The sequence below is a fragment of the Rhamphochromis longiceps genome, linkage group LG5, assembly GCF_057381845.1.
Source record: "Rhamphochromis longiceps isolate RC_006_pf linkage group LG5, R_longiceps_female_GT1.1, whole genome shotgun sequence".
NCBI lineage: Eukaryota > Metazoa > Chordata > Actinopteri > Cichliformes > Cichlidae > Rhamphochromis > Rhamphochromis longiceps.
Genome location: NC_140561.1, coordinates 7,837,862 through 7,909,950, shown reverse-complemented (window position 1 = coordinate 7,909,950; position 72,089 = coordinate 7,837,862). Strand labels below are relative to the sequence as shown.

General features: G+C 41.5%; 2 protein-coding genes across 2 annotated transcripts in view; one reads left to right on the top strand and one right to left on the bottom strand.

Annotated features, from left to right (window-relative positions):
* Window positions 1-31,309: 31,309 nt before the first annotated feature.
* On the top strand, window positions 31,310-57,823 carry wnt4 (wingless-type MMTV integration site family, member 4). Its single transcript, XM_085405607.1, has 6 exons — window positions 31,310-32,002; window positions 51,321-51,402; window positions 53,705-53,858; window positions 54,196-54,327; window positions 54,633-54,775; window positions 55,802-57,823. Exons 1-6 carry the CDS (start codon window positions 31,926-31,928, stop codon window positions 56,270-56,272), a joined length of 1,059 nt encoding a protein of 352 aa, XP_085261733.1. The 5' UTR covers window positions 31,310-31,925; the 3' UTR covers window positions 56,273-57,823.
* Window positions 57,824-67,483: 9,660 nt separating this feature from the next.
* The window catches only part of cdc42 (cell division cycle 42), an 11,641-nt gene continuing 7,035 nt past the window's right edge, over window positions 67,484-72,089 (bottom strand). The window contains exon 6 of the mRNA XM_085405604.1: window positions 67,484-68,951. Coding sequence (XP_085261730.1) covers window positions 68,862-68,951 — 90 coding nt within the window. The 3' untranslated portion in view covers window positions 67,484-68,861. The remainder of the gene's footprint in view (window positions 68,952-72,089) is intronic.

Here is a 72,089-nt window from a genome sequence, read left to right as displayed (position 1 = left end):
AAAATTCTTGTGGACATGTTATGCTTTAAATAATTAAGCTATAATCCTTTTCCATTTTTAGAAACAGTCTTTACTCATCATACATGTCTGGCAGTCTTTCACGGCTCCATCTAATCCATTTGCTTCAAGTCTATTACAGTTTTTTCTGAATGCTTAAACCCTAACTGTGATTCCTGTAGCACAATCTCTAAAACTATTCAGACTTATAGCAAAACCACTCACTGAGTTTGCAAAACTAAAAGCACAAAAACTGCTTTGCACTCAGTTTGCAATTTTGTAACACACACTTTGCAAAACTGTAGGCACAATTCACTGCACAACACTCAATTACCAAATTTCCAACACACTCCTAGCAAAAGTATACACATGTATGGCTATCATTAACACTAATTTGCCAACTGTCTGGCACACTTTCACATGTGAAAACTTTCTTAGATAATTAGTTCACTTTGCAGTCAGCCTAAGCACTATAATACAGGTAAGCTGTGTGTGCGGAGTACAATGGAGCGAGCAGAAAGAGTGAGAAGTAGAGGAGGCCGAGGAAGAGGACGTGGAGGTGAAGAAGTAGGATGAAGAGGACGACAAGGACAAGGAGGAGCAAGAGGAAGACGAGGAGGGGGGAGAGGAAGATGAGGAGGGGGGAGAGGAAGGGTAGGAAGAGTAAGAAATAGAATTGCTGATGACATCAGAGCTACAATAGTGGACCATGTAATCAACCGTGGAATGACCCTGAGGGTAGCTGGCCAACGGGTCCAGCCTAACTCGAGCCGCTACACTGTAGCAAGTACCATAAGGACATCTTGAAATGAGAATCGGTTAGTACAGTCACTTCGCACAAAGATTTGTAGCACTGCCATATGCCAATGAGAAACACACCAATACCATTGATGTAAAAATACTGAAATTGTTACTTTACAGAATTGCTGGATGACCAGATGCTGGGGGCAGAGGAAGCATGTTCACTGCAGACCAAGTAACCCATATAGTCATTATGGCGATTGCAAATAATCCTATACTTGGAAATAAACACTTGTGTTTGTTTTGATGTGTTTCAAGTACACTAGTACTTGAAGTTTGGATCCCTCTATGCTTATGGATCTATGACAGAAGTATGAGCTCACACTGACATAGCCTACCTTGTGCACAGAGAAAGCAAAAGCCAGATGTGTTTTGTATTCATACCATCAGTGTGCAGTTGGCGCATTGTGTGCTTAGTAGATGATGGCTTGTGTGCACTGTTTGATACGGAAACACCATTTTTACGAAGGTGTGAAGAGTTAATCTAGCTGTGTTTGCTTTTGCAAGAGAACTACAATGTTTTGATTATTGGGTGACAGGTTTTCTTATTTGTGTGAAGAGTTTTGAAAAATTAGCCAATAGTTACAAAAAATGTGCTTAAGCAATCAGAAAAAACTGTAACACCATGAGTCCATGCTAGGTTGTGCTTAGCTATGAGCAACAACTCAAAAGTTTTAAAAAAAAGTATTTTGTTTTCTTTTAGCCAATGAGAAACACAGCACAGAAAAGTCAAGGTTCTAACTGGGAGGGCAGCTGAAACACGCGTGCTTAACGTGATCAGAGGTACAGACACAAAGAAGTCAGCTAAAGCAGAATAACAACATGAAAATGAGCAGTTAGATTTCCCTTTGAATAAATGTTAACATTTGAGTAAGAGGGTGAGACATTTGCTGAAGACTTTCCATTTGGTTTCAGTGAATTTTAATTCTAATCATTCATTATTTTCATCAAGCTTTTATTCCAACTACTGCAAGAGCATTGATTGATTGATAGTAGGCCTTCTAAGTATTTCTCTAAGTATTTTCTTCTAAGTATTTTGGTGTACACAAAAAGCTGGACAGCTTTTGTTTGAAGGTTTGGGTAAATATTAGTTCATTCAAGTTTTGTTTATTATTTTTAGCTGCCCACAATAAAATAGCAAACTATCTACAGCTCTGGCTCTGTGTCGCCATTGTCATGGTCCTGGGTCGGTGACCCAGCGCTTTTAGTTTGTTATCATTTTCATGATGATGATTGTTTTAGTTCTGTGTTATATTCGGTCTGCCTCTGAGTCTGCGTCTGGATCTGTCTGTCTATGGTGTCACCCCATCTGTTTGTGAAGCTGTCTGTTTAGATCTGTGTCTTGTTTGGTTCCCCGTGTCTGAGTTTCCTGTTTTATTGTGAAGGTCTCTGTCTGATGTGAGTGAGTTCAGTTTACATTTCCCCTGTCCCGTCAGTTCTGATTTCTCCCAGCTGTGTTGCCCTCCTGTCCCTCATCCCCTGATTACTGGTGTGTATTTAAGCCCTGTGTGTTCTCCTGCCTGTTGTCGGCTCGTCTGCATTCATCCGTCTACCTCTGCGTTCTATGGTGTTCCTGTCTCTGCGTCTCTCTGCCCCGCACCCCTTTTGTATGGTCTCAGGTTTGTCACTTAGTTTCTCCCAGTTTAGGTTTCCGTTTGTAAAGTACTCATACCTCGTTGCCTGTTTTTGTCACCACCACCTTTGTAAATAAAACATCACTCGTATCATCAGTTTGCTGCATCTTGGGTCCTCCTTTTCCTCCACACCACACGGCTCCCTCCGCCAGCCGTGACAGCCATGGGTTAACTTGACAAGAAGTGTAATGTCTCCATGCACCAGGCTCATTTGTTATTGCAACAATAGTCCTTATAAAATCCTCATGAATCCTGTTCTTTAATGTGCCTAAAGATTTCTACCTGGTTAGTGACAAAGGTGGGCACATGAGAAGTAGTGTAGACACACGTTTAATATTTTGTGTGTGTTTGCAAATTCTATACACCTCTGCAAACTACAGGGTGGGCCATTTATTATAGATACACCGTAATAAAATGGGAATGGTTGGTGATATTAAAGTCCTGTTTGTGGCACATTAGTATATGTGAGGGGGCAAACTGCTCAAGATGGGTGGTGACCATGGTGGCCATTTAGAAGTCGGCCATCTTGGATACAACTTTTGTTTTTTCAATAGGAAGAGGGCCATGTGACACATCAAACTTATTGGTAATGTCACAAGAAAAACAATGGTGTGCTTGGTTTCAACGTAACTTTATTCTTTCATGAGTTATTTACAAGTTTCTGACCACTTGTAAAATGTGTTCAATGTGCTGCCCATTGTGTTGGATTGTCAGTGCAACCCTCTTCTCACACTCTTCACACACCGATAGCAACACCGCAGGAGAAATGCCAGCACAGGCATCCAGTATCCGTAGTTTCAGATGCTGCACATCTCGTATCTTCACACCATAGACAATTGCCTTCAGATGACCACAAAGATAAAAGTCTAAGGGGGTCAGATCGGGAGACCTTGGGGGCCATTCAACTGGCCCACGACGACCAATCCACTTTCCAGGAAACTGTTCCTCTAGGAATGCTCGGACCTGGCACCCATAATGTGGTGGTGCACCATCTTGCTGGAAAAACTCAGGGAACGTGCCAGCTTCAGTGCACAAAGAGGGAAACACATCATCATGTAGCAATTTCAAATATCCAGTGGCCTTGAGGTTTCCATTGATGAAGAATGGACCCACTATCGTTGTACCCCATATACCACACCAAACCATCACTTTTGTTGTTCCAACAGTCTTGGAGGGATCCATCCAATGTGGGTTAGTGTCAGACCAATAGCGGTGGTTTTGTTTGTTAACTTCACCATTCACATAAAAGTTTGCCTCATCACTGAACAAAATCTTCTGCGTGAACTGAGGGTCCTGTTCCTATTTTTGTTTTGCCCATTCTGCAAATTCTGTGCACCGATCTGGGTCATCCTCGTTGAGATGCTGCAGTAGCTGGAGTTTGTGAGTAGCTAATATCCGCCGAAGGGATGTTCGACTAATGCCACTCTCCAGTGACATGCGGCGAGTGCTACGCTGTGGGCTCTTGCTGAATGAAGCTAGGACAGCCACTGATGTTTCTTCATTAGTGACAGTTTTCTTGCGTCCACGTTTTGGCAAATCCAACACTGAACCAGTTTCACGAAACTTAGCAAGCGGTTTGCTAACTGTAGCATGGGAGATGGGTGGTCTCGTAAGGTGTCTTGCATTGAAATCTGCTGCAATGACCCGGTTACTGCATTCACCAGATATCAACACAATTTCGATCCGCTCCTCATGTGTTAACCTCTTCGACATGCCAATGGCTGTGAACAAAGAGAAACTTGTAAATAACTCATGAAAGAATAACGTTACGTTGAACCCAAGCACACCATTGTTTTTCTTGTGACATTACCAATAAGTTTGATGTGTCACATGGCCCTCTTCCTACTGAAAAAACAAAAGTTGTATCCAAGATGGCCGACTTCTAAATGGCCACCATGGTCACCACCCATCTTGAGGAGTTTGCCCCCTCACATATACTAATGTGCCAAAAACAGGACTTTAATGTCACCAACCGTTCCCATTTTATTACGGTGTATCTATATAAATGGCCCACCCTGTATAGCCTGGGCATCATTAAAGGAGGATGTTAGTGGTAAATCCCTGAAGGCACTCAGCCTTCACAGTAACAGCGAGAGGTGAAGCCATTCAGCGCCCTCAGAAAACAGAGGAATGAACCAAATTAAATTCAGCTGTGAGTGTGTCTCTCTACGTGTGAGTGTGTGTGTCAACACATGGGCCAAAATGACACTGAGCTGGACGGGAAAGGGAAACACTCAGCAAGAGCAAAGCTCAGCAGCCTGGAGAGGTTGGTTGTTGTTGTTTTCACACTGGTGCTGTGGTTAATGCCTTAAATATTTGAGAAATCTTCATGGTTGAAAGCAGCTATCTGGTTTCCTGTTGTCTCATGGCTCCAACAAGGTAGATGAAGATGACCAAGAATCTTTTCCAGGAACTTGAGAAAACTCTTAGGGTCTTTTAGTTAAAAGTTAAAATAGCAACCAGATAATTAGGTGTAGGGTTCGGTCGCATTATTCTCATGTTTAAGAACCACAGCTTCCAAAACTCAACTATCTACCATGCATTTCTTTTACCTTACAACTCTGCTGTTTGATGATTTTTATCTGAGTATGTCACGAAGGTGAAAAGGGGTAGAAGTGAATCTAAACCCTTTAATAAGTGATTAGTTGTATATTAAAAGGTGAAGATTGTGTTATATGGCATCTGTTTCATGTGTAGTACTCTCAAAGTCCTTCCAGATGTCTGTCTCTGCAAAAATGGTCAACAAACCTTGAAATATCATCTTCAGTCCATGTTGAAAAATCTTTCAGAATGGTTTATCGTGATTACAAGCAAAGCAATCAGTGACAAAACTAGTGAAACCATGTGGGCGAGGAACAAGTCACAGTTTATTCGTGACAAATCTGTAACCGCCATGAGTTTGTCATTCGCCAACACACTCAGCTCTGACGTTGCTCAACTTCTGTGAATTCTAAGGAGACGAGGAATGAATTGGTGAGGAAAAGCTTGTGTGAGGGTCAAGTTCACTGAATGTTAACTTGAGTAGAATCAGAATCAGAATACTTTATTGATCCCTAGGGGAAACTATGTGTAGTTTATGAATTTCTTCACAGATAAAATGTTAACCATAAGAGAGAAAAACATCCACAGCCGTCCAACAGATGTGTCATTAAGGACAGCAATGTTAATTACTGCTGATATTTCCTTTCTCTCCAATTTATCCAAGTCTGCCAAGGAAATGAGGACACACTTGGTATTAAAGGAACTGCAGTGCAGTGGACTGGATTCTATTTATGTGATAGATTCCATTTCATGCATATAAAGGGGAATCTTCTTTACACACAAAAGTTAGTCCCGGCGTTCCACAGGGTTCTGAGCTGGGACCAGTGCTTTTTACATTATACATGGTTCCCTTAGGTATTAGAAAACACTGCATGCATTATATCCATGAAGCCTTATGACACAACTAGTTTAAACTATACGCATGTCTTAAAGACCCAAAGGCCTAGATGACCTCTATTTCCTTCTTCTAAATTCAGAAAAAAAAGACCCTTGTACGCCAGCTTAAAAATCTTAGAAATATAATATCTAAACAGATACTTACTTCAAATGGTATTACCTTAGCCCCCAATAACATTGTGAGAAATCTTGGAGTAATTTTTCATTGGCAGACACATTAAACAAATATGTAGGACTGCTTTCATTCATCTGCCCAATATCTCTAAGAGTAGAAACATGCTGAAAAGCTAGTTCCTGCATTTATTACTTCAAGGCTAAATCAATAATGTAAATCAATATTACCATCTTACTCTGAAAGATCACTGAAAAGCATTTAGTTAAATCAGAGTGCTGCAGCAAGAGTACAAACAAGGACAAAAAAGACATAGCTTATCAGAATCAGAATCAGAAAGGGTTTTATTGCCAAATGTTGAGCGGGTTTACAACATTAGGAAATTGCTGCGGTGCTTCAGTGCAAACATACTGTTATAAATTAAGCTTAAATAGACATGAAAATAAAAATGTGAATAAGAATTAAAAGTGCTAAGTAGATAGATAGGGAGGAGGTGGTGTGAAATCCTCTTTTGTGTGGGGTGAGGAGGGGGGTGTTGTAGGTGAAGTGTTTGAAGGTGGTGATGGCTCTATGTAGGGGGGAGAGGTGGGGGAATGAGTGTCCAAAGTGTCTCTATTGTTGGGGCCATTGGAGGTGTGAAGGCTGCCTGATGGCTCGTCAAAACGGCAGTAGAAGTCGTTGAGGGTGTTGGCTAAGAGCAAGTCATCAGTGGAGTGGGGGGTTTTAGGCTTGTAGTTTGTGATATTCCTAAAACCTTTCCACACAGAGGCCGAGTCATTCTCTGAGATCTGCTGCTGCATTTTCTCAGAGTGCTGATGTTTAGCAATGTCCACTTCCTTAGTGAACTTGTACTTGGCCTCTCTGTAGCAGTCCCTGTCTCCGCTTCTGAATGCCTTTCTCTTTTCCAGCCACAGCTTTTTGAGTTTAGGAGTAAACCAGGGTTTGTCATTGTTATAACTCACCCTGGTGCGTGATGGCACAATGCTGTCCTCACAGAAGTGGATATAGGAGGTGACAGTGTCCGTGAACTCGTCCAAGCTGTTAGAAGCAGCCTTCATTGTGTCCCAGTCTGTAGACTCCAAACACGTGCGAAGCTCCTCCACAGCCTCGTTGCTCCACAGTTTTTTGGTCCTCACGACAGGTTTGGAGAGCTTCAGCCTCTGTCTGTACGCGGGGATTAGGTGGATCATGACGTGGTCAGAAAGTCCGAGTGAAGCGCGGGGCACCGCGCGATAGGCCCCGCTGATCGTGCTGTAACAGTGGTCTAATGTCCTCTCCTCTCTGGTCGGGCATTTAATATACTGCTTGTATTTGGGAAGCTCATGGCTCAGATTGGCTTTGTTAAAGTCCCCAAGAGCAATGATGAGAGAGTCCGGGAATGTCCGCTCCATGTGCAGTATCTGCTCCGCAAGTGCGCACTGAGCTGCCTGCGCATCCGCATCTGCCGGGATGTAAACAGCGGCCAGGATGAATGAAGCAAACTCCCGCGGAGAGTAAAACGGTTTGCAGTGAATAAAAAGGTATTCCAGAGAGGAAGAGCAGTGCTGAGCAATCACTGTTACATCTGTGCACCAGCCACTATTAATGTAGAAGCAGACACCTCCACCTTTGGTCTTACCAGAGAGAGAGGCCTGCCGGTCCGCGCGCAGCAGATGAAAGCCCTCCAGCTTGAGCGCGCAGTCCGGGATGTCCTCACAGAGCCACGACTCCGTAAAACATAAGACACAGGAGGAGGCAAAGTCTCTGTTCATGCTTCTCATCAGGGCCAGCTCGTCTATTTTATTCCTGAGTGAGCGTACATTGGAAAGGAAGATCCCAGGAAGAGCAGTTTGCAGTCCACGTCTCCTCAGACGCACGAGTGCGCCGGCTCGCTTACCTCTCTTTCGGCGTCTCACTTTCCTGATCAGAGTCTGCAGTAAATCTGCCGCAGATGCGACAAATATTGGAAGTAAATCCACAGGTGTTGTAGTCCTGTAGTTAAGAAGCTCTTCTCTGGTGTAAGAATATCCAGAGGAGTGCCCAGACACAGAAGTTATGCACAAAAACAAAACAGAAGTAACGCACGGAAGCACCAGGGCATCCATACGCGGCGCCATCTTGGATCAGAAAGATCTGTCCCACATTAGCTTCAACTAAGTGGCTCCCTGTTAAATTGTATTTAAAACACTTCTCCTCACATAGGTGAATAATCAGGTCCTTATCTTAAAGACCTCGTAGTACTGTATTATCCTAACCGAGTACCTGACTCTCTGGCTTACAGTACTTGTGGTTCCTAGAGTTTTGAAAAGTAGAACAGCAGTCAGAGCCTTCAGCTTTCAAACTACTGTGGATCCAGTCAGTTTGGAATTGAGAGACCAGCATTCTCATTAGCCTTTAAATGTTCCTTTAGATAAAGTTTATACTAGTATATAGTATAGGATTGGAGGTAATCTTACACTATCCTTTAGTTATGCTGCAGTAGGCTGCTGGGGGCCTCCCATGATGCCCTGAGCATTTCTTCTTCACTCACCGTTTTTAATAACTTGTGTTTTTAAACTCCATTACTGTATTTTTTTATTAGCAATTATTGAACTGTGGTTCTCTGTCTTATACTTTGCCCTTTTTTCTTGTCTCTTTCTGCTCTCTTCTCTCTCCCTTCACCCCCAACTGGTCGAGGAAGAGGACTTCCCCTCTCTGATCCTGGTTCTGCTGGAGGTTTCTTCCTGCTAAAAGGGAGTTTTTCCTTCCTACTGTCCCCGAGTGTTTGCTCATACAGAGTTATTTGATTGTTGTTGTTTTTTTCTCTGTTAGTGTATGGTTTACCCTACAAATATAAAGTGTCTTGATGTGACTCATAGGGGGTTATGCAGTTGTTGGGTTTCTTTCTGATTTTGCAAAGTCTTTACAATATCAAATGCTTTGAGGTGACCTTTGTGATTGAATTGAATGTCACACCACTAAAAGCAAATTCGTGAAGTTTCGGGAACTGCTAGGCCTCGAGCAGGGACTTTTTAGGTGGAAAAACAATCTTCCCGGAACTTAATTTATATCCTGGTTCCTTTGCCTGATGGTTAAAATTAGTTCTTCAAAATATCCCTATTGGCATACATACTGTACTCGCTATTACTTGGGCCGAGGCCAAAGCCACTCCTGTCAACCTGTGCATGGAGACCGAAACTTTTGGTGCTGACAGACAGGCCTTTTGGACACATACAAATCAAGTTTTTCCTCACTTGCTTCCCGCTAGCGAGGAAACTGTTTGCTTCTGAGTGACGCTGAGAAATAAACACATGCATAGTTGTGGTTTCTGTCACTAAAAACAGAGGAAGTCACAGCCAGTAAATGTGGGGAAAGAGAGCGCCAACAAACGCTAAAGTCAGCACCCATGTAGTCAACACCTCGAGGGCCCATCTCTCTGACTCTCACTCCCTCTTTTTCACTCATTACTGAATAATACTTTGTGTGTGAGAGAGAGGGAGGGAGAGAGAGTGTGTTATGTGTGCCCCTCACACAGCGTCAGCCCACTGTGGTAAACACTTTAATTTAATCATTAATTAAAGTGGGTTGACCCCTATCAGTAATGGTTCGGGGGTAAATCATCAAAACAAAACTTATCAGCCTCATTTTACCATCACATCATTGACCAAACATCTTTAATCATGCACTTATTGATTTGACTAAATCATTGCTTGAGTCTAATTTTAGTTTGTTCTTTATTTTTTTGTACTCTAAATTTCATGTCGTTAAAGTTTCTGAGGCTTGTCATCATCTTTCTAGTTTTATAATGTCTGATAGGTGGATGGATGCACACTACTTTTTTAAAATCAGTGGAAGAAGTAGTTGGAAAACAGGTGGAGGTGGTGCCTTTGAGTAGAAAAATGGAACGACCGTTAGTCAAGCGGACATTCACACTCTAATTCACCTGAATGAGGGTGAGGCAGGTGTAAAGGTGTAGATGCAAGAAGAAGTAGTGAAGATGGATGGCAAAGTTTTCTTGTTACATGACTACCTTCTGGAGTCAATAGCCAGTTTTTTAGGACTTAAATAGGGCAAGAAGTATTGAAAGAAACTTCTACCATAGTTTCTTTGGTCTGATCTAAAAAACTATCGTAGATTTAACGCTCTTGGTGAAGCTGAATTTAAAAAATAACTGTTTAAAGTTTTTAGAGCATGGCACTATCTTCTGCCAGTAAAAAAGGTGATGTCACTGAGTTGGTTGTTCAGTTGAATTTACATCTATGTTAGCTAACTAGTGTCAGAATCAATTACTCAATCTTTTTAAAATCAAGGATATACGTCCACTTTCATTCTCTGTCTCTTAAGCAGTAAGTGCTTGATTGGTGTTTGGCTAGCTGCATCGAAACAGAAAAATACATCACTTAGCTGCAGCGCTCAGGTTTGTAGAGCACTTTATGAATGAGACAGTGTGGAGGACAGCCTGTTAGAGTCAAGTGTCCTGGTGGCAATGTTGCCGGCTTAGCGACGTTTTTTCTAAAAAGCGACTAGCGACAAATCTGGCGACTTTTTCTGGTGTTATTGGAGACTTATTTATGACAACTTTTTGATGTGAAAGCACGTATCGCTCTTACTCTCAACAAGCAGCGGTGCTTTGCAGAGGTGTGGACTCGAGTCACATGACTTGGACTCGAGTCAGACTCGAGTCATTAATTTTATGACTTTAGACTTGACTTGAAAAAATGTTCTAAGACTTGTGACTTGACTTGGACTTTTACACCAATGACTTGGGACTTGAATTGGACTTGAACCGGTTTACTTGAAAAGACTTGATATTTTACCCCAAATATAAAATTTAACATGCATATTATATAGAGATTGAAAATGTGACGTCATTCACGGGTAGAACCGCAAAGGATTCTGGGAACTCGTGGCAAGCGGTACTAGCGCACGCAGGCTTTCAATTAAAATCAGTTACACAGCGATAAAAAGAAACACAAAAATGTCAAGAAGCTGTTGTATCATTAACTGCAATAGCCGGTCGCATGACAGCCACGGGAAGCCGACGGGTAAAGAGATCGGTTGTTATCGGATTACGTCGTTGAAGAGAAATTGTTCGAGCCATGTTTCCGAAGTAACAAAGACGCGACTGGATTGCAGCCATTCTAAGACCAAATATAACGTCCCAGAACACTCCAGCTCACAGGTTAGTCTGCTCCAAGCATTTACACGAAGGTCAGTGTTTTTTAGTAGTTAATACGTCATTTTCATAACATAATTAGTGATATAGGTTACAAGCAAGTCTGGCGCTGAACAGAAATTGTCGCGCTATGCTCCTTTATTTATTGTGCATAAATAGTGAATTGTCCTGACACAATATTGCGTTTCGCTTCTGTTGTTATGGTACATTGACAAAAACATATACTTTTATTCACAGGATAAAACAGTTGTTTTGTATCACTAATTGCCCAGTACGATTACAGCATACAATATTATTGTCACTGCTACATTTCTGTGATGCTACCAGAAATTATTTCCACTACTAATTAATTACCGTTGAGCTCAAAGGTCCTATTAATAAACGGTTAATGAATGTGTATTTATGAAGACGATTTGTGAGACTGGTAAACTTATGATACGTACGATGGTCTTTCGTTCTACGCGGTGCATTTCAAGGTCCTGTACCCATCCGTCGGTAAACTGTACCTGGGCTTGTTGCAGTGACCTGAAGTTACTAAACTTCATGAGTGTATGCACTCACTCCAAGAACCGTATGATTATAAATATGCATATAAATATGCTACAATGAGATAGCTGACTTCATCTAACTAGCAAATGTTGTCCAGGCTACGTTGGTGATACAGTTTTTTTTAATGTGTATGATATTTTTGTCATGCGATTTTAAAGCTGGTCCTACAACCGCATCCAAGAATAACATGCAGCTTATCTCAGAACTGTCGGTGAAAATTATTCTTGGAGCTAAGTTTAATTGAGCTGCATTTTAAAGAGGTGCAATTTCACAATTTGTGTATATTTTCTAAGTTCACTATTTTGTATGTGTTGAGAAAAACACAGATTTAAAATTACATGGTCTAATATTTACATTTAGCATAACTGCAACATTATTTTTTCGTTGTTTTTTTTTTTTAAAGACTCGAAAGGACTTGAAATTCAAAGTTTCAGACTTGTGACTTGACTCGGACTTTTACACCAGTGACTTGAGACTCGACTCTGACTTGCCTGACATTACTTGAGACTTGACTTGAGACTTGAGGATAAAGACTTGAGACTTACTTGAGACTTGCAAAACAATGACTTGGTCCCACCTCTGGTGCTTTGGCACGGTGCACCTCACCCATGCCAAAGCACTCACAGGCGGAGGATAGTCCTCCCCCAGCTGCAGGGCAGGAGATGTTCACACCTATGCGTCCAAACTGCAAATGAATCGCGCATGAGCGAAGCCGCTGCTCCCGCACTGAATGTAACGCAGTCAGTTCTTCTTTCACTGTGATGCTGTTTTGTGAATCACAAGATTTAAAACTACTTATAAAAACACACACACTCAAAGTAAGAGAGTGCCAATATCGGGTCACTTTTGCCGGTCCAAGCCCGGATAAAGGAGCAGGGTTGGAATTGTGACATTAAAAAACAATAATTGCTAAAATAAATTAAATTTGTAGTTCTAAATAAGTTCTAAATGCATTTAGGACGTTTTTTACTCACTTTATGTCTCTTCCACAATGTTATTTCTCTCTCCAACAACGTAGGTTACAATTACATTAGCAAGACCAATTATGCAAACTAGGCGATGAGGTCATTTAGCGACTTCTAGCGACTTTTAGGACAGCCAATAGCAATTTTCCTTACTGTGGAGTTGGCAACACTGCCTGGTGGTTCACTGAAGCCTCTAAGGAAGGAATGGATGGAAAGAAGCCACCCCGTAATCTTTTATTTCATTATAATACTACATACTATGTCTGCGTATTTGCAGGTAAGCAGGTACAAAATAGTCAGAATTTAACCTTGGTGTAAGGTTAAGTTGGGAAAGTTGGCTATTAATTCCCATTATTTATGTTTTTGTCTATTTATTGATAGTGTGTATAGGGTAAATTAGCCATGGAGCTAACTGTTAGCAGCTAAAGCTAATTCACCAGTCCATGTGGCGACCTCGTGGCTTTTTTTTAGCTAACTGTAATCACAGTGATATAAGACTGGTAATCACAGTAGCTTTTCTTTATTTTGATATCATTTATACTACTGTATGAAGTATTTGTTGTTTTGAGTTCAAAACATACCAGGCCAGTCACTTTAACACAGCGAGCCTAGCAAAAGTCTGGAGACTGTGTACAAAATATGTCTGTATATTTGCAAATGGGTAGGTCATACAGTAAAGGCAGACTTATAAAGCCACACGAGTTTTAACTGATTTTAATTCAAGTGTGCAACAAATACATATAATGAGAGCTGGATGTTGTTTTCAGTGAAACAGACAGTGAATTCTAATATATTTGAAAAAGCCAATGAAAGATGTCAGTGAACAGACAAGCAGCCAGATCCCACTCAGCCTTGGTTAACATTAGTCAAACTACAAAAAGAAACAGAAAGCTTGGGGGTACCAATAATCTTGTTTTTTGGCTACAGATTTTGCATGTTCTGTTTGTAGAGATCTGTCATTTACAAAGCTGTTGTGACTGAGGGGTACACAATGATCTCAATGCATGTTTATGCATCATTATGACTACAATCACTCAGACTTGTTCAGCCAGTGCTGCAGTGATGCAGCAATGTTACTAAGTTTGATCCAGTAATACTGGCTTTGGGTCTTTAGGGAAAAATGATCAAGAGACTTATTCCTAAAGTAAATCAAATCCCCATTAGATTAGCAGAAAGGAATTGGGTCTAAAGAGGCCTTTTAGGACAGAAACTAAATGTTGTGGAACACCACGTTCACAATGTCCCTCTTTGCTGGCTCAGCGTTTTTTGACTGCATTAAATCTTTGCTGAGAGGAGATTACGGGACCTTGTCTTTATAGCTTCCAGCTTGATGGAAGCAAAAATCTTTTGGACTACAAGTTCACAACACACACAATAGACACTACATCAAATAAGGCCTGCTGATGTGATATTACTAAAGTCGAGTAGTATAATGTTGCCTCGCCAAGACTGGAAAGCCAAGAGGTGACGTGGAAGAAGACATTCAGTAAAAAGGCCAGAGTTCTCATTACATTACATATTCTGACAAGATTGCCTCCAGACCTTCGTCGTGCTTGTTCTCATAGAGACAAAGTCATTTTCAAGGTGTAATTATAATTTGATCAGCTTCCACCAAAGTATGGAGACTGCGTTTTGATTATTTTTGTATCAGATGTCTGAGCAGAGACATCATTCCACTGTGGTGTGGGAGAATTCTTCTCTGAAGGCTATAAAACCTGCAGTGAAACTGGCCTCGCCCTGTGTGCAATCATAACTTAGAAAATTTCACCAGTATGACTTTCAGGGGAATGTTTAGTGTCCCTTCATGGCCCAAACCCTGTTCCGGTGGCATTTCCAACCAGACAAAAGGAGTACTCTGCGGCAGACAACTTTTCCACCCTTTATGCCAGCTCGAGTGTGTGTGCGCATCGTGCTGAAGTGTGTGGTCACTGCTGGCTTTTTGCTGAAAGCCAAAGCTCTTCCAAAGCCACAGACAAAGCCACAGCAGGTGGATGGGTAGCCTGGTGGAGGAAAGACAGGAGGGGGCAGGGGGTTACACCAGGCTCAATGCCTCTTCTCATCACGCTCCTCGACTCTGAAGAAAAGGCTGATTAATCAGAGCCTAATAGGATGGAGGGGCCACACTTGTCCTTTAACTAAGCCTGGTCAGGCCTGCAGGACACCAACTGGCAAAACCGACAAGAACCAAATAATTCATTCCAAGATGAATAACAGCATGCCGGTTATTATTATTTTTTCTCCATGACCTCGAAATAAAAGAGTGACCATCTTCGGGCCCATAGATTTACTTTCTAAAGAATTTGACACATTAATAAGATGAGAGTGTTTTGTACCTCCACTGGTCTAGTGGTTAACACAATAAAATGTTCTTACTTGTTGAGGTTTTCCTGCTACTTTAATCAAATTAAAAAAAATCAGCCTGTGGCAATATAGGCTGGGTATTTTAGTCAGAGTGAACTAGTGGTTGTTGGACTGCTTAGTGTTTAAGGTTTCGTTAAAGCTACCTGGTAATAAGTGGTGTGAATAGATTCATCTTTGTACATTTGTGTGCAGAGGAGAAAAGCTCCAAAGAATCCTGATGGAATATCAGCACATAGACATGATACGACAAACATGTCAACAAATTCAGTATGTTGTTGTGAAGTGTTACTGTTAACGCTCCTTTGAAGTTGTGTTTAATATATATTTAAGAATAGTATTTTTTCTTAAGCTGCTTCACCCTGCATGGACTGGGTGGCACACTAATTACTACCACTGCTTCAAAGGAAGAAGGTCGTGGGATCAAATATCTAGTTGAGGTATTTCGTTGTGGAGTTTTGCATGTTCTCTCTAAGTGCTTAGATTAACTGGCAATTCTGAATTGCCCGTGAGTGTGAATGAGAGTGTAGTCCTGCAACAGACTGGTGGCCTGCCCAGGGTGTTGTTAGGTGAATAACAACTGCTTTATTGTCTGTAGCAGCTGGCATAAGCTCCCGTCCCCCGCGAATTGAATGAATGAGAAAAAAAATTATGGAGCATAAATCTAAACCTGGATGCTCAGTTCAGGTTTTGCAGTCATGTGACTTCTAACCACTTGACCTTAACATCTGACGTGACAGTAGCCACTACAGTAGTATCTGTAGCGCCGAGGGTTTAGGTAATGAAGAAAATGTATGGCTGGACTATGGTTGAAAACAATGAGGTGGTGAAATCTACTTTCCACCAATCATTGCATCTACAACTGAACTGGCTTTAAGTTTGACACAAGGTTAGAAGGCCATACATACAGGAAGATACTCAAAATCTCAAAATAATGCGATGACCACAGATCATAAAATGTCAAAATATTCTGTGTGGAACTGAAAAGCAAAATGAATGTTTCTGAAGGGATAGCTCTTCTGTATTAAGACGTTACCAGTCTTGAATCTAAGGTGAGATCATGCGATGTTTGCCTCCATCCATTGAAAGTGTTAGTTATAACCATTAAAAGTCTGTTTCCATTGAATACATGTGGAAAGAGTTGCAAAGGCTTTTGTGGCTTCCGAAGAAATTTAGCAAAATCCAATAAATGTTCTCCAGCAATGGCAGAAGGAGAAAGAAGTAAGCCTACCAGACCTCTGTAGCCTCATCGCTGCTCTGCTCAAGGCTATCTTAGGTGCAACTGGCATAGCACGCCACAATCTCTAGCTTTATTATTGGGGGTTGCGATGCATTGTGGGTGATGTGGGTGAAGGAATAGCAAACTCGATTACTTCTGAGGCATTGATTTCCCCCCCTTCACATTACCACATGTCTCTATCAGATGGAATGTGTTTTTGTGGTTAAGATACTTGCTGATGAAGCATCATCCAGAGCTTGGCTGAAGATCCCAGTGACAGGGCACTTGGGTGACCCACTGACTGATCTTTTGACGCCTGCTGGGCTTTGTAATTGATGCCAGGTCCCTTTAACCAAGCTTAGTCTGGCCCCTGGACCCATGGAAGGACTATGGGACACCGCTGCTGATTGCCTATTGTCTGTGTATGTGTGTGTGTCTGTATCTGTATCTGTGTGTCCAAAGGGGTCTTTGGAGGCCTCCTGGGGGCCAGTGACTCCTCTTTGTCTCCGGTTGGCCTGCTGTCAGAGGGGCTTTGTTATGACAGTTGGGCTGCTTTCATACAGACTAAATCACCACTCTCAGCTGTTCATTTACTGGCCTAACCCCTGACAGCCCTCGTGACACCTTACACAGACGCACACTTACAGACACACACACAGACACAAAACATCTCGGATATTATCCTCTCATAGGTCAACCTCACACTCCAGCTCTTTCACTAGAAAAAACATCCACCCTGTGAAAATCTCTCTTCTGTGTAGAATGAGAAAAGAGGATGAAACAAGAAGGACGATGAGGAGGTTGGATAACAAAGCTCAGGGAGGGGAGGGGGAGGCCAAAGGGCATTTGACCTCTGACCTCCGTGTTATGGCTGGGGCCCAGGGGTGGGGGTCAGAGGACATAACAAGCCCGACTAATCAGTAACTATGGACTAGATAGGATACTCATGCAGAAAACTGAGAGAACGAGAAGCACAAGAAAATTCAGGGCAATTTAAGTGTGATTTATTCGTGTGACAGGAAAAATAACAATCACAGCTACATATAGAATAGCAGTTAAACACAAACTTGACAGATTCACTGTGGAGGCATTTTGTCTCTATAGCAGTGAAAGTGAAATAATTACTGAGCTCATCGGGAGTTGGGACTGAAACAGTAAGTCAACATATTGTCCTATCTCTCTCTAATCAGTATAATAAATGGTTTACAGAGCCAGAAACACTGATTTCTGTAGTCAATATTGAACAGCAGTGATCTGAATTGCACACAGTGTTGCATCAGCCCAAGACAGGACTTCTTTTTGGGAAGCACAAATGACCTCAGTGTGAACAAAGGAAACCTGTTGCTAATGCAGGAGGAGGCCGGGAGGGTAGAGGAGATGAGATGTTTGATGTGGATGAACAGAGCAGGTGGACTGAATAAATGGAGGTCTTGAAAAGAAGGCAACTGGACGTCTTTATGTTTGTGAAGGTGATTCACCTCTGGGAATAACCCACGTCTTTTTTCACACCTTTGCTCACATGACACCTCACATGACTCCCATGATGTTTGTTAAATCTACAATTTAAAATCAGCTCCCAGTTTGGATTCGGGAGACAGACACCCTCGGGCTTAAAAATGTCCTTTTTAATAAAGAATATAGTTAGCATTGGATCAAGTGACCCTGAATCCTCCCTTAGTTTGTAATCCGGTTGTTCAGTCTGACGTCACTAGCCGTGTCTGGGCCTAAACTCCGCTGCAGGTCCATATATCAAACGATCACTATGGCATTACTGAGAGTTGAAAAACTGTCTAAACTCTTTCATCTTTAATAAAATGATCAGCGTTCTGCTCTACCAGGTGTAACAATTGAGTTTAACATCCAGGCATCCATGAAAACGGAATTTATGACATTTAACGGAGTTAGAAGTTAGCAGGAAGTTAGCTCGCTAGCTTCTATCTAAATACAATATAGCATGTCCTGACTGCGGGGTTTTGGAAACAAATTAAAACGTACAGCTCTGTTATCACTTCCAACATAAATGAAGACAGAAAACTAAACAGCAGTGACGTTTGTAGGGTTACTGAAGTTTGGCTAGCTGGTATATAATGATGTGCTACGTGACCCCTAGCGACACAGCTATGTTAGCATAATATAAACAAGCTAACTTTTTTTCCACTCGATAAAAGTTAACGTGAGTGTTCTCGGTGGTCAGGAACAAATGTAATCGCATGGCAGGATGCTGTAAAACGACCAAACTTCAGCCAGGAGAACAACTGAGATAATCCATCCACAATACGAGGTTAGTCATTCATATACTGCTGCATGGGCTGGGCTGTAGTTACATCCTAAGGTTTTAAAAACTGAGTTTAAATAAATGATTAGTGGTAATAAAAGCCGAGGGAGGTCAACAGGGATCACTGACTGTTTTAGGAGCTTTTTGAGATCAAATAGAAGAAAATACATAACATTAAACATGTTAACAACACAAAAGCCATATTAAACGCAGACTACTTTAGGCCCGGAAGTAGGATTCATCGCGTCATCACTGAACAACCAGATAGGTCTAGTCTGCTGGGGGCCTCCCATGATGCACTGGCTGTTTATTTTTCCACTCACCTTTATCACTTAATATGTGTTTATACACGACTCTGCATTTAGTCGTTAGTTATTATTCATCTCTGGCTTTCTTCCACAGTGTGTCTTTGTCCTGTCTCCTTCCCCTCGCCCTCAGTCATTTGCGGCAGATGGCCCCGCCCCTCCCTGAGCCTGGGTTTGCCGGAGGTTCCTTCTTGTTAAAAGGGAGTTTTTCCTTCCCACTGTTGTCAAAGTACTTGCTCATAGGGAGTCATCTGATTTAGTGGGTTTTCTCAATATCATTGTAGGATCCTTACCTTACAATATAAAGTGCCTTTAGGCAACTGTTTTTGTGATTTGCCACTATATTTGAATTGAATTGAATTGAATTGAATTGAACTGAATTGATGGACTGCCCCCACCCCCCACCCACCCACTGAGGGTTTATCACCTGGGATTCTCTGGGTTGTTGTAGAACTGAAAAATCATCTTGGATAAGAGGTGAAATGTCTTCACAAACCTAAAGAAGTACAGTTGCCTTCTTTTCAAGCTCTCAACCTACACAGACAATGAATGGATGCTGCCTCAGTTATAAAGAACACTAAGTTATCGGGACAGCCTAAAGTCATGAACAACTGGACAGAAAGGATCTTGTGACTAGATTTCATGCCTGCCTGCACTGAACTGTAGCCAAGCTCTGTGTCATTTAGCACATTACTGATCCCCCATGAATTCAGCCAAGCTTCTTCATCTCACAAAGAAATAAACAGTTCTGAGTGTTATAGGTGGCTACAGCTACTGTGAGATCTGGAAACGTCATTCTTCTGGCCAAGTGAAACTTTGAGGACACATCTGTATTCATAATAGCACTTCTTTTGACAGTAATGTCAGGAAAGGTATTTTTATAGCCCGTTTGCTGCACACAGACCTTGGAAGCCAACTTTTTTTGTCCCATAATTCCACCAGTTTATAAACTGCTGTATTACCAAATAAACCTCCTGCTGCTTTTTTGAAATAGACTAGCATTTGCAGCAGTTCCTGTTGTTGTTGTTTTTTTATTTTATTATCATTTTAATGACTTTACCACCTGCTAAAGTTTCGGGAGTGTTTTTGCTCACTGTGAATTATGTGAAGGTGCAATAGCCAACTGTTATTTTGTAAAGTCACGTTTTACAAGTATAGTGGTGTTTTTTTCAGTGTATTACACTCTTGGCATTGGAGAATCTTCCCCATCTGATTGCACTGACAGTTCGGCTGCTGGGAGTGAGGCCTGTAATCCTGAAAGAGCTGCATGACACGGTTTAAGAGCTGGAGCTGTTTCAGCAGTTATCGGGTGTTTGGACAACACAGATGAGCTTGATGAACTGATTAAAACCACGGGGATCACAGTGACTGTAGTTTGCAGTCTGCAGTAAGCTGTTGCTACACTCCCCTGACCACGGTGTGATCATTCCTAGCTTCAGGACCTTTCATGCAGAGGTTCAAAGAAATTTTGAGGGTGTAATACTGGAGACTTTTACTATGAAGAAACGTTTCTGTGGCCTGAACCTTGAGCTTCTAGCTGTTGGAATGTGTCTGTAATACTTGCTGGGGAAATTTGTTGTTGCTGTTTGAAACCAGTTTGAATGCACACAGTTTGTGTTCCTCCATCAGCTGCTGCAGAGGTCATCCAAATGACTCTGGCAGAGGTTACCACCCTCTGAACCATTTATTGAACATGCAGCTGAACACTTCATCTAACACTCATCTCTGCTACCACAGGGACAGATTTCCAACTCTTGATATTTTGTTTCATACCTTATCGTATTCAGTTCAATATAGTTCACTATTCATAAAGAACTATTTCACAACACTTGCTTCAGGGTGCTTTATATTGTAAGGTAAAGACCCTAAAAGATGAACTGATGATTTCCTAAAAGTAAGCACTTGGCATCAGCATGAAGACTGAGGTTTTAATATTTATGGGGCCTGACTATTTAGGTCTGAATGTGAGGAGATGGATTTAACTGGAAGCCAGTGAAGAAAAGCTGATATGGGAGAAATATGATCTCGCTGTCTAGTCCCTGTCAGTACTCTGGCTGCAGTGTTTTGGATCAAATGAAGGTTTTTTTATTCAGTCTGATACTAATGAATTACAATGGTCCACTCACAAAGTAACATTTTCAAGAACTGAGACCAGATTTTTCTAAATTTAGAGATTTTGTACAAATGAAAAAAGGAGCCCTAAATATTTGTATGCAGACTCCAAGTTCATTACAGGATAACTGGAAGTCGGGGTAATTCCATCCAGACCAGATCACTTGGTTGTGATATTTTTAAGGCCAAATACAATAACCTCAGATTTGTATGAATTAAGAAGTGTAACACATTTAGGCTGAGGGCTGCTGATATCCTTGTTCCAGCTAATGAAACTTCATACACAGTTAATATAGATAATATAATAACGAGGGCCCAGGAGCAAGAGCTGTCCCTCAGAGCATCTCAGTGTAACCCCCCAACCACTCTGCTCCAAGGAAAAACGAATAACCCCCTAATAAATCAGTGAAAGGCAGCATAATTTAATTCATCTTGAGTCAAACTGCAATGAACCTATTGCTATTGCTTCATTCTAAAGGAGAGCGTTCCACCTATGAATTCTGTTTCACAGGCATTTATACGTTTGTCGTAGTCTTATATGATCAAAATGATAAATATGTCTTATAAATAATTTTTATTTATTCAGTGATTCATGTCCTCCAATGGTAAATCTGAAAGTAAATAAATCCATACAAGGCTTATTGTGTATGTTATGTATTACAAAGTTGAGCATTCTTCTGTTGTTCCATGCATGGCCCTTCATTTACTTTGTCTAATGGCTTTTGTAAAAAACATATTGCATATGCCTGGTTTACACTGATGACTCATACTGGTGGGTAGGATTAAGTTGTGTTTTAATTAGGTGTAAACATAATTTCCTTTGGTTGCAGATAGGGATGGGTGTCGAAAACCGGTTCTTGTTGAGAACCGGTTCCCACTGTTTCAATTCGTTGGAATCGTTTGCCATTTTTGCAAACGATTCCCTTATCGATTCCAGTCGCCCCGAATGACGTCACCACGTTGCGGAGCGTCATTTACCTGGCAGGAAACACGGCGCCTAAGCGGCTCAAACGCTCAAAAGTTTGATTATACTTTATGAGAACGGATGACAACAGGGCAACTTGCAATACTTGCAAAGTGGATATTTCATTTAAGGGAGGAAACACTGCAAATATGCAAAAGCATTTGCTCACAAAACACGCGATGACCTTAAATGAATGTCGTGTTTTTAATTCCGCTCCGGACTCGTGAATCTCAACCCAGCAGCAGCGGTAACGTTTGCACGTCCTCTCCCGTTAATGCGGCAGGTAAATAATCAACTAACAGTGCACATTATGTTAGCGCGATCTGCCTTATTACAAAACCTGCCATTACTGTGCGTTTAGGTGACCATGATGAGACAGACAGACAGAGTCTGGCTCAGATGCTGACAGTTGTCGCTGCAGTCTACCGGTAGCGTCTCCTTTCAGGCCAGGATAGACAAATGTCACCGAGCAGTGACTAAGTTTGTGGTCAAAGGCTTGCACCCATTTGCCACAGCAGATGATTTTCAGTAAGTGAATGTGTTTAATTGTAGGCAGGGACATTACTGGATATTCTTGTGTAATTGCCACAGAACAATTTATGTTATACTTTGTTATTGCTACAGAAGAATATTTATTTTATTATTTTACATTTACAATTTTTTTTCCTGGGGACTCTGTGACACCCCATTGAAGAGCCGTAGGCTGGATCTCTTAAGATCTCACTGTTGGGTTTGTAAGGCCATGTTACTCCTAAATTTCAATCTTGTTCAAAGAGAAGATATAAAACACAGTTCTAAGCTAATCGACCTTAGTGTTCTCCTTTTTTAAATTCGATAAAGAATCGAATCGTTAAACAGAATCGAAAATGGAATCGAAATCGTGAAAATCGTATCAATACCCATCCCTAGTTGCAGATGCATATATAAATTACACATCTGGATGGGTGTCGATCAGACTTCATTTGCTTTTGAAAACAGTTGTGCGACAAATCCACCGCAGGTCCTCTGCTTTCTGTAAGAAGGGCAGTTCACAGTTTTATATAGATACATAGGTGGAGACATAATCAGCATGAGGATATCACAGTTATAAAGCTTTTGAAAGCATGCCAGGAATCATAAGCAAAAGCAGATTTGTTCTCTTTTCGGGCCCAAAGATGAATAAACAACTGAAAACATAACCCAGTTTCTGTTTGGGTATCAATATTGTAATTTCAATTTGATTTTAATTTTGTATGTATTATTCATATAATATTCTCAGGCATATTTTCATCTTAATATCTACATTATGATCTCGCTTTTGCTGTGCATGTTTTATTGTTATGTCTCTCTAAACACAGACTACAGCTGTCACCGCCTTTGATAGTCTATGACGAGGCTGGTGGAAAACACTCTGTTTATACTAGGCTGAGATGTTTATACACGATCCTCAAATGAAACGCAAATGCCATTTTTCCACCATCGTTTCCCTTTTTTTGTGGTTTGAGTGGTATGCTTTGAAATTATAAATGAGATGATAAATTATCATCCTATTTCAGTCCCTTCTTCTGCAGTGGTTTATTGGCAATGCGGAATGGAGAATTAACCTTGTTTGTGCCAAACTGCTTATATTTGTGTAACAGTAGTCGATGGAAACACATGATTTGGCTTTCTCCTTTGCAGAATTTCTGGAAATTTGCTTAAAATTGGTTAAACATTTGGATGGAAACTTGACTTCTGTTACAGTTCACATTAGGGCTGTTATCCCTGTGTGTGTATGTCCTGAACCACTTAGTAAATGATATTTGGTTTGATCTAACACTTTTGTTTTTGGTATATCCTATGATCCAGACTCTTACTGTCTGGACTCTTTCTATTCTAGGTTTGAAAGCTAGGTAGGCACTGCGTATAATACGCATTAGCTTAAACTGTATGTCCAGAAATAAGAGGCCACTATTGTTTATCTAAAATTTACCTGGTTTGTGAACAAAACGTCAGCCCGGTAAAGTTATCATCAGTATAACTAACCCTATGCTTAGCCCACATATCCTAACCCTTTGCTTTTTGATGCTTGTAAGTTAAAATGATTATTATTATGATCCTTATTTCTGTTACCTAATGGTACAGCATTTGGAAAGCATGTTTCTTTACATATCCTAATAGCATGGGATTACAATTCTGGAGTTATATTGTCAGCATGCCAAACATTTAGGGGTGAAGGTTGATGGTTCGATCCACGGCTGCTCCGTAAGATACCAAACCTCAAGCTGTGTTCATCAGAGTGTGAAGTGCTATAGGGAAATAATGCTTGGTTGAATGGGACATGTTGTATAAAGCGCTCTGAGCACTCAAGTAGAGTATAAATGCACTATGTAAGAATGAGTCCATTTACCATGTCTAACCATAAGAGCTGCTGACTGACATATTTATTAAAACAGAACATTGGAGGATGGACCCAGTGTGTATTTGCTACTGAGATGTATGATGAGTGCATGTGTGTGTGCAACAGTTCATTTGTGTAAAACTCTGTGTGTGTGTGTGTGTGTGTGTGTGTGTGTGTGTGTGTGTGTGTGTGTGTGTGTGTGTGTGTGTGTGTGTGTGTGTGTGTGTGTGTGTCGCCTGAGAGCAAATGTTAGAGAGCTGAGCAGCATTAGTGTTACCGGGGTGACAGCACAGGAGTGTAAAAAACAGGGGGGCAATATAAAACCTGTGCTTTCCCAGAATGCCTTTGTACCAGACATGTGTGCCAGCGCCCATTGCCATGGAGATCAGGGAGGTCGTTAGGGTAACTCAGACCTTTTCTCTCATGACCCTGTTTCACTTTGCTTCATGTATCCATGCCGATCCATTTCTCTCTTTCGCTGTCACACACATTCATGCACAGATGTGTGTGTCTGTGTGTGTGCGTGTGTTTGTCTGGGCTCTCCACACGCCGCTGCGTGCCGCGAGCCCAGATGTCTGGAGCTCCGTGGGAGATAATAGTTTCTTTGACCGGTGGTGAGCTTGTGTCTCCCTCAGCAGTGGCACATGCCTGCAGTGATGTGACTTCAGCAAACTGAGCAGGAGTTACACACAACACGTACGCGCACAGAGCGCTGGAGAGGAAGCGATGATTGAAAGTGCTGAGTGTTGGCACGAGTGCTTGCATGCTTGTGTGTTTTGCACAAATTAGATTTGGTCCTGATTGTGTGCAGCAGAGGAATCTTCAGGACACCGCAGGAATTCATCTCACTTTGTCAAAACTTCAACATGTCCAATGACGGCCACGTAACATTTACATATTATAAAATATATATTTTTTAAAAACATTAAAAGTTGATCTTGTCAATTGAGTTAAAACATCAATCATATTTAAAATCAAATGAGCATGCATATTCATAATCAACAGCTTCTGGTTCCTGTGATTGCTGCTAACTGTAACAGTACCTGAGCAATTTGAGGTGTGATTTAAAAGCTCTGAGAACAGCAGATATTATATTCATATTTTAGATTCTTATTGTCCACCTACTGTGATAATTTTACATCGCTTGGAAAGAAATGCTATTAGCTTGCGTTCTGCTTGTGCCTTGATGAGGCACATTAGATCTGCTCCAGAATAAAACTGGTGAGATCCTTCAAGGATCCTTAGGAAATAGCTGAAAAGACAGGGAGGCAATTCTGGTGATAGGTCCACACGCACAAATCAATATCCTGGGTTTCTGTGTACATACTGACACACAGTATGGGGGTGGCTGTAGCTCAGGAGGTAGTGCAGGTCACTGATCGGAAGGTTAGTAGTTCGATCCCTGGCTCCTCCAGTCTGCATGCCAAGTTGCTCTCCGATGCATCCATCAGAGTATGAATGTGTATGAAAGTATTTAGGAAGCACTGCATGTTTAGAAGGAAGTGAATGTGGCATGCTGTATAGAGTACTCTAAGAGAGTAGAAAAGCACTATATACTGTAAGAATCAGTCCATTTACCATTGCACAATAATTCAGTTAACTTCCAGCAGATAGCCCATGGAGGTTTCCTCTCTACTGTGATATTTTTCTTGGAAGGAAAGTTTGCACAGGGTTTGAAAGGGTGCACAAACCCTGTGAATGCCTAAAAACACAACAAGCACTGTGGCGGGCCTGCTCTTCGCACTCTTGACACGCCACCTCTGGGACAGGTTACTCTGGACTCTTCATCTGAAAATTGCGAGTGAGACCAGTGATGTTCTATCAAACACAATTTTGGTCACAGAAGTTGATGTTTTTTATATGAACAAGTTAGTCACAAGTTGTTACCCAGTGACTCGATTAGAACATACTGCAGCTAATAAAGGTTTGCACTGCAGTCGTTCATGTAAATGTAAACTTAGTTCGCCAGGGTGCAGTTCTGTTTGCATTATACATGCTTCTCTTAGGTAGTTTCATTAAAGAGCATAGCATACATTATCACTGCTATGCAGATGATATCCAACTTTATCTATCCATGAAGCCAGATGGCACACACCATTATTTAACTGCAGGAATGTCTTTGAGACCCAAAGATCTGGATGACCTCTGATTTCCTGCTTCTAAACTCAGATAAAGCTAAACTTAATGTACTCAGACCCCAAAACCTTAGAAATATGGCTGGACTACTGTAATTCATTAATATCAGTATGTCCTAAAACTCGCTAAAAAGCCTTCATTTGATCCAAATTGCTACAACAAGAGTGCTGACAGGAACTGAAAGAAAGAGCACATTTCACTCATACTTGCCTCTATTCATTGGCTCCCTGTTAAATCCAGAATCGAATTGAAAATCCTTCTCATCGCATACAAGGTGTTGAAGGTTCCATCTTAAAGCCCTCATAGTACCATTTCATACTAGTCCTCTCTACTTCTACGACTCGGCTTAAAACTTTCCTTTTTGATAAGGTTGGGGCTGGATCAGGTGACCCTGAATCCTCTCTTAGTTCCGCCCAATAAGCCCAGGCTGCTGGGGTGTTTCTTCTTCACCTACTAAGTCTTCATACACACCCAATGTGTATTATTAATCTCTGACTCTCTTCCACAGTGTGTCTTCGTCCCGTCTTCCTCCCATCACTCCCAACCAGCCGCAGCAGATGGCCTCCCCTCCCTGATCACCCACTCCCGGACCACCTTGAATCACCCTGTATTTATGATAGCATAAATAAATGAGCTTTGATAAGTTATAAATCAGTTACTCTGTGGTCAACTCATTCAAATGTTATGCTGTTTTGCTTTGAATATTGTCATTTTATTCTTCTTTGTACTTTTACTCTACAGCAGTTTATTCATCTATCTTCCCTGTTAAGCATATGGTAATAATAAGAAATGGTCTTATAAAAAAGAAATGCTTGATTTGACTTGACCCAACCCAAAGGAGCAAAAGGAAGGAAAAAAAAGTTTTATTCATACTTTATTCTTCTCCCCACGAGATTTTTTTTTTGGCCTCAGCTATAAATGATTTAACTTTGATAATTAAATTTAATTATAATATGTTAATGAGCTGCATTTAAAATTCATATATTATGTAAGAACTTATGAATTTCTGATTTCCTATTCATCATCGCAAAGTTCCTTTACTCACTTCCTCCCTCTGTTGGCCAGTCAGCAGCAGAGCTGGTACAGGTGACCTCTTGGAGAACGACCTAGATGTGGTTTGGTGGGTCACCCACACCATTTCCATTCTGCTGAAATGCATGCTGGAGCTTTCCCAACAGCAACTCTCACATTCACTCTCTCCTGAGGTTGATGCAGGTGCCATGTGTTTCAGTGAGAAGCAGTGGATGGTTGAGTGGGAAGACGAGGGTTTGGAAGGAACCATCAGGACCAAAATGTAGGTCATCAGGTTCCCACACCAGCCTTGCTCCACCGTCCAAAGCCTCAACTCTGTGGGTATTTTTTCTGAACAACCTTCAGACTCTGTGCTCACATGATGAGAGAACATCAGAGAACCTTGTCGGTGACTGTTTTCAGGGTTTAGTTGATGCTACATTTTGGTCTTGTGTTTAAGTCGTTTGCACAGTTGAATTCATTCAGCTTGGCTGCTGGCGCAAAATCTCGATACACACTTATCTTATCTATAAGTATCAAAATCAGCCAGATGACCTGTCTCGATCAGCGCTACAGTATGCGTGTATATTTAAGTGTGAGTGTATGTGGCAACCAGCAACCACACTGCACACAGCTGGTGGCCCAGCTGCAGCGTCTTGTCCCAGCAGGGTGTATTCTTAGCTCCTTAAAACCCAGTAAGTGAAATGAGATGAGACAAAACACACATAACCCAAACCTCAACCCCCCACCACACACACACACACACACACACACACACACAAGCGGTGAGGCGAGAGGCTACTGCTGAAGTTTGCTGTCTTTTTTTTTTCTCCGAGTGTGTCCACATCTGTGTGTGACTGAGACCGGCTCTGATGTCATATGTTCACGTACATCCGCATTACCCTAATTACATACACAGTTCCTGTCTTTTTATATATGTACCTTAAGCCTAGAAAATGCTGTTTCATTATTTAACATGATGAATATTCAAACCCATTTTAATAGATGTAGAAAGTCACTTTGTAACATTTAATGTTTCTGTACTTTTGTTGTTGTTTGTCACAAAGAGTTATATTGTACTGTTATTTGAATAAATTTGTAATTTTGTTGACAGTGATAATTTAATTTTTTGTGTAAGTATATATGGATAGGCTTTATTATGTTGTTGTCCAGAAGGTTACCACCTTAATCTGCAGCCATCTGAACAGCGCGCTGCTTTAACTTAGTCACTGGTTTTGTTATTACAAAAGCCTTTTTATTCATGTCTCATTTCACACCTTGGGTGGGAGTAATGAAAAAAGCAAACCAACCGCCTGTCTATCCACCAACGAGGTCTAGGAAAGGTAATGAAAACTAAGGCTAGGTCTTTATCAGGAATGCTGTGGTAGTCTATATTTGACCCAAATTGTTTGGCTGAGTATTAAATTTCATTTACTGTTAAAGCGACTTACTCATGTTTGTACACCGACAGTGTCCTTTCAATATGTTGGACGTTGAGGGTCAACCTTGAAACCTGGGCACAAGCCTAAATACTTGTTTAGTAAAATCAGGTAGAATGTGTTAGCTCACACTAAACACAGAGTCACACACAGAATCAGCCTTTCTTTGCAGCCACCCTCTGCAGCGTGTCTGCTCACAAGTACAGTTTCATCCAAGGTGGCCATTTCCTCAGTGATGACAAAAAGAAAGAAACGCAGAGTTAGTTTGTGTTTTTACAGCTAAAATTGAACTGCTGGCTTTAATGGTATATTTAAGTTCATTATAAATTTATTGCACTTGTCTCAATGTCTGTAATTTATTCTGCTCATTTTATACTTGAGAGTAAAAGGCTTAGAGTAGATACTCGTTTTGGCAGCATGCAGCATTTGAGTGCCTGAACTGTTGCATTAAGAAATATGACTGAAATTGAACATAATTATTTCAAACCAAACCACAAATTCTGTGTACATTACATCCCTGGTCATTTTTCCTGACACTGATAAACAGAAAGACCCAAAGCCTATAAAACTGGGTAATTCATGTGACCATATTAAATGATTTTTTTTAGGTTGCACAACTTTCCTTTTATCATTTGTATTGCATTGCTCTCACACATCAGATTAGCCTGTATATACCATAACTTAGTAATGGTAATAATGTATCTAATATCTTCTCATACCACACTACATGGCACTGTATTTATGTCCAGTAATATTTTACATTCAAATCCTCAATCTGCTTTACTCAGCTGTATATGAACATAGAATAAATGCACATAAAAATACTGACATTTGTCATTTTTCACAATGTTGTCTTTTATCATTTATGTAATGGGTGTCCACAGAATGAAGAGCTACTCCTGAGGACGATATCATTATTAAACACTTAAATATGCTTATTATTGAATTATATATAAACAAACATATATAAGGCAAAGTTATCTATATTGTTATTTTGTTTCTTATGTCCCAAATATATTTATTATATGTAAAAGTTTTCATACATTATATGTAAAGACATCCTTATTATATGTACAGTAAAATTATTCATTGTTCTTTCACCTAGCGCATACTTTTTTATCTTTACTTTTATGTCCTTATATTTTTATATGTTAATAAATATGTAAGGTTTTCTTCTTTGTATTGCATATGAGTTATAGCCCTATTACAGTCAAATTAAAGTGATGTATTGTGCTTTCTCTTAATTCTTACTTTTTTTCTACGTCCAATATTTTTTATACCTCTATCATATTACCTGCATCTTATATAATATATGTAAAGGAGTTTACCGTATTATATGTATGCATCGTTCCTTTACCGAGCCTTTACTTTCTCTGCATATCCCTTTTACTGTCTGGATTTCCTCCCATGAGGCTGTCAATCAAGACATATCATTTATGATGTGTTTTATGCAGCACATTTACTGGATACATACTAACGCATACATATAAATGAAATAAATTTAAATATAGTATATTTTCCAGGTGTAATTATACATATATTTATTCTCTTTATTTAAGCAGTTATTTAAAAAGAAACAAACTTCTTGATGTTTTTGTTTACAGTATTTATTAATATGGGCTATCCTGGTAACTGCATTTGCTTATCCCCTCAGAGTTCCCCTCAATATCATAACAAACTCTGTTTTATCACTTCATCCATATGAATAAATGTTCCGAACTAACCCACTGCCATGTTTCTTATGGCTGCAGCCTCTTAACCAGAAATATTCTACATGTTTGTGTATCTTTTTATGCACATTTCCGCCATAACTCACTCAGACGTGTTTGGCATATATGGAGTTTTGGGGATTTTCACCGCATTTAAAAATCAAGCTCAGCGGTCAATTGAAGTGATGGTTCTGAATCGTGCACAATAAATAAGGCCGATTTGTTTGTAAGGTGATATTTTAATATTATTTACATAACAAAAAGTCTTCCACTTCCTCTTCTTCTGCGCCAGGATCAGGTGAGTCATGTGGAGTCCTCAATAGTCCTGCGCGAGCCCAGAATGGCTGCCTCACCTTATTATCCTCCTACAACTTTTTCATCAATCAGTAGCGTGGAGCTGACATTTGTCATATTATTGGGATTTTCTGGTTTCAAATGCAGACATTTTGCAGCCAAGCTTTAAATAGACTGTTGACCGCAGAATATTTGGTTGAGTGTGTGACAGGGAGAGGGGCGCTGCCAAGAAGTGCGTGCGGTTTGAGGTGTGTGTGTGTGTGTGTGTGTGTGTGTGTGTGTGTGTGTGTGTGTGTGTGTGTGTGTGTGTGTGTGTGTGTGTGTGTGTGTGTGTTGGACAGGAGTGGAGGGTGGCTGGGGAGGGCATTAGTGAATGGCTGTGCTATTGCATCCTCCCAGGAGACCTCTAAAACACACACACACCATAGTACCTTAGCAGCGCATTAAACCCGCCTCCTTCATCCGCAAAAAAACTCCCATCTCTCTGCCGTACCTCTATAACCTCGCGCCGCCCCTCAGCTAAAGTCAGTGCACACGCTCTCTCTTCTGCCAGACGCTCAAGGAGACGGCAGTGTGTGAGGAGGACCCGCGTGTATGCGCGCGCGCGTGTGTGTGTACGTGTGTGTGCGCGCATGTCTCGGGCTAAGGTCGGAGATTCCCCAGCACGCTGACAGGAGAGCCCCGCTTGTCTGAGAGCGGCAGCCGGCAGCGGGTGATAAAGCTTCAAGTGAAGAAGAGCAGCGGGAGGAAGAAGAACCGGCGGAGAGCTGCTTCATCTTGGCTTTTAAACTTGACTGCTCCTCCACGCGCTCTCCCGGCGCAGAGAAGGAAAGCAAACAAGTTGATTCCGAAGAAGGGTCGATTCAGCCAAAGCTGCACTAGATCTTTTTTTTTAAGCATCCCTTTGGAGCCCCTCTCCCCGTCCCTTCTGAGCGCGCAGTGACAGAAGGAGGGACGGGAGAACCGGGCAGACGGACCGTGAAGCTGCGCGTCTTCCCCGGTGCAGGACCCATTGGATGCGGGATGATGGATTAACAGCCTAGGCTGTGCACGACCCCCTTGTCCACCTCGGGATTATTTCGGCTCTCACTGACCCCCCTCCTTCCCTCTCGAGATGACCGAGGAATATGTTTTTCGGTGCGTCCTGATGCTCTGCTGCGCGCTTCTCTCGGCCAACGCGAGTAACTGGCTGTAAGTTGGACGTTCACATTTCTAAACCAGAATCCACAAATTTCCGCTCTTGTACTTCACCTGTGCTCCTGTTTTCCTCCTCATCTACACATCATCTTCGTCTAACCCCCCACCCCGGCTCAGTGGGCGCACAGGTTAATGGTTAACCATCAGGCACACACTCTCTCTCTCTCACTTTCTCTCTTTCAGACTTAATAACTTACTAATATGGCTACCCCCCCCCCCCCCCCCCCCCCCCCAAAAAAAAGCCAAAGTTTGGTCAGCTGTTTGTTTTGGAGTGATTGGACGATAAATTGCATTTTGCGCAAAAAAGTTAAAGATTTTTGTCTACATAACGTAATTAACTGACTGGTTTAAAAAAAGTTAACATAAAGCCCAAGAGAAAAGTGGGCAAACTCAATGTGAGGCTCCTGTGTGCTGCTCTTATCAGCAGCAAAAAGTCAAATTAGGAGGGAGTTTTTGAATTATGTTTTTTCTCTTTTGCAAAACTGAACAATTCCTCCTACTCTGAGAAACCAGACCAGGCATGAAGTAGATAAATAAATGCATATATAGATACAAATAAAAGTCCCCTTTCTTTAACTTGTAGAGAAACAGCAGGTTTTTATTTGAACTAAAGTACTCCCTTTTAAACCTTTTTAAATGAGTGAAATAAAATAGCAACTTCAATTTTGCAAACAAACACTAATGGTATGGGTGCGCGACTAAAGATAAGAAGTTCAGTGAGGTCACTAAAAGCAAAACATCAGTATCATGCATTTGTTTTCAAAAGGTGTAACACACAGCCCGACGCTGTAGCCGAAGCGCACCGTGCCACCTCTTCTTCTGGGGGCCGGTCGGTTGGGTCGCGTGTGTGTGCCTGCTCTGAAGGCAGCCTGTGGGAGGTGGATAGGTGGGTTTCTGCATTCCTCTGCAGGCTCCGCTCCATTTTCTACTGCCATTCATTCCACTCACCTTTAGCAAATTTACAAGCAGTGCTCATCATTCAGGGGGACTGTTTCATTTCCCCCCCTTCTTCCATAGAATCGAGGCTCTGTTGATATGAAGTCGAGCTGACAGAGAGCTATGTAGTAACTAATAACTACAGTATTCTCAAACTGTGGTTACTCACTTGATGATTTGTATTTTTATTTCCTCATAGTAGGGAGAGTTATAGTAGCCTTCTGTGTTTACGTCAGGCTGGTGCTGCAGACGGCCTGACTGATATTGCTGACAGATTCATCAGAGTAAGTTAAATTAAAGCCCTGCCAAACAGCACTGCCTACCTTGAACTCTGTCACTGAGTACAGGGTAATTGTGCTGTTTGGGGCTGAAGGCGTGGTGACAGCAGCACACAGCAGGCATGTACAGGCAGGCTGCCGAGCTGCCAGTCTGCTCTGCAGGATTAAACTGTTGAGGAAAATCTGTGTGTGAGTCCTCCACGCTTCAGCAAGGGTCAGAGGATGAGAAGCAGTTTCAGCATTGCTGTTAGTACAGTGGCTCTGAAACATGCAATAACTACACCTGTTGTGTAACAGAGCAGGTTACCACTGTACCTGATTGGACAGAAGACGGGAGTTGCATGCAATGTTATTTACTTATACTAGGATTTTGACATACAGTAGTCTTGATGTAGTCAGTTGACTTGTGTGGAACCATAAATTGTATACAGAAGATGGACATGGCATGAGTTTTGAACACGTATTCTGTGTGAAGCCAGCAGGGGGCGACTTCTGTAGTTGCAAAAAGCTGTCCTGTTGTATAGAACTCTGTGGTAAAACTATCTTCAGGTGTCTTGATCTGTGACCTCGTTAAACACTCTCCTGATGAGTTTATGATGTCAGCTGCACATTTCAAGACCAAATATTACACATTGTTCATGTTGTAAAATACAAGCAAAGTCAAAATAGGAGAATAAAACAGTATGGTCACTGGCTAATGATTCATCAATCAGATGTGGTTGTTTAACGCTGTAATGTGTTTGGTTTTGCAAAGCTGAGGGAAGAAGAGTCTGACTGATGCCCACTAGTGTTGTTCAATAATGGCAAAAAGTAATTACCATTATTTTGCCCAATATTGTGTTTACTGGTTTTTGTTCTGTTTGTTTTGGCCAAATCAGTGGATTTCTTCACATTTGTTAAAAAAGGGGGGATTTAAATGAGCTTCAATTATTAGTTAATAATTTAACTGAATGAATTAAATAAGTGTGAACTCAAGCAAACATTCCACAGCCTGGAGGGAAGTGTTTGGGCTTTAAAGGAGGGAGGAAAGGAAAGGGACATGCTGATAGAGTTATATTAGCAGCTCATGATTATTCCTTTGACCAAATCTAAATCCAGTCACTACTTTTAGTTTTTGTTTTTATTTAAACTTAATGCCCAAAGCAGTAGAGAAGCTTCAGATATCGAGATATATAGAAGTATGCTTCAAAAGCAGACAAACCATAACAGAAGTTGAATGAGCATATTTGACCTTTAGTTTCAAATTATATATATATTTCAATATAATCAACACGTATCATGCAATAATTCAAAAGTCTTAGTCTTAATAGATACTAGAAGGGATGCAGACTAAATCCAAGGATATGCGCTTACCGTTTTAATGTGTCTTATAACTCGACTTACTGCACCGGGCAATAGAAATCTGGAAATAGAAACACTGAAAATCAGGGGTTTAAGGGGACAGTACAAGGATTTAGTGATACACTTCCAAACAGTTCCAAACTCTTAGAAAAATTGAATTGGGAAAATCTAGAATACCCCGAAATTAACTCTGTCCTGAGAATTAAGCTCTTCATGAGCTTGATCCTACGTTGCCCATAATGCAACTTGATAGTGTTGTTATCAGACCAGTCGACCCTTCCGGCCCAGTAAATACCCACACCTTTAAAACTACTTGGCCCCTGTTTGTAACAAAGGCACTTCAGTATAATGTATAATAATAATAACATAACAATGCTTTGTCTCCAAGCCAAAATAACCCTGATGTTATCACTATGACATAATTAGGATCGGGAATATGCTGAGTCATACTCCTAAACTGAAATCCTGGAACACACACACACACACACACACGCACTCACACGCGCACACACACGCACTCACACACGCACACACACACACACACGCACTCACACACGCACACACACACACGCACTCACACACACACACACACACACACACACGCACACACACACGCACTCACACACACACACACACACACACACGCACACACACACGCACTCACACACACACACGCCTGTTTCGTTTCTGTTCCATAGCTAAGGATGACATCATGAAATCTAGCTAAAATTAGCCTTTGGTAAACTTCTGGGCATTTTCACTTTTATGAATTACGAGAACAAATCCATTCCTATAAAGTAATAATGTGCATGTTAGTTGATATTACAAAATAACTGAGTGAACTACAACTTCTGTTGAAGCAATAAAGGCTAGTAGAGTCACACTGAATGCTGAGGCTGTGTTCCGGTATAGAGCTCTTAAAATCCTGACTGACGAGGAGGTTAAACTGCTCGTCACGCCTCTCAGCTGTTCTTAAATCACGCTGAACCGCAGCCTGAACCGGGCTGTTTGTTTACTTCACCTGCAGCTCTCCGTGTCACCTTTAGCCCATCCACCAGGATGTGATCCGCCAGATCTCTGTGGCTGCTGAGTCACATTTAGTGTCCCGTTTGACAAGCAGGGATCTGAATGCTGCTTTTCATTAATTTGTCTATCATCACCCTCCTCCTCCTCCTCGGCTTCCTCTTACCCTGCACCAACTGGTTCTGCTGCGCCTGCCCGCTGCTCCTGGCCTTGTGGGTGTGTGTGTATGTGTGTGTGTGTGTCTTTGTGATTTTTGAACTTGAGTATGTGAGCTGGCATGTCCCCCAACAGTGGCACACGCTCAGTAATTACCACACTACACTGTGCAGGGGAATGGGAGCCACTTACATACGTGCACACGCATGCACACATGCACACACACACAAACACCTACACACACACACACACACACACACACACACACACAGATGTATTCTCCATCTACACTTGGTATAAACACGTAATCTGGATGTGAATAACCGATCTGCATACAGGAAAAAGATGCATTAATGCAGGATGTTTGTGCACCTGAGCACCATAAAGTAAGGCAGACCACAGGCTGAGGAGGTCAAGCTCCAGCTGCCTCATACCATAAACCAAAGCTAGGCCCTCAAAGGCACAGGCACTATCATCGGCCTCAGCTCTGCCCTGGAATAAAACCAGAGCTCATGCAGAATCATGCCATGATGTATAGAGTGTTTGCTGACAAGTCGTTCACTTAACTCCACCTCATTTATTTACATAATTAAAACTGTGGCCATAATCGAGATGACAAAAGCGAGAAAAAGCGAATACCAATGAAAAGAATGTGATTAATCAGATAACGTATGCGCATACAGCTCACATTACAGGACCATTTTGGAATTAGTTTTTACCTGGGTAAAAACAAAGGTTTGTGATCGTCTCAATATTGCGCAACAGCGCTACAACTGTCAACCGCAAACGAACTGCAAAGAATCCGATATTGTTGTTTGACAGAGTGTAAACACAGAAATTAGCCACCTGTCTCCTCCCAGGACACTTTCCAGCTGACAGAGTCTCCGACCCATCTTCCAATTAGTAACCTCAAAACGTCCATCGCTTTTCCTCCATCAGTTTTACTGCTTTGGCTTTTAGTGAAATGTCCTAACCAGATGGAATTTTGTGCAGAAATCCACGGCCACCAGATGATCACACTTAGCTTTTCTTCTATTGATACCTTTGACTTGAGTGGGTGTTGCTGTATAGACGCCGTCCTGCTCATGATGACTTATAAAATCCCTGGTTAGCTTCTAACTTTTCCTCTAACAGGATCATCTGCAAAAATAATAAGGGAACACTCAATCATCAGAGTATAGACAGACAAAGCCAGTTAGACTTCAGGGAAGTCAGTAAGGAAGCATAAACCACTGTGGATCCATTTCAGCTGCAAATCCTCGAAGATGACACTTCTACACGTGATGTTGCAGAAAGGTGTGCTGTGACTCCCAACACAGTGTCAAGACTATGGAGGAGAAAGCAGGAGATGGGTCATTGGATGAAAAGAAGGTGGGTTAACCCAATAGCAGGGCTGGTATTTGTTTGTGCAGCAAACAGGAGCAGACTCAAACTGTCAGGAACAGACTCACTGAAGGCGGCATAAGAGTTCAGCATCCTCAGATGGGGCCGTTGCTCACAGCATAGCACTGCGCAGATCAATCGGCAAGACTCACTCAAGAACACCAGAACTGGCAGATCTGCCACTGGCACTCTGTTCTCGTCACAGATGAGACCATGCTCACACTGTCGGTGTAGTGGGCCCTGGACAACCCTGACCTCAAGTGGCCGGTATGTGTACGCAGTTCCTGGATGACGAAGATATTGATGCCACTGATTGGTCCTCAGGTTCCCCAAACCTGAATCTAACTTGCTGGTCCTAACACATCATCCCTGACATCAAGCTACAAGCACTGACAGGGACACCAGCAAAAAGCAAACAAGAGAAAGATCTATCAGACGAGGGAGCTGTCTTGTCTCTGCCTCTCCTTGCATCTGTCGTCACTATGATTTGCCCTAAAGCAGGTTAAGTGGATTGACATTGGTTTATTGTTCCAAAGTGGACAAATCAATATCCCTGGAGTTTAACTGACTGTGTGTTATTATTGTTATTGAGCAATATTGTTTGCAAATATTGTAAGGATAACGTGCTAAACTGACGCCAAGGACGATTTAAAATAATTAATAACTGCAGTGGCAACAAAAAGATTACTTGACATTTGTCTGCGACAGATTCAGCAGTGTCTTCTTATTGTCTTGAATGGAAGTTAAAAGCAGGGCAAAGTGTTGGTTTTAGCGTACTGCGCGTCCTGGACGAGCATGGTAAGGTGATAAAGAGATGGCAGCTGATCAGTAGTCAGAGAAAGCCCTGCGGTACACACTGGCGCCTCACACTGCTTTTCACACGCGCACTCTCTCTCTCTCACACGCTCGCACATGTGGTAAATCAGTGGCATGTTATTTCGAGCCCTCTTGTCACCAGAGTGTGTGCAATTATCGTGGCACACTTGGAGCCACGGGATAACCAGATTACAGCCGGTCCTGCTGGGGGCTGACGAGGAAACGCCGGCACCGCTAAAAGACAAGCAGCCCTGGCTGACCAACAGAGAGGTGCACGGGGCGTTTAGAAGACATAACACGCTTTTGGAGGTCTGGGGGGTCCTGTGGTGTGAACAGCTGACTGCATTTCTGCTTTTGTACTACAGCGTCTGTGATGCTCCTGTGAGGCAGGAATAGGAAATGCTCCAAAAAATATCTCAACCGTACGCAGATGCAGGACAGTCATAGGTGCAGACAAGTGTTCTTAAACAATGTGAAGTTAGTTGTTCCACTGTTGCTACAACTGGCAACACTGTAAATGGTGCCCATGTTAATAGAATGAGTATCTTCAGTATCTTATTGTAGCGTTACAATAGACGATACTAATGTTCATTTTATTGACAGTAAAAAAGCTCATAGCTAATGATTTCTCAAAGACAAGAAACTCAGAAAGATCAAAATTTACAAAACTGACTTAATGTTTTATTCAAGATGACCTGAAACAAATGCATGAGACCCTAAACTACTGCGGGGTCTTTACCTCACAATATAAAGCATGCAAGGGGACTAAAACTGAACTGAATATAACGTTTTTTAAGTCGGAGCAGGCAATCACTTGTTCATAGGATTCTCTGTATAAGTATAAAGTAGGTAATTCTATAGAGTAGTGTTAACTTGGTAGCAGAAAAGGTGAGAAGAACCATGCTAACCACATGCACGGGGACTTCTTTATATATCCAGTGTTATGTACAATACTTGGGTTATGTGCACATGTGTTAACTGTGTAAACAGTAAGCAGGAGCGGTAAATGGTGCAAGTCCTAACCTGCCTGCTCCGCATGAAGGATGTCATTTTCACAAGCCAGCTTATCTCCTTATCTATCCAACCTGAATGTGAAAATTAAAAAAAAATAATCATAAAAATGTCTTTGACACTGTGGGAAAAGGCATTAATAATTGAACTCTTCGGACACAATCCTATTTTATCCTCTTTATTCCAGTTTGTTAGGTACACTGGTACAACTGGTTGTTACCTCAGATATCTAATCAAATCAACATGGTAGAAACTCAGTGCATTCAGGCGTGGCCAAGATGACCTGCTGATGTTGAAATGAGCATCTGAATGGGCAAGAAAGGTGATATAAGTGACTTTGAGCATGACATGGCTGTTAGTGCCAGGTGGGCTGCTCTGAGTATTTCAGAACCTGGAATTTTGCAATCTTACCATCTCCAGGACCACAAAAGAGAAAATAACTGGTGAGCAGCAGTTCTTCTGGTGAAGTTTCTTTGTTGATGCCAGAAGTCAAAGGAGAATGGTCCGGCTGCTTCAAGCTGATAGGAATGCAACACTAACTGAATAACCACTCGTTATAACCAGGCTATGCAAAACAGCACCTGGTAACACACAACGGCGAACGTCGATGCAGATGAGCTACAGCAACAGAAGACCACACAAGTTGCAATTCCTGTCAGCTAAGAACCAGAAACTGAGGGCAAAGTCAGACAACAGCAGACTGGAAAAACTGGAAAATGGACCAAACAACGTGACAGCATGGATCCATCCTGGAGGATCTCAGGTGGTGTAATGGTGTGGAGGATATTTTCTTGGCACACTTTGGACACCTCAGTACCAGATGAGCCTGCCTGAGTATTGTTGCTGACCATGTCCATCCCTTTATAACCACAGTGTACACTCTTTCTGGCAGCTGCTTCCAGCAGGACAATACACCCTGTCACAAAGGTCAAATCACATCCATGCTGTCATGACAACATGGACCAAAATCTCTGATGAGCAATCTGCTGAAAATGTACCCTGAAAAATTAAGACTGAAAGCAAAGGGGATCCAAACTAAGTGTCCAATGACTTCCTACCATAAGGCCGCCTTCCCACTCTGAATTGGATAAATGGAAGATGATTGTATATCTTGGGGTTATAATAGCTGCAGTCAGATTATTGATCGCTTTTCTTCTATGTACATTCTAGCCACATCTGGCTCTTTCTAGCCCATGTTAGCTTATGTCTTGGCTTATTAAAGAAGATGATTTTTTAAATGTACCATCCACCAATTTTTTTTCTGCCTCTATTTGTCAGCTTTTAAGGAAATTGACAGCAGCATACTTTGACTACTAGCTTTATCACCCGAATGAGAGAATTTTGACCGACAAATAGAGACTTGCTTGCTCACAAGCTGATATCATCATGCATGCCTATCATCTTTGTCCTACCAAACCCAGCTACACAAAACCATCCAGTTAGCTGGCTAATGTTACCTAAACACAGAAACGGCCACAGGTACATGTCGCAGGAATCAGACACGGCCAAGTCCTGCATTTAGAAATAATCAGCTGTTCACAGCTATTGTTTCCCGCACACACACGAACACACACACACACACACACACGCACACACACACACACACACACACACACACACACACACACACACACGCACGCACGCACACACACACACACACACACACACACACACACACACACACACACACACACACACACACAGTAATTGGCTCGTAGCCTTTTGAGGCTACCAGGCAGGAGGTTAATTTCATGGCTTTTACTGCTTCTTTCTCCAAACGTGTGTGAAAATGTGTTTTTGTGTGCAAGTGTGTGAGGGTTGTGGGGTTGGCAGAGCATGTTATTTTTAGGGGGAAATGAGCAGCTCTAGTGGAGCCAGCAGCATATAAATACACCAAGACAAACGTAGAGGCGCGCAGACACACACACACACACACAGCTGCAGAGCAAACTGTAGACTGTGCATTAATTGAACTCATCAGACTGTTTGACCTCTCACCTTTTAACATTTTAATCTTTTATCACTTAACCATCTCCCTGCCTCACAGCCACTTTTCCTTCTCTTGCCTTCACCGTCTGACCTTAAACGATTCCCTCTGAGCTTTTTTCCATCCTCCCCTCCTTATCTCTCATTCTTTCCGCTGAAGGTACTGTCTCTCTCCCCTACTTTTATTTTTTGTGCGGGTGTCACAAGGACGTTTTGAGTATTATGTCTCAAATGAATACAACACCCGACACATCCACCAAACAACGCCGACACCAGCTTCTTAAACCAGCTACTGCATGTCAGCGGTGTTGACATGCAGAGAGGGAGAGATCATGCATGCGATGAGGGCTCATAAGAAAACAACAAAAACACAAACACAAAAACTAATTTTGCGGGTCTTTTTTAGTGATGAGGTGCTTCTACTTTTAACTTTTTGCTTCTCTTTGTTTTAAGCCCATTTCCGAACGATGCTTTGCTTTATAAATGCAGAGATGATCCTGCTTAATTAGATTATATAATAAAAGAGGGGTGAAGAAAAAGCATTAACTGCATATATAATTGAGCAAATGTTGTGCTATCCCAAAACATTTTACATTCTGCCATTCCTAACACATATTTACATTTAAGGCTTTTTTTTTTAAAGTTTATATATTTTCTTTTTAACTTGAGATAAACATGTCTTACCCATTACCCTGGGTTAACAGATATAATATTTTTTAAATATATAATAAGAACATATCTAATAAAGAAGTAAACCTGTGTGTAGGTGGAGTGAAGTGATCAGAATACTTACTGTGAAGCCATTCGCTGCACTCAGATGTCATTTTTCTTCTTTTCTTTGGGCTATACACGCTTGGCAATTTTGGCCATCCGCTGGTTTGAATCAAAAAGCAACAGGCTGGCTTCAAATGTGAAATAGAAATGTCATGCAGATGTACTCACTGAAGTTCTGCTTTTAAGCAGTTTCAAGCTGCAGTCATACAGTGCAGACACCTGCTGAACGGTGCTAAAAAAACTACTAAAATAATATAACTTCATTCACCAAAACTGAGGCACAGTTTGTACCACACAGCAAGCCATATGCAGCCTCAGAATCTGCACTGAAGCTTTAGGATCCCAATGTCAAGTGCCTATTGGAGGAACTGCTGTTTTTGGCACCAGTGTTGCCACTTGGAAACACTCAAATAACAAAATAAAATAAAAATTTTAAAAAAGTTATTTTTACTGATCGTGGTGTAAAAACGCCTGCTGCAAATCCAGTCAGCATGAATGTGGTTTCTGGAAGACTGGGTTATAAAACACTGCAAGCGCAACGTCATTGCGTCGATTTGACAAAGTGGATTATTCAGGTTCCTTCGCACGCTGGATATAAAGTATTTATATCGTTTATAATGCACATATTTGGAGACAGAAAATGTTTGGATATCTTGATTATCTCCATGTGGCATACACTGACACCTTCGTTAGGGATTCTTAAATGTTATCCGTCATGGGTCAATCATTTTTGCACTTCCATATAAGGTCAGCTGTAACCCTATTACAGATGGATATGTGGACAAGAAGCCTCTGCCACTGCCAGAGTGTTTTCCAAATACTAATTTGTACAGGCACATGTACAACACTGGCTGTTCACAGCAGCGTAAAGCCATCAGGAAGTTTAGAAGCTGGAGAGTTTAGTTCTGTGTTGATGCTCAGTGTAGGAAGGTGGCTTAAGCCAAACTGAGAGAATAGTGCCCTCTACAGGTCAGTATCTGCTTTACATGCTGTGTGAAACACTGCAGAGGGCACACTGAGGGTTAGCTGGGGCCACTTGTTTTTGAATGTATACTGCCCTCATGTTCTCCACCAGCAGTGCTCATTGTAAAAGTTTATTATTTCATTTGCTTTTACTGCGCTGCTGAAAAATGACCGTCAGTGCATGTTGACTGTAACTGGTAGCAGGCTTGTCTCAGCTCTTGTAAAACAAGCACACAGTCCCTCGGCAGAAAAGACTCTTTTCTTGCAGCGCTCCTCCTTGCACTTCCCATTTATTCTATATTTACTGGTCACTGTGTACCTCTGCTGTGTGTTCAGTACTGGAAAGTCAAACATGAGGATATTTTCATATAAATACACACTGGAGACGATGGCGGTGCAGAGAGTGTGCTGCAGTTTGGAAGCATTTGTGTCATTTTGTGTGAAGAGACTGACTGAAGCACAGATCACAGCTTCTACCCCAGCTCTCTCTTGTCTGCAGGTTCTCTTCCTTTTGGCCCTCTTTTTATTTTTGTGGTGAGAAGAGAGACTTTTGAAAGAAGAGAGGTCAAATCTAGCACCGAGCAGGGGTGTTTCTGTGCACTCTGTCCAGGTACTCTGGCTCCTTCCTGCAGTCCAAAGACTTACAGTCAGAAGGGTTAGGTTAACTGGTCATTCTACATTCCCCTCTCTCTCTTTCTAATCTATATATTTGATACAGGAAGAGAGCAAAGAAGAGAGAAAGTCTAAATAGCAGCTCTCCTCTGTACATTTGCACTTAGTTTACCTCAGCTGGTTCTCTTCAAGGTACTTGCTGATTCTGATCATTTGTCTGTACTGATATCTCATATAGCCACTACAGTCTGTACCAACAAGGTTCATACGTACCAACATATCCTGGTTTGCACTCGGGTACTTCCTGGTGGCATTGGTGTAGGGTGTGTGTGTGTTTGTTTGTGTGTGTGCCCTTGAAAGCATAATGGTAGTTTTGGTACAAAATATATCTATCTCACATCTGAGATGAAGTTTTGCTTTTCAGTTTGTGGGTGTTGCAAACAGTATTCTGCTAAAAAAGATGAACATTAACTGAACTTAGTCTCTACCCCTGAACCTACATGGGTTCAAAAATCACTCTGTCTGGTTTTAGTGCAACATCTTAAATCACAGACTTTTTACAGCTTCGAACCAGGAGCGTCGTGGGTGTTTGACCAGATATTATATTTGAGCTTAGAGTACTTTAATACACCTGACAAAATGTTATCATTTTATAAATGAGTTATATGAAAAAGCTTTATTAATGGCCACCAGTGTTGTTCAAGTTACTTGAAAAAAGTAAATAGTTACTTATTACTGATTACTTCTCCAAAAAAGTAATCCCATTACTTTACTGATTACTTATTTTCAAAACTAATTAGTTACTTATTACTAAGTTACTTTTAAAAACATGATACACAACCTGAATATGCAATAAAGCAAAAGACCTTTCAGCCCAATTCTATTTTTTCTGCATAATGCATCATACAAAACTGAAACAAATGGAAAGCCTCTTTTTAAAACTTGTTTTATTAGTTTGAATTTTACGCACATTGCAAAATTTTAATTATATGCAACAGTCGTTGTCTTGAAGAAATGTGTTTAACATTTGAACCTCTTTTCTGCATATTCCAGCATATAAAATAAAATAATTCTTTATGTTTACATTCACTCTTTCAAATAAAATAAGGGCAAAATACAGCAGAAAATAAATAAAATCAAAGATTCAGCAGTCGCTCTTAAATCTGTTGTCACCTGTTTAGCAGGAGTGGGGCAGGTGAAGGTTTGCCCGGTGCCACAGTGGTCATGTCAGTGGGAGGATCCGGGGGTTTCTCAGTGAATGTCACATTCCCGTGGCAGCGTGCTCGGTGCTCGCTCAGATTTCAAGTTAAATTTTTCGCTGTAAAAAAAGTTTTCTTCCCACGCAGAGTGAACAGCGCACGCTAATGTTTTTGTCACTTTTTACAGAGTCAAATTCAAAGTAATGTCATGTTATCCATTGTTGATCTGCACACGTCTGTTGCTGCCACGGGCGTCGCACGCTCGTACGTCATTGTCATGAGACACTCTCACAAACAGAATCACGGCGTGCTTAAGGAAAGTAACAGTAATCTAATTACTTTTTTGCAATAGTAATCCCTTACTTTACTCATTACTTGAAAAAAGTAATGGGATTACAGTAACGCGTTACTGCCCATCTCTGATGGTGACACAGGGCTCATATTGTTATAGAAATACAAACAGGAGTTTTTGAATGATATTCATTTCTTTTTTATGTAGCTGCAATAAACCTGCAGTTATGATGGCGCTCTGTTTATATTTATCTGTTATTTTCAGTTTCAGCCTCTCATGAGCGTGGGGTGGAGGGTGAAAGGTATGGAGCATTCCACCTGAAGCGCGGTGCGTTCGCAGGCCGCTGTGTGTTTGTGTTGCATTACACGTCGCAGCCTTCACAGCACCATTGGCTCCACTGGGCTTAGGCTTCTGAGATTTAGGCACGCAAGCACCAGAGACCCGAGAGACAGAGGGAGAAGAGGGGGAGAAACCGGGATGATGGTGTGTGTGTGTGTGTGTGTGTGTGTGTGTGTGTGTGTGTGTGTGTGTGTGTGTGTAGTGTTCTGTCCTTCTACGGGTTGACTCCTCTGTAGAGGTGTTTTGTTAACCTCATCTCTGGGAAGTGAAGTGTATACACTGCAAAATGAACAGATAAAGTGGGAGAGGACTCACGCACACACCCAAGGCCTTCAACTAGCTTTCCCACGCACACACACACATCTATGAAATTACCTGAATAACAAGTTATCCATTGTTTATTAAATGTTTCCAGGGTGAATGTCAGGCCAGAGCGATGCCATCCAGCTGCTTCTGTCTCTTTGTGTGGGTGCTGCTGTCAGTTGTTTTGCGATTTTGGGCCTTTTTTTGTTTTGGGGGATTATTTCGTGCTGACTGACGGTCTCCCAGCTGGATGCCTTGACCCAAACGTAGCACCATGCCCAAGGCTATGCTAGAAAACAAAGACAGATCAAAAGCCCCACGTCTTTGATGAGAGCCGTGCAACTGCAATCGAGCAAATCAGAGAGAAGAGTTGAAGTGGACTCGATCCAGTTCAGATGGAGGGAGGGAGATGAGGGGCAGGACCTGTTGAAAATGATCAGAGGATGTACCTCACAGAGAGCTAGAGGGTCGACCGTGAGGCCCAGGGCTCCCTTGAAACCGTGCGGATTTACCTGAGCAAAACATTTCCAGGCTAAATTTAAAGAATTTGCACAAAGAACCACCTTTAGCAGCAATAACTTGAAGTCATCATTTCATCATCATCAGTCTCTGATAATTGTGGAGGGATTTTGGCTCACTCTTCTTTAGAGGGGTGCTTCCGTTCATTGAGGTTTGCTGACATTCATTCACGCACAGCTCTCATAAGATCCCACCACAGCATCTCAGTCAGGCTGATGTCCACACTTTGACTGGGTTTTTCATTCTGTTGCAGATTTTCTGGTCTGTTTGGGTTTTTCTGTAATTTCTATGAACGTTGCGCAGTCTGACCTTGGGGCGACATCCATTCCTGAGAGGACTGTGGTTTGTGTGTTAACACACATCTCAATGTTCAAGACCAGGAAACTGCAAAAAGCACCTGGCTGCTACTTACCCTCTTACTTCCTACAGAAGCAGTAAGGGTGTACTTACTTTGCTAGTTTCCTAGCTGGACTAGGAAGGGTGACCTTATCTTTACAGGTTTCAGGCAAATCCAAAGTTATTGTTCTCACACGCGGGCGCCGTGGTTCGCACTGTTGTCTCTGAAGAGTTAAAGGAAAACTGTCATGTTTGCACCGTTCACTTTTTAACCAAATCTCAACATTATTCAAACAACTGGCAAAGTCGTGTTTCATGTCTTTTCAGCCACTTTTGCTCAATGGGGACTTCTGTTCTTTCCCAGTTTCTGCAACAGCATTAACCTTTCAAAGAGGAATCAGAAGTTACATTTATAATCAATAAAATACACACTTGCACATTTTAGTACAGCCAATCAGGAGTGTGACTTGTTGCATGGTGAGTTAATAGTATGACACCAGAGCTTGTGGTTGGAGTGGCTTGTATTACTTACCGCATGAATCCCTCTGAACACACGATTACCAAAGCAGCTCCACATTGTCAGCATTGCTCAAGATCCCAACACTGTTCAGCTTTATTGACGTCAGATCTAAGACCCAGGTGGACCACGCATGGCTCAGATTAGTGATACAATTTGCTGACTTTGTGTCTTTGTCTTCAGCGCTATCGTTTAAACGTACGCTACATTGTACATTTCTTTGAATGTATTGGATTTAATTGTACTCTGTCTTGTAAAATACCTCGTACTCTTTTTTTTCTGATTAAAAACATTACTCTGGTAGCTGTAGTTTGTAGATATTTTCCTTTTACAAACCCAAACCTCTGAGTGACTTATAAAATATGATTTGGCACTGCGTGTGCACACAGGTGTTTTGACTTACGCGCCTTGATTAGAAAGGTTGGAGGTCGTTCAGATTGGAGTTGTGCAAATCCACATATGCTGGGAATTTACTTTGAGCCAATATGTTCTAATAATAATGATAAATATGTATCTTGTCCAGACAGTAAGCCATTTATATTCTTCCAGTACTTGTTGCTTGTTACACTTTTCATTTGTATTGCTTGTTGACATTTCTACACTGTGTACAATTCACAAAACATCCGAGTCCTCTTTCCACCAAATTACATGTTAGCACATCACAGATAAACATTTCAGTGAAATGCATACATGATGTCTCCTCTGATTACCTGTTTGTTGATTACTGTTCATGATCCTTCACACTCTCATGTTGTTTAATGATGATGTCACTAAATAATGAGGTCTGCAAATGTCAGGTTTTAGTGTCCTTTGTTAAAGGTTCAAGTTCAGGGTTTTACATGGATTCAGTTTGGCTTCAAAAAGACAAATATTTTATAAAATGACAGTTTATTGTTAAATGATTAACTCAACATTCATTTTGAAGTCTTTAGGTCTTTTGAAGCATCTTCCTTTATCATCTAGTCTACTCTAAATTAAATCACAATGCAACAAACAAACCTGTAAAGAGTACTTGAAAGTAGCCACAGAAGCCCTGAACACATTTGAAAATAAATGAGGTGATAAATTGTGAAGGAATGGGGGTCATTTTCATAAAGACTTTCATGCATGACTTGTGTTTGCAATAAGAGAAATCCCCCACTTGCTAGTCATTAGGAAGAATGCAAGTTTACAGCACCTCCGCATTGCCCACACTTTTTCTGACTCAACAAATGAATAGCCACACTTTCTCTTTCCAGCTCAGACCTTCTGTGGCTCCGTAGTTGCTTAATGCTGCATGTTGTCCAAGCCAACATGCAAGTCACTATTTATCAGAGCATGTTACTTCTGCAATACACTAAAATGTGATACATTTCATAGAGTTAATTGTAACCATTTCAAATTTTTACATATTCCATCGTTAACACAGAAGTGCTGATCAGTGCTAATTTCAGCCACAATGCTTGTTGTCCACGACATGAGAGAATAGTGCAGACTTTCTGTTGAAGGTCAGCATGGAGGTGCTTTAACTTTCTGAGCGCATGATGTCAATCGTTTGGGAGGATGTGAGCAGATGCGGATAAGAGGTGGCAGAGTGGCAGAGAGTAGGGTTATCACAGTGATGAGTGTTTAATCCAGACGCTGTCTGGATGGGAAGAGAAAAAGTCCATGGAACAGACAGAGAGAAAGAGAGAGGAAGACATTATCTCAGCTGTTGAGAGGTGGCGATGAAGAGGGTGAAGGGGGAGGAGGAGCTGTTTGACCTCAAGAAGGACGGCATCGTAATACTGCCCCATTAACACGTGTTACATCCACCAGGTCATTGTGTCCCATCTAGAGTCAGGGCTAGTGTTTTGGTAACGTTAGCATCCACCCTTTTTATAGAACGCTCGTCACTACACCCAAACAGGGAAGCTGTAATGCCAAAAGGAATGCATGCGATTTCAGCTTTTTTACTTATTTAGCATATGACTTAAAGAAAACTAATCTTAGTAAGGTCTCCAGTGATCTGGTGGATGTTAAGAGGTTAAAAGAGTTGAGCAGTGGCTACGAGCCAACTTTATTAAACGACCTATAGCCTTAGCCAGTGTAAAGAACTTCAGCTGGCTTTGTGTTATATTAAAGTTTGGTCTGTAATCTTACAGAAGAATTCTTTGCAGTCTGGTTGTGCGCCATGGCTTGATTGAGATGGGCAAGCAGGGCTTTACAGAGGTATGTGTGGTCTGGGAACTCATAACCCAAGACTCATAAAAGAAGCTGGGGGAACCTGAAGGAAATACACGTCTACTTGTACAGAATAATAGTCTAAAAGTTAATTCTGTTGGAATTTGCCTTTATTAAGGGACATTTTGGTATTCAAACTCTGACCAGTGCCCATTTACTGAATTCTTTCTTACATAGTAAAATCAGCCATGTCTCCTAAAAAGACATGGCTATACGACTATATAACTATATGCAGTGCTCTTTTTTCCCTCTCGTTTTCTCCCTTCAGAAATACCTTACAGTGAGACCAACAGGTGGTTAAAGAATTAGTCACAGCCCATTATTTCAACTTTTTGGCTTCTAAGCTTTCTTTTTTTAATCTCAGATTTAGACTCCTTTTTACTAACTTTTGGAAATGACCAAAAGTTACAATAGATGCTTTCAAACATTAACTATATTAAACCTTGAAAACCTCAGTTTTCAAGGTCATTTTTTGCCCCAAAAGTGGCAAGAAAATAAATTACATTTAACAAATGTGCATGTGTTTCTTTCAAAATGTGATTGAGAATCCAGCACAGGTCTGTGGAAAGATGCCTGATAAAACAGGGTGTTCACTTCAAAATCTAGATATGATACCACATTTGAAAGTGTATGCCAGCTTTTGAGCATTTTGAGTTAATACATATACTACTATATATACTGATGCTGTGAAGCCACACAGAACACATCACAATCCAGTGTTTCCTGAGAACTGAGAGATCAATACTCAGCTCTTCTTTGGATTTCGCCTGCTAAAGAACACGGTTTGGCATCCCTCCATGTCTTAGCAAAGCCTTTTGATGCATTAATAACAGCTTTTTTGAGGACCAGTTTTTAGACCTGTGTGTCTGAAGCTATAGCAGTGAGTGACAGCAACCTCCAGAAACCACTCACAACCAGTTGGAGAATACTCACTTTTCCCTACTGAAGGTGGTTGCCAACTGGTCTGTAGCCTTGTGTGATTGCTGATTAACACCTCCTGAATCTCCCTCTGCAGATATTTACTCACAGATATGAGGCTGGACATCAATTTCCAGCAAGATGCAAAAATGAGCATAAAAAGCAAACAAAAAGTACATATGGAATACAACTTTTATTTTTAATATTTTTATACACCAGTTTATTCACTGACACTACACTGTATGAAAATGATATTCATAAGTGTCTTGAAATTAGAGATAAAATATGAACTCAGGAAAAAGTGTTAGTATCATTATCATTGTTTATAAAACATTATTCTTCATTTATTATTTTCTTTTTATTATTTTCTTCTGTCTTTGTTTCGGCAAAATCTTGTTGTAAAATTGCCATTTTGCTGTATTTCACAAAAGCAGGTGTAATAGTTAAACTTCAGCCTTCACATTTTCCCTAAATAATTTACCAAAATAAAATTAATCATTATTAGATACCAATTTCTAACCTGTGCTTGTTTTTTTTTTCATTTTTGGGAAAATGAAAACAGCTAAGGATCACATCTGTTTGTTTTAGAAAAACAAAACATTTTAGACTCAACATGTACATGCACATGACGTCTTGGGACACTGAGGGGTGCAGACAGTACACAGCTTGGGTAGTTATGAGAAAGCCTATTTCTGTAAGGTGAAGCTATGACTTGAGATATGAGGCTGAGGTGGAAGTGGTAGGGTCAGGGCATCCAGACTGATGCCATTTTCTCATATATCTTAGACTGTGTGTGTGTGTGTGTGTGTGTGTGTGTGTGTGTGTGTGTGTGTGTGTGTGTGTGTGTGTGTGTGTGTGTGTGTGTGTGTGTGTGTGTGTGTGTGTGTGTGTGTGTGTGTGCAGTATATCTCCCTGACCTGTCTGGCCTGGAGGTGGTGTGTTTGTGTGATAAGCCACTTTCCCTCCTCTCAATGTCCTCGCACTTGGATGTTCATCCAAAACATTCCCACAAAGGCACGGGAGCTTTTTGCAGCTCTGCTTCCCAACTGTAAGAATGATTAATGATGAGCATGGCTCAAGAAAGTCTGCAAGTTAGTTCAGGCTGGATACTCGAGTTGTTGCTTGCATCATACGGCTGACTCTCCTTACTCTTCTTACTTCACCAGCATCCTCCTGTAGGCTCCAAGTAAATGTTTGTTCAAGACTCACAAATTTCTTTGTGTATCATATTTGCACTGAATGATGATCTAGGAGGGGGAGGGAGCCAGTTTAGCAAGCAACCCATATAGCATAAAGTTTAATGCAGAGCCCTGTTCAAATCCACCTTGTGGCCATTTACTGTGTATTTGTAAAATGAAATATTGCTTTTTTGAGCTCACTAAAGAAGCCTTGTTGTTTTTTCCACTAGGTACCTCGCCAAGCTGTCATCAGTGGGGAGCATCAGGGACGAGGAGACGTGTGAGAGGTTACGAGGCCTGATCCAGAGACAGGTACTCCACTCAACTGTAGTAATAAGTTACTAAGTCAGTTATGAAGTTACAAATGCACTTGTTTTTCACTATAAAGAGTTATATTCAGTCAAGGTGAGCTGTCCATCAGTGTCCATCAGTCCACACCCAAAACTCCAATATCAGTATGGATATACATAAAGAGCAATACTATCCATACAGGGCAAACATATTTATTGCACCAGCCTACAAGCATGGCTTCCTAAGGCTGTAAAGTTGGCCATTTTAACATGGAGGTCTCTGGGGGATTGAATCATTTTTGGACCCAGCCTGAAATGTTCATGGAAGGACCTGCAAAGGAATTTCAACTTTCATCACTGAGAATTTATAAACTACTGCTATCAATCATTTTTAAGGTTTGATAGTGTAGACTAGTAAAACCAAGCTGTTAATTCTTGAAAAGTTCTACATTCAAAGAATTTGAGCGTAAAAAAAAAAGTGTACATAAAGCGGTTTTAAGGATTGTTAGCTCGTTGGTTTTCTGATGTCAGTTGTTAGCAGAAACAAAACCAGCCTGCTTCCTCTTGAGAGGACAACACTTCATAGATGAGTCCTTGGAAGATTCAGAAACTGGGGCCTGACTTGTACATCAACCCCAACAAGCTAAGGCTACTATGTTACTCGATATGGTAGCATCTACAGAATACATCAAAGGCTTCTAGGCTACATTATGACATTGTTTGCAACATTTATGGCATTTGGTTTACTGCTTTGTCAGGTATTTTAAACAGATATGTGGTGATATTATTTGTTCCAGCCACTTCTAGCTGTTGTTTTGTCCTCCTCTGTTCCATATCCAGCTAAGCTTTGCTGATTTCTATGCATTGCCTGCCATGAAAAAAAAAAGGTTTCTCGTGGTAAGCCATCTTGATCGTTTACATTCGGTATTGTCAGTCTTGGACACTCCAAGCTTGGAAATTGTAATCCTCAACTTGGAAAATTCCAACCTGAGTTGAACGCACAGCCGTGCACACTGAGCGGTTACCTGTGGTCTGTCCTGCCTCACTAACAACATATAGGCTCCATTTACTAAATTAAATCCAAGAGGTCATCCAAAACAAAACTGAATACATTTACAAAACTACATATAGAAGTTTACATATGTTCAAGAAAACCATATGGGTAACAATATGGACAAAATTTTGCCATGATCGTTGGAACTCATAGGCTCATGGAAATTAGAGGTAGTAAAGTTAGCATGTTGATATGTCTCACTAACTACTGGTTGCATTGCCATTGATTTTTACACTGACATTCCTGACTCCTATTGACTCAGGTGATCCCCAGACATTTCCTGTAGTGCCACCAGTAATCCCAAACGTTTCATTATCCAGCGAAATATCTCCACATCTACTGGATATATTGGGACATAATTTTCTACAGACATTCCCGGGTCCCAGACATGACTTTGCTGATCCCCTGACTTTTCCTCTGGCGCCACCCCAAAGTTGGCATTTGTGGTTGGGGTGAAATTTTCTTGACAAGTTTCGGATTGATTACAATGACATTTTCCCTCCAGGAAAATTTACAATGGAATTTAATTCTGATGATCCTCTTACTTGTCATGAGGCCCCTCCATCAGGTCAAATTTAATTTGTCTTGTATTTTGGTTTCTGACAGAATACAAGTATTACATAACTACCAGCATACCAACAAACCAAATTATTAGAGCACATGCAGCATAGGTGTTATAATGTATTATGCTAATACTGAAAGTTTGAGCATATAAGCATCATGAAGTGCCGAAACAGGTAGTAACAATACACCGTAATTAAAAGATGAACGTAACCGTTTTTTGAGGATCTGTTCTGAAACACTCATATTTTTGCCCATGTTGGTTTTGGACTCAGAAATGACTATATAAACAGATGAGAGGGTGGGGAGCTAATTCATTAGCTAGAGGAGCAAGTCTGGGTTGAATACTACATCCATGAAGTGCACAAATGGACCTGCTTATCAGTGTAAGTGACAAACTAATTAAATGCTGATGGGGAAGCTTCTTGGATAGGTGGAAAAACACAGCAAACTGTATTATTTTCCAGATAATTCCATTACGAATGCTCTAAAAGACCCAAGAGCATCAACAAAATTGACAAGTTCAACCCAGTGACTCATTTTAGCTAACGTGAGTCCTAAAAGACAAATATCCCCTCCGGCTGCCTTTGTTGTCACACCTCTCAAAGTATCCATGCCACTAATTTTAAGCTTAGATCAGAACAGTAAAAACTTTCTAGCTGCATGCTCTTCGTTTGTGGGTGACGCAGCTCCTGTGTGTCCACTACAGGTTCAGATCTGTAAGCGGAGCGTGGAGGTGATGGATGCGGTGCGTCGTGGAGCCCAGCTGGCTATAGATGAGTGTCAGTTTCAGTTTCGCAACCGTCGATGGAACTGCTCCACACTGGAGTCGATGCCTGTGTTTGGGAAAGTGGTCACGCAAGGTAAGATCATCCACTGCAGCGATTCCAGAAGACACTTTAATGGCAGACAACACTAAAGCTGGTCTATAATGCTAAAACAGGTTTATCTGTTCTGCATTTATAAAAGTGCAACATAAATAACTCATCATGTTTTATATACTGTGAAATGTTTGAGCTTGTTTCCATTTCTATTGGCTCCAGCGTATTAATGTCTGGGCCCAATTCTTTAGATTTTAACACACTTTTGTGTGTATACACACACACATACACTTTATCTGATCATTCAGAAGTACAAGCTCTTTTCATTTGCATAATGACACAATGTGACTGTGTGCTTGTGTTTATGCTTGTGTGTTAGGCACCCGTGAAGCAGCCTTTGTGTATGCCATCTCAGCAGCCAGTGTGGCATTTGCGGTCACGAGGGCCTGCAGCAGCGGGGAGCTGGAAAAATGTGGTTGTGACCACAATGTACATGGAGTCAGTCCAGAGGGTAGGTCTCTCTCACTCTTTCACACAAACACACACTCAGAAAAGGAAACACAAGGGCCAACTGATCCTGTACAGTTTAATGCAGAAATAAGACTATATAATATGAAAATTGTTTTCCAAGCAGACATAACTGTGAGACTGTTAATGATGACATTTTAAAACCACCCCACACACATTTCCACATTAAATTATAAGTTTATGAGGAATAAAACCTGACTGAAAAATAGCTTGTGGTATAGTATCAGTGCAACATTTAAAAGCCTTACAATGACCGTTTCTTGTCTCTGTATTAATATCCTTTATTAGGGTTCCAGTGGTCAGGCTGCAGCGATAACATTGCATATGGAGTGGCCTTCTCTCAGTCCTTTGTCGATGTGAGGGAGAGGAGTAAAGGCCAGTCCTCCAGTCGGGCTCTCATGAACCTGCACAACAACGAGGCCGGCAGAAAGGTAATCCACTGCTGTTGATAAAGAGCCGTGGCTTATGTTCAAATTATTTGAAACAATCAAGTCATTCAAGATAACAAAAAAAAAAAAGCTTGAAGAAAAGCTTGAAACCTTGAATTTATTTACAGAAGATCCAAGGTCAACTCTCAAGTAGATGAGAAGCCTCAAGTTATAAGACACATTCCCAAGTCAAGTCTCCAGCCATTCAAAGGATCAAGATATTTTAAAAAGTAGTTTTTACCTTTTGTAGGGGTTTGATGTCCATTACAGTCAAATCTTAAGTCATTTGAGACAAGTCCATCTAGGTCAGGTTTTAACTTCTTGAGAATAAGTTTAAATTGAGTGTTTTTTTAGTTGAAAGGTTTTTAGTCCTTCAGTTAAAAAAAAAAAAACTAGTCAGGATTATATACGTTAAAAACAGGCTTAAGCCAAGTTGTGATCAAGTTATTTAAGACAAGTCCAAGTGTCACACCATATGTGACAAGTCAATGTCAATTCTCAAGTCAGCCTAGAAAGTCAAACCCAGAGTTCTCAAATCATGTCACAAGTTCTTTAAGTTTAATGTTGTTGATGTTAGTAGTCTAGTCCAGCCATTCGAGAAAAGTCCAAGTGAGCATAACCAAATAGAAAGTTAAGCCCCAAATTATAAGAGATAAACCCTCGAATCAAGTCTCTAGTAATTCGATTTGCCCTTTTGTAGGGTGGCACTGCATTAATTTTCAGTCAAGTTTCTTTTAAAAAGAAACATCAAGTCTGGTCTTCAGTCATTTAACATAAGTCCAAATTAAATATGAAGTTACTGAAAAGAGATCTAAAAAAATGTGAGAAAACTAAAAGACAACACAAATTATTTGAGACAAATGCAAAGTCAGGTATCAAGTCATTTAATAGAAATACGAGTCAAAGCTCCATTTTTGTTTTAGGTGTTACTGAGAGCAAATTCAGCGTTATAGAAACAGATGTTGGCATCCAGATCTGCTGCTTTTAAAGCTGTTTCAGCAAACCAAATGTTCTTTGGAATCCTTGCAGGCCATCCTGTCTCACATGCGTGTGGAGTGCAAATGCCACGGCGTCTCAGGCTCCTGTGAGGTGAAGACCTGCTGGAAAGCCATGCCACCATTTCGCAAGGTGGGCAACATCATCAAGGAGAAGTTTGACGGCGCTACCGAGGTAGAGCAGCGGAAGGTGGGCACAACCAAAGTCCTTGTTCCTCGCAATTCCCAGTTCAAACCTCACACGGATGAAGACCTGGTCTACCTGGAACCAAGTCCAGATTTCTGCGATTACGATCCACGCACGCCAGGGATGCTGGGCACGGTGGGTCGCCAGTGTAACCGAACATCCAAGGCCATCGACGGCTGTGAGCTGATGTGCTGCGGCCGTGGCTTCCAGACACAGGAGGTGGAGGTGGTGGACAGGTGCAGCTGTAAGTTCCACTGGTGCTGTTACGTCAAATGCAAACAGTGCCGTAAAATGGTGGAGATTCACACGTGCCGGTGATGGAGGCGGAGGCACAGAGGGAACTGCTGATAGACAAAAAATGCCCCGTACTCCTGATCGGCTAAAGAAAAGAGGGAGTAGGGAGGACTTGTTTAGTTCCTTCATCTCCTTTAACCATCCCAGCCTCCTACTGCTATTCAACAGACACAGACTGATTGCCCGAGAGGTCAAAGGTCATCCGATCCTTTATTTTTTTTTGCCACCTTAGTGGACATCAGTAGATTAGGCATGGGATTTCCTATAAAGCTACAGTCTGTTTGTTTCTTCTCAAGTAGAGAGCATCTTTCAGTTCCTGATTCGCTCCCTCACAGTCATATTTAGTTTGTCATTGATCCTTATTTTTGTAATGTTTAACTTATTTGTTGAGAGTTTTGCTGAGGGGGTTGACAGGGGCAGTTATAGAAGGACTACAGACAAACCGACGAGTGGAGATTATCATGGACAAACTAGACAAACGGCTAGGCAGTTTGGGGGTTTGGGGGTTGTGTTAAGGAGGAGGGTTGTTGGCCGTCAGCCCTTGTTGCTGCTGCTGCTTCAGGGACTCACTTGGAGACAAAAATGGAGACTGCGAGTCTGTCACAGGACAGGCTAAAACAACAAAGAGGAACACTTTGTGATTTGCTTTCTGAGTATACATGGCTGCGCTGAGGCTCATTTGCCTCTCAGTCGCTTATTTTGCCCTCCGCAACACCCTGATGCTGCTCTACTCACTCATCCACTGTCTTCCTAACGACAAGAGGACGATGACGGACGGACGAAAGCCACTGTCAGCTGTGTCCTGTTTTTTCAGTAGGCAGGTGATGGGCGTCGGTCAAACAAAACACTCACACCTGCATTCACCCACAGCTGCTAGCCACAAACACACACCAGACAGCTTCCATGAAAAACACTTTCTACGTCAGCTTCGGCGCATGTCCTTGGCATCACCCTGTGTGCTCGTTTGAGAATCGATGCGGGTTCTGACCTTGTGCTGCACGCTGTCATCTGCCAAATGCTAGTCAGCTTAATGCAAACAACACACAGTCAAGTTAACACACAGCGACATGCCTGCATCTCCAAACAGACATAATGTAAATACACATTCAGACATACAAAGAAAGGGGTCTGCCAGAGGGTTGCCGAGCATGTTCATCACACATGATGACTGAAGCACTTTCTCTCCAAGCGCACATAGAGCCCTCGCCCTACAGCAACAAACACAAAATCACACGACCAAGTGTTCCCTGTTCCTTTCCTAACACGCACACACACACTACACACACAGTTTCTCATGCCACTTTCAGGACTCTACTGTCATCTTGTACCACCATCATAAAGCCAAGCTTTCCTATAATAACTTGCTATCATCATAGAGACATACTGTAGATCTGTAAAGACTTATACACTGAAGACTATACTGCCTATGAATGTATGTTAATAATGAATATATGCTGTGTCAAAAAAAAGGCTTTTGTCGCTTTTTGTTATAAAACGTGTGTGTGTGTGTGTGTGTGTGTGTGTGTGTGTGTGTGTGTGTGTGTGTGTGTGTGTGTGTGTGTGTGTGTGTGTGTGTGTGTGTGTAAGAGAGAGAGAGGCAGATATAATAGTCAAGAAGATGGAAAGTAAAAGAGTGCAGAGTCTCCACCACCAACTCCAAACACACGCACACACACACACACGCACACACACACACAGAGCTCTGCTGACAGACATACACATATTTCAATAAAATCACCCATTTCCCGTGTCTTTCAGCTGCATTATTATGTGGCCACAGTTTGCACTGTGCAGTATTTTGTGTGTGTGCGTGCGTGTGTGTGTATGAGTGTGTGAGCAGTACACCCCGAGATGTTTTCCTGCACCCCTGACACCTATAAACACAGTTTATGCACCATATATCAGCGCTTATGCTACACCAACCAAGGATGTATTTCCTGCAGCGTGGGGAAGGCAGTTTTGGGAAGAACCGGAGCGACTGCTCAGATTTCAAAGCCCGTCTGATTGGGTTTGGGCTGAAGAAGGAGCACAAGCAGGAACACCAGGCTAGAACAGGGATTATAGTGAAATGCAGACCACATGGCATATGCTTTTTTTTCCTCCTTCTATCTCTATCAGTATCATTCTACCCCCCCTGCACCCTTCCAGCTCTGGCTTGCTTGCTCGTTCGTCTCCAATATCGTTGACTTAACACTGGACCCAGTCAGCGCTCCACTCTGCGGAAAACGTAACCACTCTCAGATCTGTCCTTCATTAAGCCACTGTGATGGCCCACATGAGGTGGGTGGTGGTGGCCACACTGATTGCGAAAGTCTGCAACCAAATTTGTGTGTGTGTGTGTGTGTGTGTGTGTGTGTGTGTGTGTGTGTGTGTGTGTGTGTGTGTGTGTGTGTGTGTGTGTGCACGCACGCCAGCCAGAGAAGGCTAATGCTTCTTGTGGTCTTCTGTGGTTGTGGCAGAGACAAGAGGCTGACAGTGGGGGTTTTACAACTTAATCTGTGTACACTAGAGAGTCTGTCAGAATCAAAATGCTACAAATCTGGATTTATGAGCACTGAAACATAAATGTTTAAGCTAATCATAGCTGACATATTAGACTAATACCTAGCATACCATCCACACAAACGTTTAACAGGCCATAACCAACCTCCCCAAACAAAAAGAGGCACTCACTATCGAATACACACACCTTTCATAGACATGCAACGAGGTGACAGACGTGCATTCGTCCACTGAATGACTGAACCCCTCATCATGTGTCTCCGGACCTTCAGCTTATCGGTTCCCCTTGCACTTGCGCTAGTTTGTGTGCCAGAGGAGGAAAATAGTGGTGCATCCTGCAGCTTGGATATTGACATTACAATTTTTTTTATTGCACAAAAGGACAACAGTTCAATGATAAATTGCAAACTGCGTCCACAGCGGAATCAACCGCATTATGCTGCTCACACATCTTCAGTGCCTGCTAACGCTAAGCTAGCCAAGAACTCAGAGTGGTGCTAAAGCCGTTGTGTTCTGTGTAGTATGTGTAATACATTACTTTTTTTGAGTAATGGCCCCAACACTGATCACAAGGGGAAATACCTCTAACACGCTAAATCTGAATCATTAAGTTCTTATCAATTCCCGTCCCTAGTGAGTAGGCCATAAACTGTATGGGCGGGATGAACACCTATCAGCTAAGCATCAGACTACTAAAATACCAGAATTTTACTCACCAAAGGTGAAGTGCAGCTCTCTTGAATAAGCCTTGTACCACTTGTACCACACAGCATTTCACCACAAAGTGAAGAAATCCAGTTCACTGTGCCAAATCAATGGAGGCGAGGCCTAACTACAGCTCCACACCTCTCAGTCAAAGTGGTCATGTACCCAGTTATATTAAAAAGTAATTTTCCTGTACCCGCCATGTTTTTTTCTGAAATGTACCATCAGATTTTGATCTGTGTGGAGAGAGTCTGAGTGGTGAAAGCCTAATTTTTCAACATGACATTCAGGCACAGCTCCAGTATTCTGATTTTGGACACATTAGAGTCATTTGGGCTTGGCCTTGTAATTACATGTTAATGTTTTTATCACTACTGCTCCTAGTAGATGCAGGCACGTGTAAAACTTAAGAAAACAATATCAAACTATCATTGTTATTTTTGCAGTGGATTATGAGGACAATGTGGGCTATCCGCTCACTTAAAGACCAAAATCCAAACTGTAATTAAATTATCCATCTTACACATGAGACAAAGAGAGTGAGAGGAAGAAAGAGACATGAGTCACACTGACATATTAAAGGACAGAGAGTGGCTTGCTTCTCTTTACTTTCAGGGTCAATCCCTCTCAAATCAACCAAGCCGCGTGCCTATTAATTTATAAAGATTGCTGTGAAATTGTAGCTTCATATGTCAGATACTTTTCAAGATATATATTTTCTTGGAAAATAATCTGTCTACCTATCTTCTTTAACACATTGAAAAAGGTAATTTTGTTTAATATGTGAATTCAGTAAAAGCATACCTGGATAGAAAAACACAGAGAACACTATGAGTCATGGACTGGCCTCCCCAGAGCACAGACCTGAACATTACTGAAGCAGTGTGCCATCATCAGCAGAGCAAAGAAGAGCGTTGAAAGTCCTTCAAAAAGCCTGGAGAACTATTCCTGAAGGCTACTTAAAGAAATTACAAGAAAGCTTGCCTAAGAGAGTTCAGGCTGCGTTGAAGAATAAAGATGATCACACCAAAAATTGACTTTCAAGCTTGTTACAGTTGTACAAACTCTGTTTTTTCACATATACTGTATTTCCACGTTTCAATAAATCGCTGCACTCATTTCCCATTTTTCATGCAAAACATAAAGAAGTAAGGGTTTTTGCAAGACTTTTGCACCCTACTATAGATACCGAAATGACCATTGCTAAGGGTATAAAGTTGTGATTCCCTAAACAATATTCTCAGGTGTAGTGTTTTGGGGGGTTGGTTCTTTTCATTTACTGCAAAAGTGAAGTTTTGTGATTTCAAATGCATTATTAAGAACAACTTTTGTCAAAAAAAAAAAAAGTCAAAAACATTACAGAATATCAGGTAAGGATTTGTTCTGAGGCTGCTCTGTGGGATCAAATCAGCTGGATAGTGAAGTTTCCTCACTTATGGAACCAAGCCTGGGAATTCTGAATTAGCTCTGGCTCTCTGCAGACACGGTGTTAGCATGATTAAAAGGCATCTTGGGGAGCTCTTTAAAATTAAATTTGGAATATATTCATGTATTCATCCCAATGCATTTCCCTTCCAACACTTCATCCCTCAGACAGCTCCATTTACCACTCAGCTACCTACGCACGTTAAAGGTTAAAGCCCGTTAAAAGTTTGCCGTCTTTCTCCATCAGTCTGTGTTGTGAGCGTGCAAAGGGTTAACTCTGCAGGTTGGCTGGATATTAATGCCAGTCGCTCAGAGAACCCAGGAGAAGGCTGGCTTTAGCCCAGGGCCCAGCCCTCCCAGGCCTCTCTCAAACTCCCAGATCTCTTCAGCATACTTCTCATATTAAAAGAAAACAAGTTACACAAATGAGACAGATGGTTCTTGTTTATGATGACAGTTGCAGTTCTTTCTCCTCCTGCTCTCCTCCCCTCATCTTCCCTCTCGGCTTTCCTCTTAGTGTCTCCAGTCTTTTTTGCTGTGAAACGGTCGCGTTGTGCAACACAAGAAGAGTGTTTGTTAAAACCATGCTGGTGGCCAGTGAGACACCAGCGTCAGTGTTTTACATCTGACACTTCACATTAAAAATGTGTGTGCTGTATTCTACCTGCCATACACTGCTTGGGAGTCCCGAACAGATCAAGTCAATCGAATGATAGAAAATCCTGGATCTCCCGTAATGTTTCCCATGAAATATGCTCTCAGCATCTCACTGGGGATTTTATAATGAAAGTCCTGGAAACCACATAAACCACTAAGACCTATAACTTCCGGTCTGTGGTATGACAGCCCAGTCTTATGTTAGTTCATGAAATATGACATTTATATAATTTAATGCACAGCTCCACGTTGGGGGGAAAAAACAAACACAGCATATCAGCACACAGACCTGCACGGTGGGGGAGGGGTCATAACTTTGGCTTGTTTTGCAACCACAGGATCTGGGCACCTTGCAGTCACTGAGTCAACCATGAGCTCCTCGATAGGCCATGTGTCTGACAGCTGAAGGTTTGCTTAAATTGGATCATGGAACAAGACGATAATCCCAAACAAATCAGCAATCAGACGTTTTCTAGTGAAACCAGGCTGAATTTAAAGGCCTCAAAAGACAGATGGAGAGGGGTGTAGACTGAAACAAATGCTTTTGTTTTATTACTTATCCATGACTACACAGACCAGTACCACATACTTAATGTGTGTCGCATCCTCTCAGAGCTTAGAAGTGAGGGTGTATTCAACATGAGGTGCCAGGAAAACTAGATAGTAATAATAATAATAATAAAAAACAGGGATAAACAATCAAAATAAAATTCTGTGACTGAATATTTTGTTGTAAATACTTTTTTGAAGCTTGATTAGCGATCCAGGTTCTACACATCTAGTTTTTAATAGTGCTATTCAACATAAAAACGTAAGTAAAAACCAAGTGTGACCAAGGGTTTTGGACTTGCGCTGAGGCATTTATAGTGAAATTTAACACGGCCTATTTCTCACATGCAAAAATTATTTAGATCGTAGTAAAATTCCAAACAGCGAGTTAAGATTTTTCAGATTACAATTCATCCCAGAGCGGACCGATCAGATAAGGAAACATCAGAGGAGGAGGAGTGAAACAGCTTCTCCCCCACAGAGATGGTGGATCAGACTGTTGATGGGGGCTTTAGCTGCCACAGCTTCATCTCTGGATGCTGGTATGGAGGATCACTGAGTCTGCTCCTGCACACATACTTTATGTGTAGTTATAGCCAAATGTCTGTCATCAACTTAACTGCAAAGAACTTTCCCTTAACACCTGGACACTGAATACACATATTCCCAAAACCAAAGCTGCCTGTGTATGCGGGCGAAAGAGGTTAGAGTGTGTGTGTGTGTGCGTTACATGTATCTATTAACTAACAGCAACCCACCGTGTCAAAATAATCCTTGCGGTGACCAGTGGTAGCCTCACCTGATGGCTGCCTGGCTGTCAGACACGTATTCCACTCACACAGGGCGCCTACGAATTTTAAAGACCTTTTAAAAACTTCTATAATTCTAATTGAGGACCAAACAAACACAGTGACAGTGAAAATATACTCGTTTCAAGTAAATGTGTTGATGTCCATGTCCAAATGAACAGAAAGGTAAAATGAAAGTGCTGTATTTAGACGGTGACGTACTTTGCATAGCTTTTCCTCTGTACGCAGCCGCAGTGAATTTCAAATCAAATAGTCAAGATGTGACTGAGGACTCCAGCTTTGATTTAAGGGGTTTAAAAGTATTGCATTAACCTTTATACACAGTGCCCCAGCCTCACGATTAATTGGACCATTGATGGACAAGCAGTGGTCCAATTACTCCAAATACAGTATTCATTATATTCCATGACAAATAGAAGATAGAAGATCAGGACTTAATTCCAAGTGTTAAACTTGGATTTGGTAGCTGTTTTGTAGTCCAAAGAGATGTTAACAAAAGTGAAGGAGACCATCATTAGGCTCAAAGACCAAGACATTAACAAGAAAGAAATGAAAAACTTTAGAAGTGTCCACATCAACAATGTGGTACATTCTTAAAAAACAAACAGGAAATCTGCTGGCCAACTCAGCCAGTCCTAACGGCTCCGGAAGACAGCATGAGATTACTTTGTTGGTTCTTGTTTAAGAAAATCTCAACATCTAACTATGATCTACTGATCATAAAAGGACAGTCTTAAGGAAGTCGACATAACAGTGTCAAAGTTTACGATCAAGAGATGCGTTCATGAATGGAAAGGGGGGGGAGGGGGGGGGTTACAACTCACTACTTACACTCAAGAGCAGGAAGGCCAGGTGAGACTTTACCAGAAAATATCTCAACGAGCCTGCAGAGTTCAAGAAACAAACAGATCTTTGGACAGATACTTTGCCTAAAAAAAGTCATAACATCCACCTGGCCAGCCCTGGGGAAAAAACTGTGAGCGATCGATAGAAAAAATAAATTTGTACCTGAGTGTAAGAGAAAACTTAACTCTGTCACATTGGTCATCTGTTTTTGAATCACCTTATGAGACACTAACTGCATTGTTTTTCTTGGACTGTGATTCCAGAGTACCAATCATTCAGTTTGGGAAGCAGCAATGATTCCTACCTGCATGAATGGTAACACCATGAGTCATGGATTAGCTGGTTGTCTTTTGGTCTTTACCCAAAGCTGAAGTTAAGCACATTGATTTACTAATAAACTTACTGCCACACCAGCCTATCTGCCACCTGCATCACTCTGCTCCTACTGATGAACAAGAGATAGTTCAATGAATGAAATACAGGGATTTGGTAGCTGTTTCGTAGTCCAATGTTTTAGGGAACATTGCAGACAGTCCTACAATGTTCCCTAAAATGCACTGTGCTATAAGGAGGGAAGTTCAGTGTAAGTGGGGTCAAAAACAACTGCACAGTGATTTTTCTAGGTGTGGCCAAGCGCTCCCAATGCTGGGTAACTGTAAGCTGCATCAGTTAGTGTCTGGCACCGAGCAAGGATGACAATCTCTTCATCCAGTACAAACAGCTTTTCGATGGACTAAACCCAAGTGCTCAGGGCCACTTCGCCCAATGATTTATAACACGGCTGGCGTAAAAATAAAGACCCCACACTCTCCACCCTCAGTTTTCTCTCAGCTTCCCCCTTCTACCTGCTGGAGAGCAATTAAACCAAACCTGCACCTCTACACCTCAGCCAACATCCACATAAAAAACCCACATTGTGTTCTGTGTGTTGGAAGCGACTCCGGACACTGAAACAACACAAACTGTCGAGCGTTCAGTACTGTGTCCTGTGGCTTCAGCCAGCACTGGAGAGTTATTTCCATGCGCGCACACACACATCGCGCACACATGCCCTCGTACTGTATACAGCTGAGATGTCGGTGATTTACCGCTTAGCTCCGATAAACTGCTAAAATACTCAGCGTGCTTTTCATCACAAATCAGTATCTGTGCAGATCATCATAAAATCGTCTCATAAAAGTGGGTGCAGCACATGCAGCTGAAGGCCAGCGCTGCGTGTGTTTTTATGTGTGCTGGTGTGGTGAGCGGTTATTACATCCCGGCCTCGGCCTGCTCGTCCCAGGCTCGGCGGGGATCGGACAACTGCTTGGAACAAAACGTTTACTCATTTGTCAAATGCAACGAAGACCGGTGGAGGCTAGGTGGCGTCTCTCAGCATATGTGTGTGGATGCAGAGGGCTGAGGAGCATCTGCGTGTGTGTCTGCATGAATATTTCAGCAGAGAGGAATGCCCTTCGTTCAGCCCGTGTGATAATTAATGGCTGTCAGCGTCTCTTTAGCGGAAGAAGGCGCTGACAGACAGCACTCCAGAAACTCAGGGAATGTGTGAACGCCTCACAGGGGTGGATGAGGGTGAATAAGGGATCCACGGGTGAGGGGTGGTGGGGGCTGCTGCGTAACATCCATCCCAACTGTCTGTGGCAGATGATCCAGGTCATGAAACTTGGGAGATTACCCTCATCTGCTGTCATTTGAGGAATTTTGGGACATCTGTGCAAGCTATATGAAAACAATACCGATCACTCAACACCATCTGACATCAGCACACGGCTGGATCCTGCGTGAGTGTGCGTGTGATGGAAGGCGAGTGATTCATTTGATAGGAAATAAAAGATCACATTCGAGAATAGCAACGTTCAAACTATGTTTTAATCATCTTTAAAATATGGCACTGGCTAGATGAAGTTTTGAAGGACATGGGTGATCTGTCATCCAGGTGACGATAGTCAAAGGAGCTTGAAAAGAAAGGGACCGGATTTCTGTAAGTTTCATGACGACATCTCACCTGCCATCCAAGAAACTTCTACAATCAAATGGTGGAGTTTCATGTATTTAAACCCTTAAGAGGGAAGTTGACCCACTATGTCTCTCTCTGTGTTTATACACCACTCTGCAATTATTAGTTATTATTAATCTCTGTCTCTCTTCCACAGTGTGTCTTTTATCATGTCTTCCTCCCCCCCACCCACAGTTTTTCTTTCCCACTGTTGCCAAGTGCTTTCTCATAAGAGGTCGTCCGATTGCTGGAGTTTAGGTCTTTACAATATAAATAATACCTTTAATAATAATAATAATACCATGAATCCGGATGCTCCATCTGCCTGTAACTTTGCTGCAGGAATACATGAATTTCCCCAATGAGGGTTGTATCCTTCTAAATCACTTTGAGGTGACTGTTATTGAGATTTGGTGCTATATGAGCAAAAGCACGGCTGTTTTCCTTTAGATTTTTATATAATCTGAATTATTCAGATGTTGCCCTCTACTGGCCATTAAAATGAATGGAAGTTTAATGGATGGATAGCTGTAGCTCCCAGCTACAGCTATCTTTTTATATAGTCTATGGATAATTCTAATGCACACAAGCAAGGTAACGTCACAAGGTGTTAGTCACTGTAGTTTAATGGGGATGCTTGGTTTGTAGAAAAGAAACAAAAAAGGCTCCAATTAATATGCTATCTTACAAAAGGAAAAAATCCTACCTAGTCAAGTTGGTTTGTTGATCTCTCTTTGAGGCTGAACCTCTGGATCGAGTCACTAGAGTAACAGTGCACTTTCATTTTGAAAAGAATGAAAATCTGGCTAGACAGTTTAACTATGATCAGTATTTTAATTACAGGCCAAGTATTACAGAATAGCTTAATCAAAGTTGTCATGCTGGGAATCCTCCAAATATACAAGGGGCTATACTTTACTACCATGTAAGGTAAGACTTATGTAATGAGATGAATACTGTATGTAATGGAGACAACTTACATTTCCCCCTTCAATTTAAGAGCATCACCAATGATACATAGTAAAAAACAAAACGGGCCATGAGTCCATGAGTAGGAAAATGGTTTCGTCTCTCATCAGGATAACATGGTAACGTGCTAAGCGAAGTAGTTTTCAGCAGGTAAACACACACCTTCCCAACGTACGGACCTCTAAACTTAAATATTCTGACAATGCAATCCTGAAAATCTGTTCAAACCTGTCAACATAATTAATATTTTTTGTAATGATGCTTTAGGTTTTTGTAATGGGAAAAAAACCCCAAAACATTTCAGTGAACTTTTGTGGGCGTTTTGCAACATTTTCATTTATCAGCTTCGAATGAAGGATATAGACGATGGAGATGTGATTAGACAGCTCCACCTGCTGGCTGGAAAAACAAAGAACAGCAAGTGCAAAGTGGTAAAGGCAATTAAGGTATAAGTTTAATATTTTTGAAAAGAATGCATATACAAAGAACAAAGACTTTAGACAAAGCATTTGGTTTTGCACCAAAACAACAACAGGTTATAATAATAATTTTACTGACTTGGGCTGGACGTCGACCCAACTCTAAGCCACCAGTAAAGAAAAACAAGAACCAACCAATCACAAATAATCATTACCAAACAGTCTCGCTGCCATTGGAGGTTTTTATTCAGCTAAACCAATCAGAGGTTTACTTGGTATAAACTGGCGGGCGAGAGTTCAGATGAGTTCCGACCCCTAAAATGTAAAAGGAGTGAAAGTAACCTTTTTTATTCTAATATATATATATATATATATATATATATATATATATATATATATATATATATATATGAATGAAATAATAATAAAAAAAAAATAAAAAAAAAAAAAAACAACAACACACAAACAGAAATGATAAAGAAAAACAGATTTTGGTAAAAACACCTGGAGCCTACATGAACATTGTGTGCCAGCTTACATTATAATTACATCTGTTAAACCTATCATTTAGAACAGAGACCAAGGCCGAGCTACATGCAGCGCCGTACAGTGTGAACAGGTACAACAGGCCTCACACCTCTGCCTGGATATGACGCACTACAGGAAGGCACCAAATTCTGACCTGGCACAGAAATCTGGTGAAAATTCACATTTGCTCATCTGTTGTCTGGCCAATAAGCATTCGTCATTTAACACAGTTGTCTCTGCTATGCCCGTTCTCAGTGTACGGTGATGACAATGTGAAAACAGTATTCTACTTGGTCCCTGGCAACGCATGAAGAACAACCGCTTGTTCTGCTAACACTGTTTAAGTTCCCTCCATCTAAAAGGCAAATTCCTGTGGTCGACTATGAGACCCATTACTAATGAATGCCTTTAGCTTTTCAAGTGATTTCCACACTCTTAAAAAGACTGCTACTCTGTACTGTGGAGGTAAGGCTTGATGGAGCCTTGACTGAATTACCGAGCTGTGTCAAACCCCCACGGTGTCCTAGTGGTTAAGAGCGCGTCTACTTGGAACATCGAGTAAATATCTCAGACTGTTTGAGGGATAAAGGAGGTGTTGGCAAACAAAATCAACAACACTACTCTGTTAGCATCTCTTGTGGTAGTGCTGAGTGAGAACATAGAGGGGGGCTGAGCAATGAGCGTGCTCGTCAACTGAGGCGACGGGAACAGCAGCATGAGCAGCTGCTAATTAAGCAGCTGGGAGGGGCTGGGGCTGGGCTTATGTCCACGAAACCTTTACATTGGCTGAAGACGACTACACGGCTGGACAGCTAGAACTCGATTAGGCCACAACACTGACTGAACTAATGAAATCAGCTATCCAAAGCTCGACAGAAGGATTTCTACTTGTGAGTATGCTTGGTATCTGGATCCCTGTCTGAGCCCTCACTGGGTTCTTGGCCATGTAACGTTCATGTTTTATCCCGAACTCAGACGCAGGGGTGAAGCTTGGTTGTTATTATTGCAGAGAATTATCTGAAACTTGGTAGGCTGTTTTCTTCCTAGTCTTCCACAAGGAAAACAATGCTGTCAAGCAGCCTTAGCAGAGCAAGGGAGGGGGGTTTGGGAGAGGCAGGGATGTATGTATTTAAAGACGTGTGTATTTCTGTGTGTGTGTGTGTATGCGTGAGTGAAGGGGGTGTGTGCTTTGGAAAGGTAGGAGCCTCTCATAGCAGCACACATTTGCGTTTCTTCTTGGGCTCTGGGGGCTCCAATGCAGCCAATATCGCCTCATCAAACACATTCTTTAGTCCTTTCTGTGAACAAAAACATACAAACAGAATGAGGGAGCAGCGCAAACACACACACACAGAGATTTAAAAGGAACAAAAAAAAGATCTTGCAACAAAAGGCAGAAATGGCTTCAACTGGGGGGGGACAGTGAAAAAGCAAAACACACTGAAGGTAATTCAGAGGGGTTTCATAAGAAAGAGGGGAAGCTGGTGGGAATGCAAAGAAAAAGATAAAACAACAACAAAATTTCCAAGTAGGATCTGCAATGAACAAGTCAGGAGACTGTCATGTAGTGTTTCCCACAGAATCAGACAAATGACACAGGAGGTGCACCCGTGCTTTTTAAAATAATAGCACACATTCTCTGTGACAATAATACGCAAATATTGCTGCCTCTACATTAAACTCCTTAAAGCACATCTTTTAAGTAGAATAAAGTCTACTTTGACCAGCTGCAGTCCAGCATAGTTTAGTTGGAGTTTATCTGACTGCGGAACCAAACAATTGCATTACAGAATTTATATTATTAGTCTACATGCTTAGCAGTGACTAAATCGATCACACTGTAAATAAAAAATAATTACACACTATACTTAGTTAGCCATCAGCATCCCTGGAGTACCCTCCCAAGTAAAGTCTGTGTGTGGGAAACGATGTCTTGTGGTGTTTTCAGTGGTGTAAGCCAGATCAGGGATTAAGTGTCAACAACACAAATCACATGCATGTCTGCATAGTGCAGCTGACCTGAGACAGCCGAAATCAAAGGCAAGTCAAACAAGCAAGTGGAGGAAAAACAGGACATAACCCTTGACATTACAACGGCAAACAAGAACTTTTTCTTGACTTCACTGGTTCATATTCCAAACACATGACCACAATCAAGCACTTGCCGAGTGCAAGAGGGGAACCTTTGTATTAACCCGAGCAGAACTGCTTACGTCATGAGCTCAGTCATGTGAGGTAACCAGAGCTGCACTGCGTTGCCTATCTCAGCTGACCAAACTACTAAATTCTTCTGACACGGCACTGAAAAAAGACGGAAGCCAGATGAGCGCAAGTTAAGTTGTCCTTTATTAATTCAGTTCACAAGTCATTTCACACAATTATAGCTTTTATTATTATATAGACTTCTAATACAACAATCTGTACCACAGGTAATGGCACACTGATGTTATATGTAGAGAAAGCGAAATAAGTCACTAAACACGGCTTGCAAGTATCATCAAGTGTGGCTTAGCTATAAAATAGATCAATGAGAGTACCATGACACCAGCACATAGCAATGTCTGCTGAGGTCAGACACTCCCATAGGTGACTTGAGCAGTTAAAAGCCCTGCGTGAGAAACCACAGTCACACTTCAGATTCTGATCAATTAAACATAACTGTAGAAGTATAAAAAATACTTTAGCATTAGAAATGGAAGCTCTGTTGAGTGTAAGCTCAATCTCAGCCTGTAAAGCCACCACCTTCACATGACTACTACTCGCACAGAGCAGAGAGAAGAGTCGAGGACCATCCCAAACAAAGGATGTATCCTTCTAGACACTAGCCACCTATTGTTAGACACAGGTCTTGTTAATAAGCTAAACTCAAGACGTTTTCACACACAAACCTTTCAGACGGTGTCACAATGAACCAGCTTTACCGACCCGGCTGTTTCAACACAGTGTGTGAATGACTGTCAATGTACACAGCTGCTGCTCTTGCTGTGCTATTTATTCACATTTTATTATTGTATGATTTTAATATTGGTGTTAGGCTTATTTCTGCTTTCTCTTTAATTTGAAATTACAAACAAACAATGTGGAAAGTAAAACAGATGACCTGTAGCATTCTGACATAGAGAGTGGAAAGTTGTCTGCAGACTGTGTCAACAGCCTACAGACAGCAGTGAGTAAACAGCACTGCACAGATGTGTGAGTTCTTAGTTTGTATTTTCTAGCTAGTTTTGCTCTATTCTTTTTCCATTTGTATTTTAAAAAGGAAAGAAGACTGCTGGTGCTACTACATTCAGCACCCTAACATTATGTGTCTGGAGCACTATAAACTACAGAAAGTGACACGTTTAAAAAAAATGTGGTCACTGACTGCGATCAATTTTCAGTGGCTCTTAAATACACACACAATAATGTTTAATCTCATCTTTTAGAATGAGTTCAATTCAGAGGCGTGGTGGCGTTTAAGTCCATGTTAGAATGAAGGAGGTATCTGTGTGCAGAATTTATCCTTCCAGAAAGGACAACTGTGTTTGACTGTCCAGAGTTCATGTGTGAAAACAGTTTAAGACACAGAGTGGTCCAAGAATTAGGATGTGAAATGATGCAGGTGGTCACACTAATCCAGAAGAAAAATATGAAGATATGATGCCGAGTAAACCAAATTAGAAAAGGCAACAAGTATTTTTAAGTGCAGAAAGGCCTCTGGTTAGTTTAACAAGCCACAGAACAAAGATGAGAAACGCAATCTTGATGCAGAGTAGAGCAGCAGTGTGAGTATCAAACTGGTGGATCTGTTAATAGATGGCTGAGATTGAGACAGATGAGAGTTTTAAGCAGCAAATGCAGAGAGAGAGAGAGAGAGAGAGAGAAAATGGGAAGGAGGAGAGAAGTGGAGCAAGGGAACGAAAAACGGATAAACAGCAATGACAGGAAGAAGACATGAGCGATGTGGCACAGAAAGTTTAAAATAAACAACATTTCCTCTTTCTTTGCGTCTCAGGCGGCTCTAGGGCAGCTAGGATAGCTTCGTCAAAAACATTCTTCAGCCCTCGCTATGACGACAGGAAGAGCGGGAAGAGAACAAGAGTGCAATTAGCAGAGCAAACACAGAGAGAGAGACCAAAGAAGAGGAGGAGAAGAAGAGGAACATGGCAGAGTGAGGAGGAAGGTTTCATAGCATAAAGACCAGGAGTGCCGTGCAGCCGTGTCAACACTGAATGAAGACAAGGAAGTTGTTTAACAGGGGGCTGAAAGTGAGCTGGGGACCTGGGTGTTGAGATCCCCAACAGGAAACAGGAAATGACATCAGCAGCTATGCAACTTTTGTGCCAGTGAGATAGGGGGGAGTACAGGAAGGAAGGAGCAGAGCAGGGAGGTGGGGGCACCCCAGCTTTATCAACACTATTGTTCAGAATCAGAGATCCAAGTCACCTGCTCTCCTC

Excerpts from the sequence above, each read along its gene's own strand:
- wnt4 (XM_085405607.1), top strand. The coding sequence starts at position 31,926 with ATGACCGAGGAATATGTTTTTCGGTGCGTCCTGATGCTCTGCTGCGCG. Across the intron at positions 53,859-54,195 it reads TGGGAAAGTGGTCACGCAAG|GCACCCGTGAAGCAGCCTTT; the intron begins GTAAGATCATCC and ends CTTGTGTGTTAG. Across the intron at positions 54,776-55,801 it reads ACAACGAGGCCGGCAGAAAG|GCCATCCTGTCTCACATGCG; the intron begins GTAATCCACTGC and ends GAATCCTTGCAG.